Below are 72089 nucleotides of genomic sequence, written 5' to 3'. Positions count from 1 at the left end.
CCGTTAACCTTCGAAGAACTACTACCATCCGGTGTCTCAATTTCAACAGCTCCATGAGGAAAGACATTGCGAACAATAAAAGGACCCGTCCACCGAGAACGTAACTTCCCCGGGAAAAGATGCAAGCTGGTATCATACAGAAGAACTTTTTGACCTGGAGAAAATGACTTCCGTAAAATATTTCTATCATGCACAAGTTTCATTTTGTTCTTATACTCCTTCGCACTATTGTAAGCATCTATACGAATCTCGTTCAACTCATTGGGCTGGAGTTTCTTGTGGGATCCCGCCTTGTCAAGTGAAAAATTTAGCTGCTTAACAACCCAATAAGCTTTATGTTCTAACTCAACAGGTAAATGACATGACTTTCCATACACAAGACGATAAGGCGACATTCCAATGGGGGTCTTAAACGCAGTACAGTAAGCCCATAAGGCATCAGTAAGCCTAGACGACCAGTCTTTCCGATTAGGATTAAATGTTTTCTCTAATATACGTTTTATCTCCCTATTGGAAACCTCTACCTAACCACTAGTCTGTGGATGATAAGGGGTATCTACCTTATGTGTAATACCATATTTCTTCATCAGAAGCCTAAAAGGCTCATTACAAAAGTGCGCCCCTCCATCACTAATTATAGCTCGCGGTGTACCAAAACGTGTAAGTATATTATTTTTCAAGAACTCAATCACAACCCTATGGTCATTGGTTTTACACACAACCGCCTCAATCCACTTAGAGACATAGTCTACAGCGACAAGGATGTATAGGTTACCAAAAGAATTAGGAAACGAACACATAAAGTCAATACCCCACACATAAAAGACCTCAACAATTAGAATCGGGTTCAAGGGAATCATATTCCTACGGGAAATGGTTCCTAATTTCTGGCAACGTTCACAAGTAACACAGTAACTATGGGAGTCTTTAAACAACGAAGGCCAATAGAATCCACACTGCAATATCTTAGCAACAGTCTTCTTAGCACTAAAGTGACCCCCACAAGCATGATCATGACAAAAGGAAATAATACTGGACTGGTCACTCTCAGATATACATCTCCAAATAATCTGGTCTGGACAATACTTAAACAAATAAGGATCATTTCAAAAGAAGTGCTTAACCTCGGCTAAAAACCTAGAACAATCTCGTTTACCCCAATGTTGGGGCATTCGACCAGTAACAAGATAATTCACAATATTCGCATACCAAGGTGCTTGGGTAACAAAAAAAAAGTTTTTCATCAGGAAAACTATCCCTTATAGGAAGGGAATCATCATGGGAATCAACAACTAGCCTAGACAAGTGGTCTGCTACTACATTTTCGGCACCCTTTTTGTCTCTAATGTCTAGAGAGAAATCTTGCAACAAAAGGATCCACCTAACCAATCTAGGTTTCGTATCCTTCTTAGAAAAAAGATATTTCAAAGCAGCATGATCAGTATATATGACGATCTTAGAACCTAATAGATAGGGTCTAAACTTGTTTAAGGCAAACACAATGGCTAACAGTTCCTTCTCGGTAGTGGTATAGTTCAACTGGGCATCATTCAAAGTTTTGCTAGCATAGTAAATCACATGAAGTAATTTGTTTTCTCGCTGACCTAGCACAACACCAATAGCATAATATGAAGCATCACACATGATCTCAAAGGGTAAGTTCCAATTGGGTGCCTGGACTATGGGGGCGGTAGTGAGTAAAGTCTTAAGCTTCTCAAAAGCCTCTAAACAAGCATCATCAAAGAAAAACTTAACATCTTTTGCAAGCAAATTGCAAAGAGGTCTAGAAATCAAGCTAAATTCCTTAATGAATCGACGATAAAAACCTGTATGCCCTAAGAATGACCTAATATCTCTTACGGGTTTTGGGACCTGTAAAGTCTTGATAAGGTCAACTTTGGCTTTATCTACCTCTATACCCTTAGAAGATACGATATGCCCGAAAACAATTCCTGATCGAACCCTGAAATGGCATTTCTCCCAATTAAGCACTAAATTCTTTTCCTTACACCTAATCAACACTAATGACAAATGATGCAAGCACTCATCGAAAGATGAACCAAACACTGAAAAATCATCCATAAAGACCTCTAAAAACTTTTCTACCATATCTAAAAATATACTCATCATGCAACGCTGAAAAGTCGCAGGGGCGTTACATAGCCCGAAAGGCATGCGTCTATACACAAAGGTGCCGAAGGGACAGGTAAAAGTAGTTTTTTCTTGGTCTTCTGGGGCAATAGCGATCTGATTGTAGCCTGAGTAGCCATCTAGAAATCAGTAATGACTATGTCCAGCTAATCTCTCTAGCATTTGGTCGATAAAGGGAAGGGGAAAGTGATACTTCCTAGTGACCTTGTTCAATTTCCTATAGTCAATACAAACACGCCAACCCGTGGTCACTCGGGTCGGGATTAACTCATTGTTATCATTTTGAACTACAGTAATACCAGATTTCTTGGGAACAACCTGAATGGGGCTGACCCACTTACTGTCTGAAATGGGGTAGATAATGCCTGCATCTAACAGCTTAAGAACCTCGGTTCGAACTACTTCTTTCATATTAGGGTTTAGTCTTCCTTGCATCTCCCTAGAAGGTTTGGTATCTTCCTCTAAATAGATCTGATGCATACAAACAGTAGGACTTATACCCTTAATGTCTGCTATGGTCCACCCTAAAGCTTCCTTGTTGTTTTCAAGGACGATCACTAGCCTACTTTCCTGATCACTATCCAAGTCGGAAGCAACAATCATAGGTAAAGTCTCAGACGGTCCTAAAAACACATACTTCAGGGTATCTGACAATAGTTTTAGGTCCAACTTAGGAGGCTCCTCTAACGAAGGAACTAGGGTAGACTTAGAAACTGGTAGTGGTTCGAACTTAGGATTCTATCCATTACTAGTGTCTAACAAAGGGGTTGAATCTAACAAAGCATTCACCTCATTAATCATATTATCATCATCGAAATCAATCCCAAAGTGAGCTAGGCATTTCTCTAATGGATCTTCTAACAAAGTGTTTGGTAATGACTCCTCGACTAATGTTCCTATCATGTTTACCTCTTCTATGCTCGAGTCATCTAGTTCAGAGGGTAGCTTACTAATATGAAAGACGTTCAGCTCAATAGTCATATTACCAAAAGATAATTTCATAATACCAGTTCGACAATTAATGATCGCATTGGATGCTGCTAAAATGGGCGACCTAAAATCACTGGTATCTGGTTCTCTGGGTCAGGGACAGGTTGGGTATCTAGGATAACAAAATCCACTGGATAAATAAACTTGTCGACCTCAGTAAGAACATCCTCGATCACACCACGAGGAATTTTAATGGACCTATCAGCTAACTGAAGTGTCATCTTGGTAGGTTTCATCTCACCAAGTCCTAGCTTAAGGTACACATGATATGGGAGTAGGTTCACACTGGCTCCTAAGTCAAGCAACGCTTTCTCAACACGGTATTTACCTATTGTGCAAGAAATGATAGGGGACCCTGGGTCTTTATACTTAGGAGTAGTGGTATTCTGAATAATGGAACTCAGGTGACTAGCTAGGAAGGCTTTATTTTGGACATTAAGCTTACGCTTTCGTGTACACAAGTCCTTAAGAAACTTGGCATAAGCGGGAATCTTCTTAATCACATCCAACAATGGTAGGTTGATAGTTACCTCCTTAAAAACCTCTTATATATCATTAAAGTTGGACTCCCTCTTAGTTGGAACTAGTAGCTGTGGGAATGGGGATCTGGGAACAAAGTCGGGCTCAGCAGGACCCTTATTGGTCTGTTTAGAGACTCTGTCAGTCTCCTCATCATTTTCTGGCTCAGAAGGGTGAAATAAAACATGTTCACTTTCAGGCATGGCGACCTTATTGTCAACTTTCTTTCCACTCCTAAGGGTTGTAACAGAATTCACATGATTGTACGATTTCTCTCCTTTAGGATTGGGTTGAGTTTGACTAGGAAACTTACCTTTTTCCCTCAAAGATTCATTTATCTGACTAACCTGTTTTTTAAACTCAAAAATAGCTTGGGAGTTAGCATAACCTATATTTTTACTTTCTTCTATCCCTTGAGCAACCATTTGGTTGATCTTCTCAGAGTTTTTAATAAACGAGGCTAGAGTGTCTTCTAAACTTGTGATATCTGAAGGGTTCTGAAACTGGGGTTGACCTGAAGAGTTCTTAGCATAACCAAAACCTGGGGGAGGCTGAGGATTACTAGATTGTCCTTGATTCTGACCCTTATACCAAGAAAAATTAGAATGGTTTCTCCAACCAGGGTTGTAGGTCTCTGAGTATGGGTCAAACTTCTGACGGTTTTCAAACCTAGAATTGTTATAGACAGCATGGGCTTGTTCTTCACTAACCCGACCTTCCCAGAACGAGTTATCGGGTTCTACTCCACAACTAGAGACTTGAGAGGCTCTAATTCTATCATTAGGTTCAACAAGGGACCTATTTTTAGACTGCCCATTTCCAAAGATTCTAACCTTCTAGATAAAGAAGCAAACTTAGCATCTGACCCGAAGCTTGTATTTACCATATTGGTGCTACTTCTATTAACCAAGAGTCTTTTAGAGGGTTCAATACAAGACTCCCACTGTTGGTATTTCTCAGCAACAACTCCTAAGAAGGTAAAGGCATCCTCAGCACTTTTACTAGTGAACTCATCAGCGCACATAGACTCGACCATGGCTTTGGTCGAATAGTCTAAAACATCATAAATAATCTCTACAAGTTTCATCTTATCAAATCCATGGTGAGGACACTGGGATAGGAGATCATTGAATCTCTCTAAAAACCTATATAGAGACTCTCCCTCTTGTTGCACACTAGCACTAATTTTCTGCCTAACAGCTGCAGTTTTATGCTTAGGGTAGAATTTCATATAGAAAGCAGCAAGAAGTTCCTGCCTTGTTTCAATGGATTCAGATGGTAGGTTGTTTAGCCAGGTCTTGGCTTTATCTTTCAAGGAAAAGGGGAACATCTTAAGTTTCAAAACTTCATCAGTAAGGTCTTTTATTCTAACTGTCCCACAAATTTCCTCAAAGTCCCTAATATGAAAATAAGGGTTCTCATCATCTTTTCCTAAGAATATAGGGATCATCTGAAGAATACTAGGTTTTATCTCGAAATTAGCCGTATTGGCTGGCAATTTAATGCACGAAGCTCGGTTGGTCCTAGTTGGGAACATGTAATCTTTCAAAGTGCCATCGCTGGCACAACTGAATTACTAGGGGTACTTTCCTCACGAAGAGACAGATTTTCAAAACTGAAGATTCCAAAAACAGGGCTCTCAAAATAAGAGTCTTCGAGCTCCTTGTCTTCACAAGAAGAACTACTAGGTTTTTCACTAATCAAACGACCTAGAGTGTCTCTTTTCCAAGCCCATTCTCTAATGACCTCGGGCATACACTAGAAAAATAAAAGAAAAATAAAAAGAAAGAAGAAAAAAACCTAAAAGGAAGGGAAGTTCTATGCAAACACAGACAAGGTTGACTCTACCACAGCAAACCTACTGATTTCTAGCAAACAATAAGCATGATGGTTTCACTTAGATTGTTTCTAGACCAGCTTCTAATCCTTCGAAAGGGAATTCTTTATAATTTAAGCAAACCCCTCTGGAATCAATCTGAATCAAAGTAAGTTGAATCGAGACGAGGAAAGCTCAGTGGAGCTTTGATACCCAAGGTCTCACCGGTATTACAAGGCGGAGCAGTCACACATTCAACTCACAGAAACCATCATGAACTTCGAAGTAAGCTAAAAAGAGTAACCAATATTTTTCGAATGACTTTCCTATTAAGCTCGTTACCCTATCGGTCTCGTTCTATTCCAAATTTTAAAGCTTAGTTTCGCGTTAAGTATCGGGAAAGAAGAGAACGGTGATGAAATCCGAACCCTTATCTTGTATGGCCAATCCTTGCCCTTTACTAGGAAATTAAAGCAGCCGTTTTCAGTTCCTCGACATATATGAAAACGAAGGAATACAGTAAACCCGCTGACAGGGGATTCGCGGGTGTTTAGATAAACTTACCTCCCGTTCCATACGGGGGATGAACCGTTGTAGTCGACTCGGGACACCGACTCCGATGTCAGTGTACAAACTCGAGGGGCCGAGACGATATCGTAATCGTCGTCCTTCTCTTCACACTATTTATATTTAAACTACCCTTCCGTAGGGTTTAAAAAATAATGTCCCAAAATTTAAAGTCCAAAGTCCAAAAATAAAGTGCAAAAGAAAAGGAAAGTCTAAAAAAAAAAATCTAAAAAATGTCTCTCTTTTTTTATAAAAAAAAAAATATCTTCTTCTTTCGCTCCTTTCGCTTTGCCTTTTACTCCAAGTATTTAAGTATTCACCAAAAGCTTTGGCAAAATTTTCTTTCGCTCCAAATTCCAAATTCTGTAAGGAAAAGACAAAAATCCAAAAATGTAAAGAAGAACAAATAAAATAAACCAAATAAAAACCTAAAAAAGATAAAAAAATCTAAAAACTCTAGCCTAAAGACAAGCCCCGACAGCGGCGTCAAAATGATAAGATATTTTAATTTTTGTTGTAGTAATAAAGATTCGAACTCTAAGACTTGTGAAGATTAATTTAAAGATTTAATAATAAAGGGAGAGTTATTGGGTCTAGGATTCCACCGAATTCATATCACTAGGTTCAACACTTATTCTCAGCAATTATCGCTCAATAAATAAAATAACATCGACTCTTATTTTGACAAGGTAGATCCTCAAAAAATTAGTTATAAATCGTAAGCATGGGACATCAAACATTTAAGCAAGCATGACCCATCTAATAAAATGATAACTAATTAATTCGAATCATAAATCAATTTAAAATAAGTGCAAAAGTCATATAAAAAATAATACAAATTCACCCATGTGTGAAATTCGGCTTCCTTCGTCGAGCCAGTGTTGGGGTTTAGCTTCTCATAATGAAAAAACACTCAAAAATATAATTCATAGCTCAAATGGTGTTTTTATTGAAGAAAATTAATATTACAATGAAACTGCAACGCTGTACTAACGTTACAGAAGTCACAGTTACAAGAGCTGTTGCAAATTTAAAACAAGTGTGCCAAACTGACTGTTACGAGTACTGTTTATAAACGACAGTTCTCTGCGACAGTCAGCAGGCGTCGAACGTTCTTCTTCTTCTCCTTCTCTGTAGCAGCAGAGAAATCTGCTCTGCAACCCTCTGGTCTTCTCCCCAACTCTCGATATCCTCTTCTGTGATCCCAGCAGCATATATATACCCATTTGAACTGAAAATAAATCATCTTAACTCCAAATAATCGCGCCAGAAAAAAAAAAACCTAAAAATTAATGTAAAAACAAATCCGCGTCGGCAGCGCCAAAATGATAAGATATTTTAATTTTTGTTGTAGTAATAAAGATTCGAACTCTAAGACTTGTGAAGATTAATTTAAAGATTTAATAATAAAGGGAGAGTTACTGGGTATAGGATTCCACCGAATTCATATTAATAGGTTCAATATTTATTTTCAGCAATTATCGCTCAATAAATAAAATAATATCGACTCTTATTTTGCCAAGGTAGATCCTCAAAACATTAGTTATAAATCGTAAGCATGGGACATCAAACATTTAAGCAAGCATGACCCATCTAATAAAATGATAACTAATTAATTCGAATCATAAATCAATTTAAAATAAGTGCAAAACTCATATAGAAAATAATACAAATTCACCCATGTGTGAAATTCGGCTTCCTCTGTCGACCCAGTGTTGGGGTTTAACTTCTCATAATGAAAACACACTCAAAAATATAACTCATAGCTCAAATGTTGTTTTTATTGAAGAAAACTAATATTACAATGAAACTGCAACGTTGTACTGACGTTACAGAAGTCACTGTTACAAGAGCTGTTGCAAATTCAAAACAAGTGTGCCAAACTGACTGTTACGAGTACTGCTTATAAACGACAGTTCTCTGCGACAGTCAACAGGCGTCAGATGTTCTTCTTCTGCTTCTCTGCAGCAGCAGAGAAATCTATTCTGCAACCCTCTGGTCTTCTTCCCAACTCTCGATATCCTCTTCTGTGATCCCAGCAGCATATATATACCCATTTGGACTGAAAATAAATCATCTTAACTCCAAATAATCGCGCCAGTCAATAAAAATATTCTCATGCAAGATACGGGAATTTCTTCCCTGATTTATATCTCCACGCGTTTTTTTTCAGCTTGACTTACTCCAATATGTTTGAAGCACGCCAATGTAGTAGTTAACTCCGTCCAGTCTCATGAAATCTTGCCAAAAATACAACAAATCCCGAGATTATTTCTCAGTCAAATATTCCTTCCCTGAAAAGATTGTATATCCTTCTGCAAGCGTCTGTTGATGTCGACACACTCCCAACTTGCTGAGTAAACAATCAACACGATTCCAACTCCGTCCAGCCACAGTTAGCACTACAACAATAACTCAGAAATTCCGAGAATAACCCATGCACGTGCAAATACCCTGTTCTTTTTCCACTCCACGTAACTTCCCTTTTCTTTCGAAAACAAAAGACTTACCTTCCCTGTTTAGTCGTAACAGGGTGGTATCAATCCAAACCAAGCAAAATATCCGACCAAATCAGGTTGACAATCAATGCAGAAAATATTTGAGAAATTCCGTGAATATTTCCACTGCTCTGTTTTCTTCAATCTGAATCTTCAGCCACTTCTAACCGAATCGCAGACCATTACCAGCCCTGTATGGTTTATTAGAGCAAACCCAATTAATCTCAGCAATTTAGTCTCGTTAAAACACACCTAAAATCCGAACCCTAATTTTGTTCCTTTGAAAACAATTTTCCCGCCAATTTGCTTTTCAATCTGTTTGCTTCAAATCCCCATTCTAGACAATTTTGATCCAAACAAGCGATCATACCAGGCATGTTTAGGGTTAAAGAAGATGCATATTCAATTTCAGCGCTTTAGTCTCAGTGAAACCACTTCAATAATAAAACCCTAATTCTGCAGTTATTTTCCCGCCAAAATTCAAAATTCAAACAAAGAAGATGACTGCCCCTTATCCAAATCCAGCGTCCCTTTAGCAATCTGGGGTACATTTAGCATTTCTTTGGTTGCGAATAGCAATTTGTGGGGTATAAAGATTATTTTTGGGCTGTAAATAGCGAAAACTCCCGGGGTGCCTTTATCAACTCATTCGGGTGCGTTTATCAGATTTCTAGGGGGTGCCCTTATCCAATATTCGGTTGCCTTCAGTACTTTTCTGGGACCAAGTAACACTTTTCGAGCATGAAAAGTTTCAATTACTTTGAGAAACGGTCTGTGAATAACGGCCATATAACGTCTCTGAGAATGTCTCAATGATTGGAAAGAGAGTTTAGATTACATAACCATGTATTCCTTAATCCGAAGTTTTTGAACATTGTTGATTAAGAGAAACCGGAGGAATTGGCTTTGCCAAGTCCCCGAACCCAGTCCGCGAACTGATGGAAGTTCTTGTACCGAGAATTTCTGCTGGGTTTTTCCAAAAACTCGTTTGCGTGTAAGTCCGCGAACCTAGTCCGCGAACTGGCGAAAGTCTCTTTGCCGAGATTTTCTGATGAGTTTGGAAAACTCCACCAGTTGTCTTAAGTCCGCGAACTTGTTTGTGAGCTTAATAGGTTACGATCTAAAGATGTTCTCTGAACATGAAACTTAAATTACTAAGGAATTCTTTATGCAAACCGTGGATATAAAGTTCATGAGACGATTCGATCGAATCGAATCATCTTTGTTTCAATTGTGACTTTTGTAGTTGCATAAGATCTCATAGAAATTGAACAACTCTTTAACTAGTTCATTTGAGTCAATTGAACTAGTTATGGTGAAGAAGAACAAGGTTAATAAGAAATGCTCATATGGTTAACCTTTTGGGTTACTATGTTGAACCAACATACACGTATACGTTTGGGCATGGTTTTCACAAACCCAGTAAACGTCTACCCAAGTGTGTGTGACAAGATAAGTTTTCGATCTAACGGTTGAGAAATATTGGCTTGAATCTAAATCAGGTTTTCATCTAACGGTGAATATGGATTGCTTTGTAACTAAGGCAAAACCCTGATTTGAAGACTATATAAAGGAGACATCTAGCATTGTGCAAAACTAATACCCACACGTCTGTGTGATACTAGTGCTCTCGCTAGATTTGATTCTCCTTTAACCTTTGGTTTTCTTCTCTAAAACAAGGTTAACGACTTAAAGACTTCATTGGGATTGTGAAGCCAGACCGATACTACTTTTATCGTAGTTGTGTGATCTGATATTGCATCTTCTATCGTACGAGTACAATCTTTGATTGGCTTGAGATCGTGAGAGTTCTCCGATAGGCAAGATAAAGAAGTCACAAACATCTTCGTCTCACTGTTTGTGATTCCTCGACAAACCGCCTGTGTAGTCAGAAGGATTGTAGAGAGGTGATTGATTAATCTTGGTTGTTCTTCGAAAATATAAGACCGGATTATCAATTGGTTCCTGTTTACCTTGATTTCATATCTTAAGACGGAACAAAATCTAGGGTTTATCTGTGGGAGAAAAATTTATCCTTTGATAGACTTTTCTGTGTGAGACAGATTTGTTTATTATCAAGTCTGCGATTTTGGGTTGCAGCAACTCTTGGTTGTGGGTGAGATCAGCTAAGGGAATCAAGTGCGCAGTATCCTGCTGGGATCATAGGTGTAGGAGTACAACTGTACCTTGGATCGGTGGGAGACTGATTGGGGTTCAACTATAGTCCAGTCCGAAGTTATCTCGGAGTAGGCTAGTGTCTATAGCGGCTTAATACAGTGTGCATTCAATCTGGACTAGGTCCCGGGGTTTTTATACATTTGCGGTTTCCTCGTTAACAAAATTTCTGGTGTCTGTGTTATTTCTTTTCCGCATTATATTTTATATAATTGAAATAATACATGTTGTGCGTTCGTGATCATCAATTGGAAATTCAACCTTTGGTTGTTGATTGATATTGATTGATTCTTGGACATTGGTCTTTGGTACCGTCCAAGTTATTCCTTGTATTTGATAAAGACTCGCTGTTGATTTTAGCTTGAGTAAAAATCAAATCAAGAGAGAGATATTAACTCCTTGAGATACTTTTATCTAGATTGAGTCTGACTGTCTAGTTGATTCTCTAGCAAAGTATTTCGGAGTTAGTCCATACAGATTCCTAAGTGATGAGTGCTAAAAAGTGCATATTTCTATATATTTTTCTTGGCAATTAACTCATCTGTTGTGTTCTAATTCTCCATTTTAACCCATATTCTGTATTTTCATTGTTTTCAAGAATAAATACTTTTCTTAATTAATTTTGCATTTTTAGGTACTAAATAAAGCCTGGTTAACTCACGGAGTGAAAAGAGCAAAGAAACGACAAAGACTCCCGCAGAAAGGAAGCGAAGAATGATGTTTGCAAGAGCCGGACCAACTAGAAGTGGGCTTGGAAGGAAGAATTTGTTCTTAAAGAAGAAGCGGGCACAGAATTGTCTAAGCCCAAACTCTAACCTAAGTCCAAGCCAAAGCCCAAAGCCTGCCTAAGCTCGTAGCCGTCAGATTGGATCCACAGATGCATCCAACGGTCGCTTCATCACAGTGCATCAAATTCTGAAGCTCCTGTCAAACATCATAGAACCTAACTCTCATCTGGAACGTCAGAATTGTTACATCTAGAATCCAACGGTCGCTCAAGATCTACCTCCGTCTCGCCGTTAGATCGATCCATCATCTTCGCATTCAACGTCTCATCCTTGCTGCGCATCAACATTTGATACACCCGCTCAACACCCGAGTACCCAATACCTATACCCTAACCCAAACACACCCTAACCCTAAAACTATCGGCTTCTCCTTCTTCTCCCCCTTTCTTCTCCTCTGCAACTCCACGACCACCACCTGCTCCGCCACCAACTCCTTCTCAACCACCACAACCACCACCATCTCTTCTCAAATCATCATACACACTCGACCCATCACCTATATCACGTTCTAATCTCTCTCAAACAACTAATTTCGCCTATTCTCTCACCTCTGAACCCTAGGAGTGAGTTGGTGAAATTAGTTGATGATATAGATCAATTGGAGGCGTGGGAGGCATCAGAAGACCGTAAGGGAGCATGGGTGAGAGCTATCAAGAGTTTGTAGTGATTAGGTAAACCTAATTTCTATTTCTTATAGACCCTAATTTCATAATTTGGGGATAATTGGGGGAACATGATTGTACGTCTAATTGAAGCATGGGTTGGTTGATTGGGTTGTTATCAGTAGGTTAGGTGAACCAATTTTGGGTTTAATTGTATTTTTTTACAAACCCTAATTTTGCTGTTAATTGGGGATTTTTTGGGATTTCCATTGTATGTATAAATAGGGGTCTTTGGGTGTTGTAATGGGTTATGCCTGGATTAGCCAGAGCACCACCAAGAGGCCTGGAATAGCCAGGACCTCAACTGTTAATGTTGTTTCAATTTCAGTTCAATGTTTTAAACAATTTCAATTTCATTGTCATTTAATTTCATTATGTTCTAACTCCATTTGCTAGGGGTTAGATGATACTCTTGAATTGTAAGCTAGGATAGTCCTTGATCATGTCACTGTTCTTGTAGTGCTGAAACTAAGTAGGATTGATAATTAGCTAGTTGAGTGAATGCACCTGTGATCAGCTGTGCTGTAAGAAGACAACTGATTCTAGGGGTGTAAGAGTGAGAGTAGCTAAGGATTCAGTCCATTTGAAGGACTGTGCTTAATTGAAGTAGGGAAGTTAGTAAACTTAGTGATTAAATGCACCTGTGATTGAGTGTGCTGTAAGAAGACACTCAATGCTAGGGGTGAACTAGAGAACTTAGGGGATTAACCTTCCACCAATGCGGATTGCTAGATAACTGGTTGAGCAAACAAGCCTGTGATCAGCTGTACTGTGAGAAGACAGTTGATGCTAGGGGTAAGTTAGTAAGATTAGTTAAGTAAATCATCCATAATATTCCCTGAGATGAAGAAAGAACATGATTTGATTAGGATCTGCCTTAGTTTAGGATCAAGAAGTGGATTCAAAAGCCCTAGCATGTTCCTGTTTACTTGCTTTACATTATACTGTTTTTCAGTTCAGTCACTGCCATCATCTCAAGTGTGTTTTAACACAACCAAGACTCTTTGTTACAACTTAGTTTTAGTGAAATCTTAAGCTTCAACTACACACACCTTGTCCCTGTGGATCGACTCGCACTTGCACATTAGCTACATCGACGTCGTGCACTTGCGGTTATAGTTTGTGACTCTTTTAGAGAGCCACCAAGTTTTTGGCGCCGCTGCCGGGGACTTGGTAGTGTTGTGTTGAATTTTTCTTGGTTGTTTTTGCATGTTAGTTCATTTGCATTATTGCATACTCTTTTGCATATTGTTTCATTCTAGCATACTCATCATGCATTGCATTCTTGCATTTTAGTGTAACTTGCTGTTTTAGTAGCTGCTGTGTAGTGCAGCTGAACTTCTTAGCTTCTAGCAAGAAACTAATCTTCTCCTTGAGCTGTCCAGGTACCTTGCTGTGCTGCTGTTCAAAGGCTGCTGTGCTGTGCAACTTGCCTTGAGCTGCTACAGCTGCTGTTGTTGAGCTGAGCCTGTGTTGCTGGTCCCCTGCTGCTGCTGCTGTCTTTCCTTCCCTTGCTGTCCTGTTGCCGCTGCTGTGAGCCAGGCCAAGCTTGTTGCTGCTGAGAACCAAGCCCAACTGGGCTGTGCAACTGAAATTTCTGAGCAGCTGGGCTGTGCTAAGAGTGTAAGCCTAAACCCAACAACTGTGTGTTTTTTTTGTTAGACACTGGGCTTATCCATTTTGTTGGGTTTGTAATAAGTTTGTGTTTTTGAAATCTGGGCTTAAACCCAGCTGAACTGGTAACCATCTGTGGGCTTATCTAACTTGTTTATGGGCTTGTAGTTTTAACAGAACTGAACCTTAGCCCCAATTGAAAAAATACTGGGCTCAGTTCCTAACAAACTCTGGACCTTAACTAACTGGGCCAAAACGAACTTAAAACCCTCAAACGCTGGGCCTGTTTTTCAAAAAACCAGCTGGGCTTCGTCCAAATTTCTCAGCTGGGCCGTGCAAATTCCCACAAACCAACAGTGAGCCTTACTCACGAGCGGTGGGCTTCTTCTTCAAAACTCACAGCTGGGCTTTACACGCGAGCAGTGGGCCTATTTATCAAAAACGTCATCTGGGCTTCTTCTTCAAAATTCACAGCTGGGCCTCTCCAAAAGCACTAAAAGATCTACCCATTATCTGGGCTTTTTCCCGAATAGAAACCAAGGTTTCTTCATCCCATTTAAACCAAAAGTTTTTTCTTTAACCCATTAAAAACCAAAAGGCTTTGCTCCCTTTAAAAACCAAAATTTTTCCTCATCCCATAAAAAACCAAATTTCTTTTCCAAAATTCCCAAGAAACACAAAGCTCTTTGCTCCCTTTAAAAAACCAAAAGTTTCCAAATGTCTCCCGCCAAAACCAAATGTCTCCCGACAAAACCAAACTTTTCCCTAAAAGTCCAATCCCATTAAAAACCAAATTTTCTTGTATAGAATCTAGTAGATAATTTCTTAGTTAAATCTTTTGTTTCTTTTGTACATATTTTGCTAATCCAATGTGACTCTTAACTTAAATATGTTGGATTTTTTCCTTGAATAACGGAGTTCTAATTTTGCTTTCCCCGTCAAATCGGGTATTCTCTTTCCTTTTTCTCTACTCAGCATAATCCTCTTCGTATGTTATAATTCTTTTCATATTTTGAAACATTGAGGACAATATTTAGTTTAGGTTTGGGGCTATAGAGTATACACCACGATAACATGTTATAATTAAAAACAGAACTCTTTCTTTTTGAGAAAAAAAATGAAAAATGAAAAAAAAAAAAAATATATATATATATAAATGAAAAAAATCATAAAAATGGAGCTCATTTACCTTGAAATGTTGACTCTTGTGCATGTATGTAAACATAAGGATTCTTAGTCTAGATATTTAGGCACCCTTATTCTAGCACAATTCACATAGTGATAAGAAACTTGCACACGCACGATCTACCAATACATGTATAGCCTCGATCTTCAAGGTGTTTGATAGGAAGTTAGATTGCCAATCACTTTAGAATACTGAATGAGACTTGACTAGCTTGTTCTTTGGTTAGCTGGGATAGAAGTTGGAGGATACGTTAAGAAAAGCAACCATAGAATTTGACCGGATGCATTCGATAAGGGCCACCTCTTGCTAAGAGTCATGTAATTATGTTTTCCTTTTTGTTCATGTATCAAAAGTGTCACTATGTTGTAAATATCAAAGTTATTTCTTACAAAAAAAAAATAAAAAAAAAATAAAAAAAAATCAAGTATTTATTCCATGTTTTGTCATGTTAAAGACAATATTCTCTCTTGTTCCAAAAATAAAAGAGAGTAATCAATGTAAATAAGAGTCATGTAAAGAGTTATCTTTTTGTTGTAAATAGTCTTGTAATAAGCAAGGAGGGTGCATCCATCGATGTATAACGCGGGTAAACTGAAATATCACCAACTCATTGGGTGAACATTCACAATTCTCGTAAAGCCGGACAGCTAGCTTGGATTAGAATTCGGTTCTTAGCCTAAAAACTATCTCTTGGTGATTAGTAGTCATAACTTCAGGTCATTCTAGAAACATGTGTAGATACACTTTACACTCTTATCACGTGTCTTTATTTGTTATCAGTGCTAGGATTGTGCCTTTGATAGCTAGATTGACATCTCCATTTTGCTGTGAGCTAAAACTGTCTTGCACATGTCACATTTCATGGAATCTGAGCTTATATTTTGGCCTAGAACTTTGTAGGTACGTTCTAATCAAACCTTCACGAGACTTCACTCGTCCACTAGGGACACTTAGTGGTTTAAAAGGCTTAGTGCATACGCTAAATGCATTCGAGAAACCAGCGACAGTGGTATAGGTAGGATTTCCTTAGTTTTGTTTTACTTGAGGACAAGTAAAATTCAGGTTTGGGGGTATTTGATGAGTGCTAAAAAGTGCATATTTCTATATATTTTTCTTGGCAATTAACTCATCTTTTGTGTTCTAATTCTCCATTTTAACCCATATTCTGTATTTTCATTGTTTTCAAGAATAAATACTTTTCTTAATTAATTTTGCATTTTTAGGTACTAAATAAAGCCTGATTAACTCACGGAGTGAAAAGAGCAAAGAAACGACAAAGACTCCCGCAGAAAGGCAGCGAAGAATGATGTTTGCAAGAGCCGGACCAACTAGAAGTGGGCTTGGAAGGAAGAATTTGTTCTTAAAGAAGAAGCGGGCTCAGAATTGTCTAAGCCCAAACTCTAACCTAAGTCCAAGCCCAAGCCCAAAGCCTGCCTAAGCTCGTAGCCGTCAGATTGGATCCACAGATGCATCCAACGGTCACTTCATCACAGTGCATCAAATTCTGAAGCTCCTGTCAAACATCATAGCACCTAACTCTCATCTGGAACGTCAGAATTGTTACATCTAGAACCAACGGTCGCTCAAGATCTGCCTCCGTCTCGCCGTTATATCGATCCGTCATCTTCGCATCCAACGTCTCATCCTTGCTGCGCATCAACATTTGCTACACCCGCTCAACACCCGAGTACCCAATACCTATACCCTAACCCTAAAACTATCGGCTTCTCCTTCTTCTCCCCCTTTCTTCTCCTCTGCAACTCCACGACCACCACCTGCTCCACCACCAACTCCTTCTCAACCACCACAACCACCACCATCTCTTCTCAAATCATCATACACACTCGACCCATCACCTATATCACGTTCTAATCTCTCTCAAACAACTAATTTCGCCTATTCTCTCACCTCTGAACCCTAGGAGTGAGTTGGTGAAATTAGTTGATGATATAGATCAATTGGAGGCGTGGGAAGCATCAGAAGACCGTAAGGGAGCATGGGTGAGAGCTATCAAGAGTTTGCAGTGATTAGGTAAACCTAATTTCTATTTCTTATAAACCCTAATTTCATAATTTGGGGATAATTGGGGGAACATGATTGTACGTCTAATTGAAGCATGGGTTGGTTGATTGGGTTGTTATCAGTAGGTTAGGTGAACCAATTTTGGGTTTAATTGTATTTTTTTACAAACCCTAATTTTGCTGTTAATTGGGGATTTTTTGGGATTTCCATTGTATGTATAAATAGGGGTCTTTGGGTGTTGTAATGGGTTATGCCTGGATTAGCCAGAGCACCACCAAGAGGCCTGGAATAGCCAGGACCTCAACTGTTAATGTTGTTTCAATTTAAGTTCAATGTTTTAAACAATTTCAATTCCATTGTCATTTAATTTCATTATGTTCTAACTCCATTTGCTAGGGGTTAGATGATACTCTTGAATTGTAAGCTAGGATAGTCCTTGATCATGTCACTGTTCTTGTAGTGCTGAAACTAAGTAGGATTGATAATTAGCTAGTTGAGTGAATGCACCTGTGATCAGCTGTGCTGTAAGAAGACAGCTGATTCTAGGGGTGTAAGAGTGAGAGTAGCTAAGGATTCAGTCCATTTGAAGGACTGTGCTTAATTGAAGTAGGGAAGTTAGTAAACTTAGTGATCAAATGCACCTGTGATTGAGTGTGCTGTAAGAAGACACTCAATGCTAGGGGTGAACTAGAGAACTTAGGGGATTAACCTTCCACCAATGCGGATTGCTAGATAACTGGTTGAGCAAACAAGCCTGTGATCAGCTGTACTGTGAGAAGACAGTTGATGCTAGGGGTAAGTTAGTAAGATTAGTTAAGTAAATCATCCATAATATTCCCTGAGATGAAGAAAGAACATGATTTGATTAGGATCTGCCTTAGTTTAGGATCAAGAAGTGGATTCAAAAGCCCTAACATGTTCCTGTTTACTTGCTTTACATTCTATTGTTTTTCAGTTCAGTCACTGCCATCATCTCAAGTGTGTTTTAACACAACCAAGACTCTTTGTTACAACTTAGTTTTAGTGAAATCTTAAGCTTCAACTACACACACCTTGTCCATGTGGATCGACTCGCACTTGCACATTAGCTACATCGATGCCGTGCACTTGCGGTTATAGTTTGTGACTCTTTTAGAGAGCCACCACTAAGCGAAATATTGGGTGGTGTTGTTAGACCCCCACTTTTTCATTTTCCGCATTATATTTTGTTATATAATTGAAATATCACAGGTTGTGCGTTGTTCAGTCAATTAGAATATCCGACCTTTTGGTTGTTGATTTAAATTGATTGACACTTGGATATTGGTCTTTGGTACCATCCAAGTTATCTCTCTAGTATTTGATAAAGACTCGCATATTTCTATTTGCTTGAGTATATATCAAATCGAGAGATTAAGATATAAACTCTTTGATATAGTTTTTATCCAGATTGAGTCTGACTGTCTAGTTGATTCTCTAGAAAGTATATTGGAGTTTGTCCATATAGATTTCTAAGAGAAATATTGGGTGTGGTTGTTGTACCCCATTTTTTCAAGTCATATGTCATTTTTGGAAAGTTATATGTGTATATGCATGTCATTAGAAAAGAAAACCAAGTTAGTGCCCAAACTGCCAGGGAAATAGTCAAGTTTATAAATAGTTACACGAACATAAGCAAAAAAGACTTTGACATCATGTAAACGCTTTACTATAGCCCTATGAATGATGATCCTTTAGATATTACATTGCAGAACCTGAAGATATGACAAAGTGTCCATGACTGTTATGATTAATATAGATACTTTTATGCATGAGACAATAACTAGCTCCGGAATAGGCATGAAAATCACTGACTAGTAGGTATACTGTGACGAACCGCAAAATTACGCCCGACACGCCTGGGCTCCCATGCCATAACTTCCCCCATGCGCCATTGATGAAGCTACAGTCCGGGCCTTAAAGATAGGCAAATGCATGTCCATTTTTCCTTACAAGCATTATCGTGGAGCATGATGCAACCAACTTGGCTTCCACACCGTTCCAAACTTACCCTTATTCGCTAAAGGGTATAAGGCCATTAGGCCAAGGCCAATGCATTCTTTCATGCATCACTGGCTCTGCCTCAACGTAGAGAATTCATCACTGAATTTCCTATCTAGTTGAGCGGTCATCATACCGCCGTGCCTTGTCCATGCATAAGGCATAAGCCTTGGACTTAGGGATAGCCCGCCCTAATCCTATTGCCATTTCCCTACTGCGCTTACCAACTTTGTGTAGCTTGATAGAAAGTATGGGCGTCCCTATGATGGCAAGCAACTAAGCCTCATAAAACTTGGCTGCAATCATCTCTTTCATCGAGCTACCAAGCTTAGATGATATGAGGGGCCAACGTGCTGGACCGGCAATGTTAAAACTCATTGTGGCTTCCTACGTACTCTTCCTTACTCTAAAGGAATCAAGCACATACCATAGTTCATCCTCAAAGGGACATAAACTTAATCCAACTCGTTTGCAAGGTTGTGGTCAAGCAATAATGGTAATGGCCTAGTGCGTATATGTCGTTCCGTCGAAATGCATAAAGGATATGCATCATCGAGCCCATGGCATGGCATAGTAATGTCTATGCTTAACATGCTCTATTGGCGAGGCTACACAACTATAAATGAGGCATAAGCATCATTTACACCGTTCTGGCTAAGCTATGAATCTTACTTGGTGCATGGTCCGCATATGCACCTTCAACCAAGTACCCCTCCCTGTATATGTTAACTTGACATTTTTACAACTTTGATTAGGGGAGGAAAAATCATTCACCAAGTCTCACTTTTACTATTCATGGTCGTTGTCATATATTTCTGAATAACCGACCAAGATGGTTGTACATTCAGTTTTGGCTCATAGGCCAGTTCCAATGTCGGGCCATGATAGTTGAACGTTTCCAACTCGATGTCCAGCCATGATGTCTGTCCGCTGCTAACCTGATGCCCATCCATGATGGTTGTCCTCTGCCAACCCGATGTCCATCCACGATGGCTGAACATTGTCAACGCATTAGCCAATGACCAATGTTTCTTGTTGCGTAAGCTTTGGATGAATCTTTATCTCGGGCCATGGCTCATCTTTTAGCATGCGCCATGCTAAAAACACGGGGTGTTACATATACTAAGAGAAACTAGAGGAAGTTATGCCAATTGTGGTATTAGGGAAGAGCTTGACTTGAGATAAGTGGAAGCAGCTTTCAAATGGGCAATAAAATAGAATGACATAACGTCAGTTTTCAAATTGATTTTGAATCTAATCTCTTGCTGTTGATGAGAATGCATGCAAGAGCAAGGGAAAAGAGATATGTCATTACTAATTTTTTTAACAATGCAAAAGACGAAATCAATTTCAAAGTATAGCATTTTATTTATAAAACTAATTTTCATATTTTAGAAGCAACTCCTATTTCAGACTATTGTAATAGATTAGCTATTAACAACACTTAGGTCGGGAGACGACCGTAGAGTCCTGTTGAACAATCTTCATTACCAATTCTGGTATGCAAATGTAACCAACTCTACTCTTCTCTTTCGAGGAGTTAAAAATTTAGATCAATATATGAGACCTAATCTTTTTTCCGAAATAAAAAATACATAAATCATCCAAATCGAAATTGAATGATCCAACAATCCAACAACATCCAAAATAATCTAGTTAGATTGTGCACTGATTTGGATTTTTTTTTCTTCTCAACAACACCGATTTGGATGTTAACTATAGAAAACCGGTTGAATCGAATTTGATAACAGAGTACTTTATGTGAGAATTCCAACTAAACAAAATCAGCGAAATTGAATAGTTAATTAGAATTAAAATTATATCTTTTAGGACTTGTAATCTCTAGTGATGCTATTATTTAAACTCCGTATCAATTTTTTTTAATATTATAATTTTCATTACCCCGATTAAGGCTAATATCTTGTAGTTTTAAACAAAATATATTCCCTCATCTTGTAGTGGACAGTGGAGCTGATGTTTGCACTAATTGTTTTTCATTTTTTCGATCAATAAATTTTTTGATGGTAACGATATACAAGTTCAGGTCAATAATATCATTAACCAATGACAAGTTATTGCCACTGTACTACACTGACTCCCACCTTTAAACTAATCTTGCTAAACCGTCCAGACCAATGTCAATCAAATTAGATGAAACCTGATCTAACCATTAAATTGGACATAGTTTTCCAAAATTAAATGTATTTTACGGTGGGTTTGTTTGCAGAATTCATGATTCCGAGTAGTTATAATCGCATGGGATTAGAAATCTGAGATTCATGTAAATCCCGTATGTGTTTGGTAACTGAATTAAAATTCCTAAAATTCATAAAAATATCTTGTTTTAAAATACATAAATAGTTTGGCATTACCCACAAAATCTTAAAAATTGTGTATATATATATATGAGATTTATAGTTTAAAAAAGTGGGTCCATAAATTCCTTAATAAATACGGAGGATTTGCTGGAAAACTAATTTCCTTGGAAAACGTGATCCAGAGGTTTTGACAACCAAACATTCCCAAAAAAATATAATTCCACCAAATTCCCTAGACGCATAAATCCCACCTTTAAAATTTTAAATCCCACCATTAGTTATTTACAAATAGTTTAATTTCATTGGCCATGCATAATAAATTTTACATTTTACACGTATAATTGTTAGTTAATGAAGTGGGGAACCCATTTGTCTACAAATCTTTTTTTCTGTCACCCAAACCTTAGATAAAGGATTGCTTTAGACATCTTTATCCAAACATATGAAAACATACAAGTAGACTAGAAGCCAAAGCCATATAAGTTTACTCTACAGTCTATATATATATATAGATCAATTGTTTAATGAAAACCCTAAAACTTTAGCTTAGATGATAATTGAGTATCTCTGTAGACTTGAACTCATTAGAGAGATCTTGTATGCATGCCAGCCAGTTCATCTGAAAAATCTACTTTCTTATTATTAGATTTCACCTTTGTCCTTTTCTAATTTCTACCTTCAAAAGAAAGAAATGTTGTCACGTGACTGTCTTCTTCCCTTGTATCTATTCTAGTATCTTTTTCAATTTGATCAAATTGAATTAAAAATGATATTAAGAATGGGAAATATCAGTCAAAGATAGGGTTTAGGGAGGGTCAAACAAACACAAAAAAGTAAACCAATAATCATGATTAAGCAAACAAAAGGGAAAAGCATGCATATGCAAAACGTATTTGCATTCTCATCTACTCAAAGACTATCTCCCCTCTTGCTCATTTATTTACGTTTATTGTTATAGGATAACGATTTTGTAATTTAGATGAAAAAATATCTCTCCTTTCAATTTAGGAATCAGCTGGTAACTCTGATGACGGAATCAGGATTAAAGGACGAAAAATAAGTAGAACATCTTCTGTTGAGACAAACAGAACAACCCCCACCCTTCCTTTACGTACTCTTGCTTCGATAGCCGATCTGTGAAGAGCATAGAATCAACATGAACCATAACTCTTGTAATACCCAATAACCAATGACAGGGCCTAGCTAAGGCTAGAAAGAAGAGTTTGAGTCTTTGCTAAGTTAGTCATGATCTGCCGAGATAAATTCTTGCGTGTCTAGTCGATTAAAATTAAGGTTTCTGCATTTTCCTGTGCACATGAAACGATAATGTGACAGAGAGCAAATATATATGGAGCTTATAATAACTAAATAGAATGACACAAATATCAAACCCGTACATGTATATTTTGTGGTGAGCTAATGTAGTAAATGAATACAATTGATCAATAGATTCAATACATGGGAAGGTGTAAACAAATGTGTACGTACGTGTGCATAGAATGATCAGTATCAACACAGAACAAGTTTCAAGAACTTAGGGTTCTTCTCTTCTAGTCTTTCTTCTCCCTTGGTCATATCTTACTTATTTTACAATCAAAAAAAATTTATTGGTTTAATCTCTAGTAGTGACTATGAGCTAGCTAGGAGTGGTAGTGGTTGTGAATCCCAATTTTTAACCTACTGTATTAATTGATGGAACCCCATAACAAATGCACTTACCATCCCAAGAGGTTTTTGCATTTGATGCTTATGAGGAAAAACAACCAAAGAAAAATAAAAATCTTTTGAACATCCCAAACTTAAGCAGCATACTCATATCTCTAACACTGTGCTTGACCATGCAGATGTGTTTTTAAAATAATTCAACAAAACCTGGCATGGTGTTTGTAACTCCCCAGAACCACCACTATCCACCACCATTCAGCTATCCTTCTTTTATTTTCTCTGCCTGCTGTGTACTCATCAGTCTTTGACACTTTTCCTTTTAACTCACTCGATCTGTGTGCATGGCAATATTCACTCTCTACGTATATTATTTCCGAGGAGGCACGGGCACTCCGCCGTTTTCTCCTAGGTAAAGCCTTTGAATATTGCTTTCTCTCTTCTCGTGTAACTACAAAAGGGACCTTAGTACTTTATTTTCATTTTTAAATACTTTATCATTTTAATATACAAACTATCATCTTTATACGTACGCTTATACGATTTCATACTAATGTTTAACGACAAAGAAGAAAAAAAAAACTTCACAAAAAGAAAAAATTAAAGAAGGACAAATATGGGATGATCTCTCTTTTTGATTTGGAGCTTGGGTTAAAATTGCAGACAAGTTATGAACTTCAATACTAAAAGTTACAGTACTTCATGTGGTTCAACTGTCATCAATATATGAGTAGTGAGCTGAGGAAGGCTCAATGTCCAAGCTCAGAAATGTCCAAAACGATCTAGTTTTCGAGTTGTATTAACAGATCCGAGCCCTACTAGCTAGTAACAAATTAGTTTGGATCCGAGAAGATAATTAAGTCCTTGCTACGTTGTACATACTTCGTTTTTGTCAAATAAACTTCTTTAAAGTGAGCTTTGTCAACTTCGAGTAAGTCTAGTATCGAACCAAAACACTGGTTTGTTCTTGTTCAACCAAATGGATTAGTTCCACCACTCTGGCACCTGACATGTAAGTGAGTTCATGGCAAGCGACGAGCCCTAACTTCTTGCATGTAGTGGACTAGCCTAGCCAATAGAATTGGCTACCAGTATTTTTCGACGACAGAAATCATACCGTATATCATAAGAATTTCTAGACACGTGCGGTTTTTTAACAAGCTTATCATAGGGCGACATGGTTTATTAGGAGGGCGGTATTCTAATGGGATAAAAAGGGTCATTCAATGATCATTCAAGGTGTCCCTTATCAAAAAACTGGAAATGACAAATTAACCCTCATAATTGATAACCTAGTTTAGTGATGATAATCAAGTTTAATGTTAATGATAAATTCACTTATATTAACTCAAAATCATATTTTAGAGTTTTAAGAAAAAAAAAAGTTTGGAGATGGTAGAGAAGTTTTAACCCAAAGTGAAGGTCAATCTCAATCAATTGAAGAAATTAACCAACAAAGTGAAAACCCAATGCCTTAAAATGACCAGGTATACTTCTAAATTAGTCCCAACTATCTTTTTGTTGCTCAAATACGTAAAAAACATTTAATTTCTTACATTTTCAGAGCTAATTACGGTTGGCATTTCGCTCGTAACCAACCGTAACTGGTTAAATTTGGGGAAAAACCCAATTGTAAAACCAGTTACGGTTGGTAACCAAATGCTCGATACGAACCGTAACTCATTTACGGTTGGTAAACAAATGCTCGATACCAACCGTAATTGAGTTACGGTTGGTAAATAAAAATGGTTACCAACCGTAACTGAAGAAAATTTTCAGATATAAGAACATACGGTTGGTAATTGAACTATTACCAACCGTAACAACATCAAATTCTCCAATTACGGTTGGTAATAGAATTAAAATCAACCGTAACTCACATAAACCCAGAAATTTGAATTTCAATTTTCACCTAAAACCCTAATTTCTGATAGAAATTAAACTTAAATCGAACAAAATAAACAAAAACCTAATTGGATTTTTCATAATATAGCTCATATAAGTCATTACACTTGATTAATTTTCGAATCGCTGATTAATCGAAGACGATGAAATTTCCAGTTTTAATGGAAGTTACGGTCGATGGAGGAGAAGAGAAGATGAAGAAGAAGATGAAAAAAAAATTGATTTGATTTTTTCTAACTCATTAAGCTTTAAAAAAATTGATTTAATATTGGTTGATTTAAGGTGAAAAGTGTAATCTAGTTAATTTACATCCTTTTTGGACATCGCCTAACCAACTAAAGGGACATTACTATCACAATGTCGCCCCTCTAATAAACCATGCCGCCCCTATAACAAGCTTGTTTTTTAAAACTTGTCATTTCTTTTGAAGCAGGTCGTGTCGTTTATTCTCACCATGTGCACAGTTGTTTTTACATACAAAAGACTGTCCTTCATCAGAATATATATATATATATATATATATATATATATATATGAATATAATAGTAAAATAACTTAACTAATTATTTAACATTTTTGATTAATTAATTAATTTTACCTTTGATTGTGTTTTACTTTGGATCACTTTGAGTCGTTATCTCCTAGGCACACTCGGTTGGCCACTAACAATGAAGATTAGACGACCATGAACCGACCAACAACCACCAGTCGGTAACTAGTTGGTGTTTCCCAGTGATTTTTTTTATTTATTAGTGATATTATTAACATTAATTAATCCCAAAATCATGCTTAATTTTATCTGGCTTGTTACCTGCTTGATATCCGGCCACCACCATTATTACCGCTATTCACCACCCAGTATTTAACCCTAGAACCCTAGCTAGCTACCACCACCATTATTAGTATTCCGAATGTAGTGGTGGCTCAGCCGCTCAGCCTATATATTGCAACAAACAAACTGCCACAATTACAGCTTCTTTCATGTTGAACAACACGTACAGATTTTTACAACAAGTTGACGCATGCAGTACTATTAGAACCTAGTGTTTTATTTCATTTATTCGGGATCATGTAGGGTTTATTGGATGGTATTAGCATAACTGTCAACGTATATAGCGTGGTTAAACTATAATTATTTTCTGTTTTTTCCCTTTTGAAAAAAATAAAATAAATAAAATGGGGTATATGTATTTAGTTCAGTGCTAGAGCTGCAGTAAGCATTTGACCTGGTTAGTTTGGACGTCAAGTTAGGCCTGAATTCATATATATATATATATATTCAGTTCACCAAACTTGTTGCAGGGATTGCATAAAGAAGAATATATAAGCAGGGGTTTCACATTGTATTTAATTGCTAGGTACATGTGAACTCAAAGATCAAGAACCTTCCCTCCCTGCAGTTGATCATAAGATTATTGGATTCCCATCTTCATTTGACCAATGTTACTGTTATACTAAGAATAGTAAGTTGATGATAAAACACTTTACTATAAACTAAAATGATTTTTCTATTGTTCTTCTACATAAGTTTTTTGTTTAAAGTGTTTAACCTAATAGTAGTTCTGTATGATTAAGCACCCAAACCATACAATACCTTTTCTTCTCTGTTGCTAGCTTTTATTTTTTATTTTTTTCCTGCAACATTATTTTGTTTGATACTTTGATCCAGCCAGTCAATCAGTCAGTCAGTTCAAAAAAAATTTAAACGAATTTCTGAACAAAGCAGATTTTTTCCTTTTAAGCAACAAAGTTCTTCACTTGAAGCTCTTACCACACTGTTTTAAGGTAAAAGTAGAAGAGTACTAGAGCAAAATCCAGCAGTAAACATTGAACCAAAAAGAATTCAAAATTTTAACTCTACAAGGATAAGACACACGACAAAAGCAGGTTTAAGTAAAACTTAAAAGACGTTTCCCAAGGTCAAAAGTCATAATACCATCCCTCTCTTTCTCCCCTGGAAATTTCATTTTTCTTGCTTTCACTCTCTCTAAATTCTTCCTTTTACAACCATAGCTACATACTGTTTTGTTTTCTCACCGGCCACTTTCTCTTTCTCTCTAGGATCTTTTTTAGTATTAAGCCATGATTATACGATTACATTACCAAGAGAGGAGAGGAGAACATTTGGTAAATTTTGCAGGGGGGCAAAGTACAGGCTTTCTTTCAAATAGTTAAAGTATAAAATGGTTTAATGAAAGAGCCATGTGTTTTACCTTCTTTGATTCCTTTCTTGACGGTCAAACTCTTATCGCTTCCACCGAGGTTAAACTCCTCTTCTCTCCTCTCTCTTCTTTCTTTTACCAAAAACAATCTAAGATTCTAATTTCTTAGAGCAGCAAATACAAACATTTATAGACTAGTTTCAACAGCAATGACACTTTCGGTCATCGGAAAAACTAAGTTTTTTCATCCGATATAATACTCATTTATACGTATAAGTAATTTGTGGAGATATGATCACAGAGTCAGGTACATATGCGTTGATCGAGTTGGCCATAGTTCTCAGATCTTACAAACCTATCTTGCATGAGTTGGCGGAGACAAGACGATTATATGAATATAATTACAGGAGTATGCTAGAATAAAATCACTTCTTTCATTTTCTATATTAATTCAAATTATAGTTAAATATTTCAAAATTTTAGTTAGTACTCTACTAGATTTCCTCTTCCAATTCATTGATATTAAATTAAATAGGGTAAAGAACTTATAAATGCCTAAGAATGAGCCTTAAAGACCCGTAAGACAAGGGTTCATGTCCTCATATAGGGGTTCAAAGTAAGCAAATCGCAAGTTAGCAACCCCTATGCCGTGCATTACTAAAGTATTATTTTTCTCAAGTTATATATCATGCATGCATATAAACTGGTATTGCATAAGCATTACAGTGATGGGCACATCATGAAAAAGTAAGTGAGAAGAGGGAGAAAACCCCCCGGATGCAACGCGGGAGGGGAGCAGGTTGATGATTAGAGTTTACAGAGATAATAGTATAAAAATGGGGTACGAGTGTATAAGATGATGGATGGAATGGGAGAAAGTGATGGGTGTCTAAGGATTTTGATCAGAAAGAAAGCAGCTACACCAAAAGAAGAGGGGTGAGGGGTCCGTCTATAGAAGAAACCAATGACAAGGGGGTTTGGTTATTGTGTGGGCAGAGGGGAGATATTACTACTGACAATGAAAAGACCCTCCTCTTCTCCCGATTTGTGAATAAATAGGTGTGGAGAGGGGGCTGATGTTAGTGTGTTTTTTTGTCACATTTTGTCAGAGCCATCAGCTCATTCAGTTGTGCATGTGTATGTGGGGGCATAGACAGAGAGGTAGCTGCTTGTAATATGGGAGAGATAACAGAGCGTAGATGATGATATAATCTATAAGTTCATCTTTAGTTTCTAAGGTTAATTAACAACTTAAAAAATGAAAAATAACCCATTCGTCAAAAGGAAATTTATATCAACATGTTTTATTTGTGTACACTACACAGTCCTGGAAGTGAATAGAAAAATGCTGCGATTCTTCTGTTTCTTTCTGCCATAATACTTGCATTTTCCTGCTTATCACCCATGTTGGGTGAGATTTCACCTTCACAATATTGTAGTGATTAAAAAAATTAATTGACATCCTATTTTAGCTGAATGCTTTAGAAGTGCTGTTCCGATAATTACTAAAACTTGAAAAAAAAATTATAATCAAACAAAAAGAAACATCGATCTAATATTTTTTTTAAATAACATCGATCAAATATTTTGTTGATGAAAACTGAAATCTTTATATTAGCAAAAATAGACTTGTACATTTATCGGCTAACTAAGATAGATTCACTCATTCATAAAACAATATGACATTCATGAAACAATATAAGCATTCTTATTGTTCAAATTCATTTTGAAAATGCAAAGTCCTCAAATATTTTCATATTTATATTTCCAAGAGAAAATAAGTTTGTTAAATAGTAATTACTTTTAGGGTAGTCCTCCATTTAAGATTCGATCAAAGTATTAATTACCCTTATCTATATGAACACATACAATGTAACTATTTGGCTTTTACCCTCTTTTTCCTCTTTCGAAGTCAATTAAGTTTTGGTTACTCTCTTAAACACAATGAATCTTGTAAGTTTCTCAAAAGATAGTCTCGAAGGGTCACCAAATATTTTTTAACTAAAGCCAAGAGTTTTTTATCTTTTTTTGCAGTTTTACATTTTCACCCTCCAGTAGAAGAATTAGAGAGACTTATATATATACCATGTGGTTGCGTAGAAAGAAATGTTACCAAAACTATGTCCAAACTCCAATGTAACTCTTGATCTCTCAAACTTATAACCCTAAACTTGTTTTTATATATCCTTTGATCATCATCATTTTCAAAGTTTGATCATCAAAAACAAGAACACAAAGAACAAAAAAATGGCTTCTTCAATGAACAACTGGTTAGGGTTTTCATTATCTCCACAAGAAGTAGTACCAACACAATCACAAACTCATCATCATGCATCAAATGTCTCGAGACATGGGTTTAACTCAGATGAAGTTTCCGGTTCTGAAGTTGTATCTAGTGATTGTTTCGATCTTGGTTCTCACGATTCTTCAGGTCCAACCGGTGCTTATGGCATCTTAGAAGCTTTTAACAGAAACCATCAACAGCAACATGGTTAGTCGTAGTCATGATCTCACTATCCATCTTCCTCCCTAACCCTTCATCCATTTGGTAATGATCTTCTCATTTTCTAACTTGGTTTTTAATGCTTGTTCTGAACAGATTGGAGCGACAATAACTTCAAGTCAAGTTCTGAACTTTCTATGTTAATGGGTGGATCTAGTAATAATCAGCATCAGCATCATTTGAGTCATCAAGAAGAACCAAAGTTAGAAGATTTCTTAGGAGGACATTCTTTTTCTGACCATGATCAGCAGAAACTTCATGGGTATGATCATAGTGGTGATTACATGTTTTCAAACTGTTCATTGCAGTTACCGGCCGCGACTTTAAGTAACTCAAATGGTTATGGTGGCAGTGTTGCCAATAACAACAACAATAATAACAATGGTTCTCTGGGGTTGTCAATGATCAAAACCTGGTTGAGAAATCAACCTGCACCGCCCCAACAAGAAAACAAAGATGAGGGTGGAAATAGTACTTGTGGTGGCGGTGGTGGTGGTGATGGTGTGGTGGGAAGTAATGGACAAACACTATCCTTATCAATGAGTACAGGATCACAATCTAGTTCTCCAGCTTTGCCGCTTGTAACGACCGCCTCAACGGTTGTAACAGGTGGTGGTGGTAGTGGTGGTGCTGAAAGTTCTTCGTCGGAGAATAACAAGCAAAAGAGTAATGGTACTACTACGGCTCTGGATAGTCCTACTGCTGGTGCAATAGTAGAAGCAGTTCCAAGGAAATCAATTGATACTTTCGGACAGAGAACTTCTATCTACAGAGGGGTAACTAGGTTAGTTTAATTAAATATCATTCCTTTCATTTATAGAGAAATGAGGCGATTAAATAAAAAACCCTAATGATCGAAAACCATTCCGTCTCTGTTACATTATAAGGAGTTTTAATGGTTTCAACTCATTGTATACTTGCACAAATATGTTATGATTTGTCTTGGTATACATGCAGGCATAGATGGACAGGCAGATATGAAGCCCATCTTTGGGATAATAGTTGCAGAAGAGAAGGCCAGACTAGAAAGGGAAGACAAGGTATATATTGCATGTACTCCTTTACTTATCTCTGTGGCGCATTTGCAATTGTTTTCATTTTATTCTTATTTTTAGATTCATTTTTAACTGGTTTCTTTTTGTGGCATTCCTTGTATGTTGTGATGATGTGGGTCTCATTCAACCTTGTTGCAGTTTATTTGGGTAAGTAACCTTTTTGTGGCATTCCTTTTTGTTTCTTGATTTGGTCTTAATATAGCATCTCATATTTGATTTCTATTTTGTTGTTTTTGCTACTTTAGGTGGTTATGACAAAGAAGATAAGGCTGCTAGGGCTTATGATTTAGCTGCATTGAAATACTGGGGATCAACCACCACTACAAACTTTCCGGTGTGCTAATTACTTTCCGATCCAATGGGTAGCTTAAAAAAATGTATTATGCTTCCATGAGATAATGTGATTAACTGATTATCATTCTCTTGCAGATTGCTAATTACGAGCAAGAGTTGGAAGATATGAAGAACATGACTAGACAGGAATATGTAGCATCACTTAGAAGGTGCTAACTCGTTATTCCTAATTTTTTGAAATTCTAATGCTAACTCTATATATGTATTAACATTTTCAATGGTTTTATATATACAGGAAAAGCAGTGGGTTTTCTCGTGGAGCATCAATTTATCGCGGTGTCACCAGGTATAGACATGGTTATGTTTGTTAATCTTTAGGGATGTAATTTCGCTGTGAAAATGAATTGGTCAGAAAATAGAATTTCACTTTTTTTTTGTTGCTAATTTTATGAATGTTACGGTATTCAAAATTAGTTATCCAAATATTTATAGGCATGGTAAATGTGTTGTTATTTGCAGAGCTCTTCCCCATCGGTTCTCCGGAAGGGCATGTAATTGGAAATTCATCTAGTTTTTTACTTTGTGTGGCTAATCATTCTCATGTTCCCGTACTGAGTTAACGGATTCTCGTGTTCAAGCTCTCCTTTCTTGTTTGATTTTTGTAATAAATTTTATCTGGATTTGTCACAGGCACCATCAGCATGGAAGATGGCAAGCAAGAATTGGAAGGGTTGCAGGGAACAAGGATTTGTACTTGGGCACATTCAGTAAGTTACTCTCTACCTTACTAAAGCAGAGCTAACCCTAGTCAACCAAATTATTAACTTTGTTAATCTCTATTACTATAGGCACCCAAGAAGAAGCAGCGGAGGCCTATGACATAGCTGCGATTAAATTCCGTGGTTTGAATGCAGTAACAAATTTCGATATGAGCCGATACGATGTAAATAGCATCATGGAAAGTAGTACATTGCCGATCGGAGGCGCTGCAAAACGTTTAAAAGAAGCTGAGCAAATTGCCGAAGCAAGTGTTGATGCTCGAAGAGCAGAAAGCGATAACCTTACTTCACAGTTAACCAACGGAATGAACAACTATGGATGGCCCACTATTGCTTTCCAACAAGCTCAGCCTATTAACATGCTGTATCCATCGTACAATCAACAAAGATCAGGGTGGTGTAAACAAGAACAAGAAGCGGCGGTTGCTGCTCATAGCTTTCAAGATCTTCATCAGCTTCAATTGGGCAGTACCCATCATAACTTTTTTCAACCTTCTGTTCTTCATAATCTCATGAGCCAAGATTCCTCTTCAATGGAACATAGTTCTGGTTCCAATTCTGTTATTTATAACGGCGGAGGTGGAACTGGAAGTGGTGCAAGTAATGGGAGTTATCAAATGGGTGGAAGTAATGGTTATATCCCAATGGGGATGGTTATGAGTAGTGATCATCATCAGACTAATCCAACTGGAAGTAGTTTCGGAGAAAATGATTTGAAACAACAAATGGGTTATGATAGTATCTTGTCTTCCAATAGTACAGATCCTTACAGTCAAGGAAGAAATGCTTATTACATGTCGCAACAATCACCTCCGGCTTGCAATAACTGGATGCCTACTGGAGTTCAAGCTCTTGCACCAAGGTCTAATAATATTGCTGTTTGTCATGGTGCTCCGTCGACATTTACAGTTTGGAATGATGCATAACTGGGAGGATAATGAAGGTTGATAGCAATAGAACATGGAAGTGAAAGTAAGGAAATAGGAAGGGTAGGAGGGTAAAGGGGAAATAGAAAAGAATGTATACAGCAGCTTAACTCCTGATTTTAATTTTTTTTCTTTTTCTTTTTTCTGATCATCTAGAAAAAGTTTTAGGGTCTATGTCTAAAGGTTTTTAGCTGTAGTTCAGGTAATAGCATTGAGTGATAGAGGAAGAATTTAAGTTAGTTTCTTTTTTCTTTTCTTTTCAAAATCTCATTATCACTTGCTATTAATTTTGGGAACTTCAGTTGAATGGAATCCTTTTCCGGAAATTAGTACATTATCTTTTTACTATGTCTATTAACATCACGCCATGCTTGTAAATTAAAACTCTTACTAGATCATCGGTTCATGGTTACTCTGCAACAGATTTTAAATACAGTAAAACTTGAACCGATAAGTTAATACTCAGTATATTAATGACAGTGAATAGGCATTTCCTGATTTGAAGGTGTGGCCTGCTAGCTAGGCTGTCATGGCAGATATCTTGAGCTACCCTAACAAATTCAAATTTAGCACATGTTTATTTGAAAAACTGTTAATGGAGTTATATAGTTAACAATTGAGCTAGTAGTTGATATTAAAATGATTGATGTGTCCTAAAATGATTACATGGACCCTATTAACTGGTGTATGTGCATTGGTATGTGGATCTAATAATAGGGGTAGTAAGACCTAAAAAAGCAGTGTGTGTACTTACTGCTGGTTTTTGCTTCGTCAGTGAAGGAAAAACAACATATTCCTCTAAACATAATACCCAAAAGGGTAACAATTTGGCCATATTAGATTATTTCAGGGGATCCCTCGATGTAATTTCTAAAAATCACAAACTTAGATCTATTAGTTCCTAATTTTGAGAGAAAAAATTAATCCCTATGAATAAATTTTGGAGAAACTTCTATTAAGGACGTACTATTTTTGATGCAAATTTCTGTATGGGATTCTCAACATATTCCTCTTCATCATAGAGGTTGTACACTTTATGTCATTCTCGTTCCTTTCTTTTATAATACCGTAGAGTTAATATTCCGAGAATTTTGTAAAATTCCTGTCAAAATTAGCGAGTTTGGTATTCACCACACAAGAGTTTTCACCGAGCCACTATAAAAATGTTTTAGATACTGTAATTGAAAGAAATTTTATGTACTTCAACCCAGAGTTAATCCGTTTAAGATGTTATTCATAACACTACACTTTCTCTTCCAAATATATGGAAGAAAACTGATCATTTTGACATTACAAATATGATAAATTTTCATGAGGTTCTTGAGAAACTAGGGTTAACCCAGAGTTGAGTCGGCCTTGTTGGTTTTATGAGGAGAAACTAGGGTGAGAGGAGGAGCATTTGGAGAAATATTAGGGTCGCATTGAATCACAAGTGAGACAGGGTTTGTGGGTGATGGTAATAAATCAAAAAATTTTCTGGTTTTACATTTACGAAGTTGATTCCATATGTCTGCCAAAGTGACCAGAAGCTGACAAGGAGTAGTATTTATTGTTACCACGCTCACCTCGGTAACGTAATTTTCCCAAATTCGCACATCTTTCACATTGAAAGTTGTGTCAAGAGATAGAAGTGAAGACTTGCTCGGTTTTGGTTTGACTTTTCTGACTCATTTCTAGGATCTGAATTGTGGAATCTAACTCATTTTTGGCTAGTACATACTCCATCAGAAAAGGCCTGGCCTCGTGGCATACGGTCCTTAAAAGAGCTTCTGCAATCTGCAATCACCACATCGTAGTGGGTCACACATTTCGGCTGATGGACCCACTTACCTGTCCTACCCGCTCTGAAGAAATTTCTTACCTCATCAGCTGATCCCCTGATGCGAAGGCAGGTCCCACACGTCCCTCAGAATGTCTGTACGGTCACTGTATTTCGAGCTCTGAGATAAACAGCACTCCCGTCTCTATCAGTCACTTCTTTTCAGGGTCAGGCTTATCTATCACCCAGAGTATTCTGATAGAACCTTAAATAATCTCGTTATTTCTTGGGATGCAAAAAATTTGATACTACAAATGTTTCCGCCCTACAAGCTATGAACATCAAAAATTTTGCTATTCTGGTGTATGCGTGTATCATACCAATTATCATGCATTTTAGGGCCAAAGCATGTATGAGCATATATAGAGTATCATATGGAGTGTCGAATTCCAGGTTTGTTTTTGCAGTAATATAATTTTGATCCTCACAATTAAAAAAAAAAGAAAAAAAAAGAAAGGTGTTCGGCACGGAATAGGAGGCCGGCCCTTAAAATTATTTGTGGCATTCACAAGTTAATTTGCCTTGACAATTTAGTTAACATCTCCTACGATTAATGCGTATCTTTAACATCTTTCGGCTTGAACACCCATTTATGAAATTCCTAAAAAAAGCTAGCTATAGAGGCTTGTTTATCCAGTGGGAAGATTGAAGAGTTCTTACGGTGTTGGGGTCAATAGTAGCTTACCCCTAAGAGTCACATGGTTGATTAACACCTTTGATATCTATTATTTCTGTTTTTGATATGGGTCATTTCTGTTTTGTGTTTGAAATGGAATTCATCTTATTTTGTTATCGTTTTTAGAAATTTTGTCATTAATAATGAAATAACAGTGTAATTTCGACGGTGTGGTGAAAAACAATTCAAAATGTATTAAATATAAAACAGCGTTACATATAAAATTGGATCTGTGTTTACCATTTCACAGTTAAGAAAAGAACCATCAAATGCATATTGATTTTGACAATGCTTATCAAGCCTCATCCAAGATAAATCAATCCATTAATTACACTTTATACTAATAATTTATGGCATCGTTTTTGTAAGCAATATCTACCGTGTAAGAATAAATCATCAGAAAGCCCAGAGGACCATGTGAGTATTACTTACTTTCATCGTATCTTCATATCAAGCTCATGTGGTAAATCAAACGACCCAAATCTAGTTTAGTTTTCACCACCATCTCACAACACATGCAAAGAAGACAAAAGTTTAACATATGCCATGACTAGCTGATGAGTCCTAAAAATGCATATTTCTATATATTTTTCTTGGCATTTAACTCATCTTTTGTGTATTAATTCTACATTTTATCCCATATTCTGTATTTTTTTTGTTTTCAAGAATAAATATTTTTATTAACTAATTTTGCATTTTTAGGTAATAAATAAAGTTTGGATGAATAGCGGAGCGGAAAAGAGCAGAAAAGTGGTGAAAAGCCGGGAGGAATCACACAAGGAAACCGCGAAGAATGTTGTGCACAAGACCAGAAGGATGAAAATGGGCTCACAAAGGAAGAAATTGTTCTTAAAGAAGAAGTGGGCTCAAGATTGTTTAAGCCCAAACACATTTCCTAAACCCAAACCCATTTTCTAAGCCTAAAATCAATACCCAAACCCGTTTCCCCTCTTAACCGTCAGATTGGATCCATTCCATCATCCAACGGTCGCTTCATCACAGTGCATCAAACTCTGAAGCTCCTGTCTAACACTACAGCACCTAACTCCATCTGGAGCCATCAGTTTTGTTGTGTCTCAGAATCCTACGGTCGCTGCAAGCATTGCCATCTCAGCCGATAGATTCGATCCAGATGTGTCGATCCAACGCTTTAACTCACTGGACATCGAATTCTGATACATCCGCTCAACACCCTAGTACCTAACCCTATTCCTACCCAACCAAACACCCCCCTCACTCTTTTCCATCGACTCCATCTTCTCTTTCTCCCCTCACCTCCTCTGCAACCTCCATGTCCGCCACCATCTCCTCCACCTGCTATCCCAACTGCTCCGCCATCACCACCATAATTACCACAGCGTCAAACAATGATAACCCATCATTGTTCCCCTCTCCCTAGTCCATCTATTCTACCTATTTCACACATATCCTTCTCCGAAACCCTAGGTGTGAAGTGGGTAAATTAGGTCGAGCTAGAGTCAAATTGGCGGTATGGGAAGCAAGAGAGGACCAATTACAAGCATGGATCGAAGTTTGATTGGATTCAGAGATTAGGTAAAATTTTAATTTCAATTTTTAAAACCCTAATTTTTCTGACATTGGGGATTTTTTGGGGGAATCGATTACATGTTTAATTGAAGTATGGGTTAGTATATTAGGGTTGTTATCAGAGTTAGGTAGGATTTTTTTGATTTAATTTGTATTTTCACCAAACCCTAATTGGACTGATGTGGTCCTGTTTTGGGGAATGTGTATAAATAGGGATGATGGGTGTGTGTTAGAAGTCATGCCTGGACTAGCCAGTGCTTCACCCAAGAGGACTGGAATAGCCAGTGCCTCAAGGGTTAGTTTTTACTTTAAATGATGTTGTACATTTCAATTGTTTTTATCCTATCCATGCTTTGATCTTGTTGTGCTTGAATTGTCTAGGATTGAACATCCTTTTAGGTTGTTAAAACACTAAGCAAGCTTCTCTGCGAGTAGTTGCAGTGTGAGAGCCCCAATTACTACAAGGTTTAGAATTATCTTAGTGCCTTTAGCCTCCTTTCTAGACCAACCCTTAGATGAACAGCCGGTTTTGAACCGCAACTGTCATCTAGTTATTCAGAAAGCCTAGAAGCTGACTGATAACTAACAAGGGACAAGAACATAGCTAGAGGACCTGCCTTTGTTTCTTTATCACTGCCCTTGGCTAACAGCCTTGGTTTGTTTATCTTTGTTTCAATGTTTCTTATTCACTGCCACTGAATTTTCACTTTTTTTGTTCTCTGTCACTGTTACCTCATTGCTTTAGTTACTGCCTTGTTAATTTAGATAACTAGCTTCATTACTTCAATTCACACCCAAGTCTCTGTGGTTCGACCCTGCCTTGCACACTCACTACAACAGACCATGTGCACTTGCAGGTATCATTTCTGTGACTCTTTTAGAGAGCCACCAAGTTTTTGGAGCCGTTTCCGGGGACTTGGCTGCTGTTTTGTTGAAGTTTTTCTTGTATCTTAGTTTGCTGTTTTTGCATAACTTGCTGTGCATCTTACTGTTTTGCATTGCATCTTAGGTTAACTGCATCTTAGTGTAACTTGCATTAGCATCTTGCATATTGCATATTAGTTTGCATCTTAGTTTGCATATCACTGTTGTATTGATCCCTCATTGCTTCTTTTTCAAGAGAAACTTACTTCCCTTTTTGAGCCTACAGGTGTTGCTGCTGCTGCTGCTTCCTGTTGTTGCTGCCAGCCTTTGCTGTGCTGCTGCTGCTGGGCTTGCCACTTGTTGTTGCTGGTGCTGAGACTCTGGTGCTCTTGCTGTTGTTGCTGCAGCTGTGCTGCAACTTTCTTCTTTTCCCTGCTGCTGCTGAGTTCCTGCTGCTGCTGGTGCTTGGGCCATTGCTACAGCCAGCCTCTGGTGCTGTTGCTGTTTTCCTTCTGCTGTTGTTGAGTTGCTGGTCTGAGCTTGTTGCTGAGAACCAAGCCCAACTGGGCTGTGCAACTAAGGAGCCCAACGGGGATCCCCTCTTCAGAGTGTAAGCCTAAACTCAAAGTAGAAATTTCTGAAAGTGTAGTTGTGTTTATTTTGTGGGCTTGTAATTATTTTCTGTTTCTGAATTATGAGTTGTACCCAAACTAAAGTTTTCAAAACAGTTTCAAAGCCCAAGTGGGCCTAATCCTTTGGCTATTATGTTAGCCCTAAACCCAACTCAAACTGAATCTGGGCTTGTTACTGAACTGTGGGCTTGAACCCAACCCAAAATTTTGAAAATAAATTTCAATCCCAAGTGGACCTCGTACTTTGAATTTCTGAGAGTCCAACAGTTAAATACCCAACTGGGCTCCTGAACCCTGTTTGTGGGCTTATTTGAACTTTCTGTGAGCTTGTTTAAACTGTCTGTGGGCTTGTAATTGTAACTTTGAAAACCAAAATCCGGGCCTAGTATTTAACTGAACTCTGGGCCTCAACAAACTGAAAACCCAACTGGGCCTAGTTCACTGAATTGTGGGCTTCGTACTTTGGGCTCTTTTTGATTCAAAAACATCCATTTGCCTCACCCATTTAAACCAAATCCTGGTCTTTGTCTTCAAAGTTTAAAAACCAAATTAAGTGGGCTTCACCACATAACCCATTTAGAAACCAAACCTTTCTTTCTCTTTTTCCCAATTAAAACCAAAAGTTTTTCAAACCCCTACAAACCAAATATTTCCCGTAAAACCAAATGTTTCCCACAAAACCAAATGTATGGTAGAATTTTCTTGTATATAATCCAGGAGATAATTTCTTAGTTAAATCTTTTGTTTCTTTTGTATATATTGTGATAATCCAATGTGACTCTTGGCTGACATATGTTGGATTCTTGCCTTGAATAACGGAGTTCTAATCTTGCTTTCGCCGAAATCGGGTATTCTCTTTCCTTTTTCTCTACTCAACATGATCCTCTTCACATGTTGTATTATAATTTTTTTCATATTTTGAAACATTGAGGACAATGTTTAGTTTAAGTTTGGGGGTATAGAGTAGATACCACGATTACATGTTATAATTGAAAACAAGAACTCCTTCTTTTTGAAAAAAATTAAAAAATTGAAAAAAAATAAAAAATAAAAAATCATAAAAATGGAGCTCATTTACCTTGAAATGTTGACTCTTGTGCAAATATGTAAATTTTAGGAGTCTTAGTCTAGATATTTAGGCACCCTGATTCTAGCACAATTCACATGTGATAAGAAACTTGCACGCGCACGATCTACCAATACATGTATAGCCTCGATTTTCAAGGTGTTTGGTAGGAAGTTAGATTGCTAATCACTTTAGAATACTGAATGAGACTTGACTAGCTTGTTCTTTGGTTGGCTGGGATAGAAGTTGGAGGATACGTTAAGAAAAGCAACCATAGAATTTGACCGGATGCATTCGATAAGGGCCACCTCTTGCTAAGAGTCATGTAATTATGTTTTTCTTTTTGTTCATGTATCAAAAGTGTCACTATGTTGTAAAGATCAAAGTTATTTCTTCAAAAAAAAAAAAAAAATCAAAAAAATATCAGAAAAAAAAAATAAAAATAAAAAATCAAGTATTTATTTATTCCATGTTTTGTCATGTTAAAGACAATAGTTCTCTCTTGTTCCAAAAATAAAAGAGAGTAATCAATGTAAATAAGAGTCATGTAAAGAGTCATCTTTTTGTTGTAAATAGTCTTGTAATAAGCAAGGAGGGTGCAGCCATCGATGTATAACGCGGGTAAACTGAAATATCACCAACTCATTGGGTGAACATTCACAATTCTCGTAAAGCCGGACAGCTAGCTTGGCTTAGAATTCGGTTCTTAGCCTAAAAAATATCTCTTGGTGATTAGTAGTCATAACTTCAGGTCATTCTAGAAACATGTGTAGATACACTTTACACTCTTATCACGTGTCTTTAGTTGTTATCAGTGCTAGGATTGTGCCTTTGATAGCTAGATTGACATCTCCATTTTGCTGTGAGCTTAAACTGTCTTGCACATGTCACATTTGATGGAATATGAGCTTATATTTTGTCCTAGAACTTTGTAGGTACGTTCTAAGCAAACCTTCACGAGACTTCACTCGTCCACTAGGGACACTTAGTGGTTTAAAAGGCTTAGTGCATATGCTAAATGCATTCGAGAGACCAGCGACAGTGGTATAGGTAGGATTTCCTTAGTTTTGTTTTACTTGAGGACAAGTAAAATTCAGGTTTGGGGGTATTTGATGAGTCCTAAAAAGTGCATATTTCTATATATTTTTCTTGGCATTTAACTCATCTTTTGTGCATTAATTCTACATTTTATCCCATATTCTGTATTTTCTTTGTTTTCAAGAATAAATATTTTTATTAACTAATTTTGCATTTTTAGGTAATAAATAAAGTTTGGATGAATAGCGGAGCGGAAAAGAGCAGAAAAGTGGTGAAAAGCCGAGAGGAATTACACAAGGAAACCGCGAAGAATGTTGTGCACAAGACCAGAAGGATGAAAATGGGCTCACAAAGGAAGAAATTGTTCTTAAAGAAGAAGTGGACTCAAGATTGTTTAAGCCCAAACACATTTCCTAAACCCAAACCCATTTTCTAAGCCTAAAATAAATACCCAAACCCGTTTCCCCTCTTAACCGTCAGATTGGATCCATTCCATCATCCAACGGTCGCTTCATCACAGTGCATCAAACTCTGAAGCTCCTGTCTAACACTACAGCACCTAACTCCATCTGGAGCCATCAGTTTTGTTGTGTCTCAGAATCCTACGGTCGCTGCAATCATTGCCATCTCAGCCGATAGATTCGATCCATATGTGTCGATCCAACGCTTTAACTCACTGGACATCGAATTCTGATACATCCGCTCAACACCCTAGTACCTAACCCTATTCCTACCCAACCAAACACCCCCCTCACTCTTTTCCATCGACTCCATCTTCTCTTTCTCCCCTCACCTCCTCTGCAACCTCCATGTCCGCCACCATCTCCTCCACCTGCTATCCCAACTGCTCCGCCATCACCACCATAATTACCACAGCGTCAAACAATGATAACCCATCATTGTTCCCCTCTCCCTAGTCCATCTATTCTACCTATTTCACACATATCCTTCTCCGAAACCCTAGGTGTGAAGTGGGTAAATTAGGTCGAGCTAGAGTCAAATTGGCGGTATGGGAAGCAAGAGAGGACCAATTACAAGCATGGATCGAAGTTTGATTCGATTCAGAGATTTGGTAAAATTTTAATTTCAATTTTTAAAACCCTAATTTTTCTGACATTGGGGATTTTTTGGGGGAATCGATTACATGTTTAATTGAAGTATGGGTTAGTATATTAGGGTTGTTATCAGAGTTAGGTAGGATTTTTTTGATTTAATTTGTATTTTCACCAAACCCTAATTGGACTGATGTGGTCCTGTTTTGGGGAAAGTTGGTTTGTGTATAAATAGGGATGATGGGTGTGTGTTAGAAGTCATGCCTGGACTAGCCAGTGCTTCACCCAAGAGGACTGGAATAGCCAGTGCCTCAAGGTTTAGTTTTTACTTTAAATGATGTTGTACATTTCAATTGTTTTTATCCTATCCATGCTTTGATCTTGTTGTGCTTGAATTTTCTAGGATTGAACATCCTTTTAGGTTGTTAAAACACTAAGCAAGCTTCTCTGCGAGTAGTTGCAGTGTGAGAGCCCCAATTACTACAAGGTTTAGAATTATCTTAGTGCCTTTAGCCTCCTTTCTAGACCAACCCTTAGATGAACAGCCGGCTTTGAACCGCAACTGTCATCTAGTTATTCAGAAAGCCTAGAAGCTGACTGATAACTAACAAGGGACAAGAACATAGCTGGAGGACCTGCCTTTGTTTCTTTATCACTGCCCTTGCCTAACAGCCTTGGTTTGTTTATCTTTGTTTCAATGTTTCTTATTCACTGCCACTGAATTTCACTTTTTTTGTTCTCTGTCACTGTTACCTCATTGCTTTAGTTACTGCCTTGTTAATTTAGATAACTAGCTTAAAAACTTCAACTATACACCCTAGTCTCTGTGGTTTGACCCTGCCTTGCACACTCACTACAACAGACCCTGTGCACTTGCAGGTATCATTTCTGTGACTCTTTTAGAGAGCCACCACTAGCTGATTTTATTGAGTTGTAAACGAGTGAAGAAAACAAGAAGAGAACTCTGAAAAATCTAAAATTGTAATATGATCCGAAAATGAGCTACCATCTTTTGTACACTGTGAGAAAAATGCACAAAATCACGGTTTTTGGAATGTTTAATCTTTATCATCAAATATTTATGAGCATCAGTTGCAGGCATAATGCATGTGTTCGAATCCTCATGCATTACCCATTATCTAAAACTATGAACCACAGGCATAACTCTGCTTCAGTATAAAACTATGAACCACAGGCATAACTCTGCTTCAGTATAAACTATGAACCGCCGTTATCCATAACTCTGCTTCAGTATAACTCACATTTGAATCTTCAGTATAACTCACCGTTATCCATAACTCTTCCGAGAGACAGAGAACAATCAAACAAGGACAAGGGTGACAAAATTTTCATTAAAGAATACAAACACCACCTAAGAATATTGAATCTTCTGTACATTCTACAATCTGTAATTTGTCATTGAATGTATTACAAAAAGTAACTCTACTCAATTCTGATACAATAATAGACATAAGATACAACAAATAGGCGCAGTGAGATCCCATCAATTCTCAAAATGCAAATCAAGGTCCTTACGAAGCAGTTTTTTCTTCAGAGCTGTGGTTCTTGGATGACAATTGTTCTCGAATGCTGTCAATGAGATCAGTTGTTTCCTGGTCTAGTTTTAAGGGCAGCCGCTTAATTCCCTGCAGAAAAATATAGTTTTAGAGAAACCAGTTTCAGAAAGTACAGAAATTTCAGATTGTTGCAAATGCTATTCCAAATACAAGCACCAACATGATTGGAATCAAGAAATGATTCTGAAACCAACATATGTGACTTTTCAGTTAATTAACACCACACTAAATCCAACCAGACTAAATACAAGTAGTAGACAGAAGCTTCTTATGGCGAGTGACCTAGATTATGGCTAGAACATCCTCACATAAGTCAGGCCTTCGTTCAAATTCTAAACGGGCGCCATATCTCTTCCACTGAAATCAATCTATGTGGCCGGTAGATACATGGAACTTCGAAGAGATACGGCTCAATTTGGTAAAAGATTCAAATTATAAACATTGTTATGCAGCAAATACGGAAACTTAATACTACCTCCGTTCAAAAAGATAGGCTTGTTTCATATGTAATTTACTCTAGGAACTAGCCTATCTTTTTGAAATGGAGGGAATAACGCATTTCATGCATGTCACCGACAGCACCACAATAACACATATGACAATGATGTCTAGAAAGATTACATGGGGTAAGGGTTGGTTTTGGTTTTACCTTGGATGTCCACAAGTGGTCACTTGCTTTACGAGGAATTATATGAAGATGTGTCTGCAATAAAATTTCAAAGTAAATTAGATAACAAACCAAATCTAATGTTTCATGCATTCTGGTATATGCATGAAGGCCAATCAGACTTGACACTTTGAGTAACTGAGTAAGGGGTAAATCTTTTGGTCTAATGAGAAACTCTTGGAATCTAGAACAAAATAGAAGGAACGAGACTTACATGAAATATTACTTGTCCTGCTGCTGAACCACTGTTAACCAGCAAGTTGAATGAGTCTGCAGTATTCACACTTCCCATGTAAGCAGTCAGTATAAGGTAGAGTTTGTTTGTTTGTTTGTTTTAACAAATGAAAACCCAAATCAGCATATTCATTTTCACAGTAGAAGAAGACATCACAAAGAAGCAATATTGGACCATTTTATTTCCGATGGGAAGCCTCTTCTTTTTTCATTGTTTGATTCTCTCAAACAATATCACAAATCATAAGTTACGCATTCCTCACTGTTATCTTGCTTCTAAATCAAGCAGAATGGCATATGTTGTTAGTTAATTGCAGGTACTTGTTGTCAAAAATGGGCAACATTTTAAATCCAAAAGCAAAGAAAACTAATTCATCTCACTTGACGTGTGAATTGAGTTATTTCATCGATAATAATTCTTCCAGTAATACACATGATACAAAACACACCCATTAAGAGATTTATTGAATACCGGCAACTCACAAATTAGTAGGACGATAATAATTAGAACAATCTTCAAGTTGGAGACAACAATAACAAAGGCAACTTGACAGCAGTTACAATATGATAAATTATAACGAAAGAATCTTGTAGAAAATTGAAAAACCTACCGCAATGAGTTGCTTTCATAATTGCACTGCTCATAAATGGTATTTTAGAACTCATGGAGGCTACAACCTGCATGACATTTACAATTTAATGGTATTAGCTTTATCTTTTAACAACGGCATGATAGCAACTTATGGATTATCAATCAAAAAGAACCTTACAGAGGGTGGAGTAGCTTCCAAGGATGTATAATGAGATCTTGGAATAACAAGGGAGTGCCTGAAAAACAAGATCATAGAAGAGATAAGTAGGAAAAATATAAAAGATGATTTAAGGCCAGCAAACTTGAGAGTGGTTCCAAGGTTAATCTAAAACAAGCTTGGCCTTCAAAGATTTTATGCTTTTATCCTACAAGCAACATGAGATAGCTCACTAGATGAGCCTCAACAAACAGTTCCAGAAATTCAAGGAGTTTAAGGAGTTCAAAGGCTTTCAAACCGTTATTAGTACTTTGTTCTTCTTTTCATTTCTCACTACATGGTACGTGCACCATGACATAAATCTGAATTATCTACTTCGAGGTTTCAACAATGGTTTTAAATTGTCAATTACACAATATAAGAAAACTACCATCTTGTCACATAAAGTAATCACATTTCTAATTGTAGGTACCCTTACCCATGATTCAGAGGATTCAAATCCAATATACACAAGCATACGTCATCCTCGTAAAGCTGTATGATAATCAAACATAGGCATTAGACAACCAATGTACTAGTTACACAACAACTTCTACTTTATCCTACGAAAACAAGTTGCAAGTATCACTTCTAATTCACGCTGCTCTCTTATCTTGAAACAAAATGTGTCCATATCCAATACTTCGAAATCGAAATGTACTATTTGGATGACAACTATAAATTGACCATTCAATTCTTAAGAACCAACTCTTAATAATCCAACACAGCATCAAATTCATCACAATCATAGGCATAAACCACCGAGTAAGCTCATATTTAACCAAAACTGAACATCAAACACAATGGAAATTCTACCATCAATAACAGATACTGACAAGGAGTCAAACAAAAACCCCGAATGTAAAATCAAAATCAATCATTTCCAAGACCCAATTACTCTTAAAATCAAACAAACCCAAACAAGAAATTCAACACTAAACCCCTCAAAACTTCAATCTAATAACTACAATAAAGCAGATAAAAAAAGATCAAAATTTTAATTTTGCTGAGGTATAATAATCCAATAGTACCTTGAATGCAGGGGCTTCACCACGAATAATCTTACAAAAAATACAATCTTTTTCCTCTTTCTCCTTCTCTATTTCTTTAATACTTTTCTTCTTCGTATCATCAATACCACCATTAGAAACACAATTTGAAGCTGAAACCCATGAAAAATCTGGTTTTTTTTGTGGACGAAGATGAGAACAGAGAATTGCTAGTCTTCTTGATTCCATTTGTCAAATTAATTTGATGATAGTTTTACTGTTAATCTTTTTCTTGGCATTTTTTTTTTTTTTTGATTTGTTTATGAAAATATGGAGTTGACACGACGAGGGAGTAAGAATTGGTGGTGCAGAAGGGAAGATTAGGTTCAGAGATTTATGGCCGTTTGTCACCTGCTTTTTGTTGGGTTTGGTTGGGTTTGAAACGACACAAATTTTTTCCCATGGCAAATTATTTCAATAATTTAAGGGAATAATTGTTAATGAGGTGGATGGATAAGTGGAAGAAGGGGTCCCATTTTGAAAGAAAACCGCCGGAGGATTTTAGCGCCCCGGTTTTGGGGAAACTTATTAAATACCCGTGAAAATCTACCTCTTAGGAATCAAAAAATGATCCTCCAGTTGCACACCGTATAAATTTTTCTTCTTCTTATCAACGAGAATGTGGTGCTGACAGCTGGTGTATAAAATATATACATGCCTGAAAATGTGGTGCTGACAGCTGGTGTATAAAATATATACATGCCTTACGGCAACCCCAATGGACACCATTAAAGTTGTTGGTTTGCTTGCTTGTCCAGGTGGATGGACAAACTGACTTTGGACGGTGCGGAAAATGTTTGTTGTATTACTACAACAAATTAACAAACAGAAGGATAGAATTGGTGATAAACACCTCCTAAATTAATTGATTCAGGCCAAATCCGTGGTAATATGCGCAGCCAAGCATGGTTTCATTTCATAAACTGGATAAGATTTTCATTACACAGACACTTGAGTATATAAAGCTAGGTCTCTCTCTCAATATCTGACGGTCACTCACAATCCACGTGGGCTAAAATTCTTCAGTAGACCCCAGATTAGTATGCTTGCACACTTTGTTGTGATGCACAATTACCCCTCTGACAACAAAGTTGGCTACTTGTAAGTATCCGTTAGTTGCAACTTCTCTTTCTTTGCCATCATCGCCGAAGTCAAACTTATGATGCTCAAACACTGCAGTGTTAACTTGATTATCCATTACCCCTTTATCAAACTCCAACTGGATATAATCCCTCAGTGGTGGAAACTCCAGATACCACAGTTGGTGGCAGTAGAAACACTCGTGTTCAGCATGACACAAAAAAAGATAAACAATCACAACATAGTTTGGATATACTTTGTGAACTTTTGTGAGGATTTTGAGAGCTCTATAGATAACAGATGCACGAAATATATAGTGCAGAAAGAAACCCATGTTGAAGAACTTGAAACAACTCTTAAGGAACGATAAAAGCATCATAAGTTGGTAATGGAATCTGAATTTAAATCGTAAGTACGCTACCCTTACCAACTCGTGGAGAACCTTAATTGCCATTAGCAAGGACTGAATACCAAGTATTTGTTCCATATTCGACCCATGTGAAATCACAGTGATCCAGAATGGGATTTCCATCATCTTTATAGGAGATTCTGTCGTTTCATGAATCTTCCATGGTGAGTACACAAAAGCATTCACCTGGTTATAACCTGAAGGAAAATTCCAAACACCACAAGATGTATACATATAACTCCAACCTGAGTGCCAAACTATCATCAGAACTCTTTCCTATAGCAGAAACTTCAAGAATTCGCAAAATGTAAACAAGCGTGGACGCTGAAAATGAATAATTCACCAAAAATACCACTGAGTTGGAACAACTATAGGAACTGAGATATTAAGCACCAGAAGATATGTAAACTCCTTCAAGTTAATCAGCAACCCAACTTCATTAGCCTTTCTAAAATTCATTATCATTTCCAAGTGTCCTGACTCATTACTAAGCCCTAATAATTGACGACGGCATGCTAGAATATATATGAAAGGGAAAGAAACAGTTTGAGGATGATACAAAGTTGCATTAGTACCTGGTTGACGAATAAGAGCTTGAATAGTGTTGTAGAACTCTTGTGAAGTACTATGTAAACCCAGTTGAAGCTGCAAGAGAGTATCACCATTACCATAATTCCATCTCTACACTATACGCCCAATCAAGTCAGCAAACAGTTTCTGTGGCAGAAACTAACCAGTATTAACACACTTGGTTGTAATCCCAAATTGAATGTTAACATATAGAGCAAGTGCCTTAGCAGCCTTGCAGAACACATGGCGATCAGGTCCAGTTGCAATAGCGAAGTACCAACTTGTTAATCTCGTGAGAATGGCTTCAAGTTCATGATGGATCTTAGCCTTGCAGGACAAAGTGCTCTTATAAGTCCAGTTTTTGTCAATGCGCAAAACTGATAAATGTACAACCGCATAAATACTTTTCTCACTCCAAAAACCAGTTGAAAATAGCTTGAATTTCCATTTCAAGTACTTTATCCACACCAATATATTTACAATATGAAGTACCATGAGCAAGACCTGAGTGCTCAACCTTCTTACATAATTGGAGATACCTGTAGAATCTTCCCCTACATGATATACTAAACCCCACTCATAACTGTAGCAGAGAAGGAAATATTGACCAGAACCAAATCTGTTTAAAATAATCATCTGGTTGCGACAGTAAGTAGGTGGTTGAGGATTTTCAGCAGTTGGTAAACCTTGTGCAACTTCCAGTAAAAGAAGTCGTGGTTCAGCTTTATGTTCATTTACACCACAACTAGCTTGACTGCCTGCACATGTGGTACCATCCTTAAGAAACACCAAACTTTGGTTTCTTATGCGATTCTCTGCAAGTTGCTGATAATAACAATTTGTATCCCAACACAGAAACGAAATACAACCCACAATAATCCAGTTGACATCTCTCGCACTCCAAGAACTCCTAGAAAAAATCATGCATTCCCATCTCGAGAAGATAATCAGTATCCACAGTCATTGAACATGAAGCACAATGAGCAGTAGGAGATTTTTAAACTCCTCCAAAGATATTCGCAACACATCACTTTGTCTATCAATTATAACCACGAGTGATTCCAACAATACATGCCCGACAAGAACACTCACACAAGAAGTAGTTGGAACAAAATAGTCTCCAGAAGCACCAATAAAAGATGATAACCCTTGAATAAGATGAACTTCTTTTCCGCGATCAAATACCTTTATAAGTGACTTACCACTGCTCCATGTACAAGATACACTCTCAGGCATATGAACAAACAATTCCTGTGCATCCCCATGTGTAAATATCCATCTAAAAACAAGTGTAAAAATGATATTTCTAGATGGCATTTTAACAAACAGTTGCCTCCCATCACAAACTTCAGCATCATTAACACATAAAAGATAAATTGATTGCATAGATGAAAAATTTGACGTATACCCAAAGCTAAAAAGCAATCAAAGGGCCAATTTATCAGCACATTTACCACGATCAAATAACAAACGAGAATCATGAAGTTTGAAGTGAAAATAAGCCGTACCAAGGATTTTGTTGTGAAGAAAGAACAATTCGTTCAAACATTCGACATTGCCCTGGTTTTCTGGGGAAAAAAATTGACGCAATTTCCTTTGTTAAAATCATCTTCCTCGCCAATTTTCAAATAGTTTTCTTCAACAATCAAAAATGAAGGAATCAAATCGAGAGATGCATCGACATCAGAATCAACTACTTCATCAATAGCAAGAGTGCTTGACTTGGTTACTCCTGATTTTGTAGAAATTTCTTGAGCACCAACAGTCGAAACAAATTCAGTGCAAACCCCTTGATTCACACTCGATCCCTGAGTTGCTCTTGAACTTTCCCGGTGATTTCCTACATCAGCTATGATTTGACTAAGCTCGAGAAATTGTTCACTCAACTGATTACGAAGATCCAGCACAAGTGAATCCAACTTAGATGAGAAAGATGTTGAGAACGCAGCGATTTTTGATCTGAGTAGAGTGATTTCAGCTGTGGTTTGGGCAACACCCTCTTGAATGTTTTTGAAACTCATTGGAAAAAAAATTGAACGGCTCTGATGCCAACTGTTGTATTACTACAACAAATTAACAAGCAGAAGGATAGAATTGGTGATAAACACCTCCTAAATCAATTGATTCGGGCCAAATCTGTGCAAATATGCGCAACCAACCATGGTTTCATTTCATAAACTGGATAATATTTTCATTACACATACACTTGAGTATATAAAGCTAGGTCTCTCTCTCTTAATATCTGACTGTCACTCACAATCCACGTGGGCTAATCTAAACCAACCATTACCCCTAACTGAATATTATTAAAGACATACACTAATATTATATGGGCACTCCTAAACAACTACTAATAGCACACATCCTGGTAGCCCCTACATTCTATACTACGACAACGTTCTACGAAACAGGTTAAGCCGAGTTGAATATGGGATGACCGTCCCATATTGATCCTACGTAACGATCGGATTTACAACGACTACTTTTGCCCCTATAAATAACCAATTCATCCAAACATTCACCTCATACCAAATTTTAATCTTTTCTTGAATTTTTTCTGGTATAAATCTTTCTCTTGAAATGACTAATAAGGCTATTTCTCTTTTTTGTGAAGCCAAATTTAAGGCTACTATAAATAAACTATGTGGTAATTTAAAAAAAAATGAAAATGGTAAAAAGGAAAGAGTTGTGCAAGTTTTAGATGGTTAATCCAAGAAACTGTTCTGCTAAAAGGCAAAGAAAAGCTCCAATTTTGAAAGTTTTCATCTGATGTTTCAAAAACAAAAGAGAAACAGTTCATGAGCATGTTTAATAGAAGATACATCAAATGAAGAAACCAAAGGACAAAGATTGTACTAGATTTTTATTGAAGTCATTGTATAGGTTCTTATTATTTTCTAAGTTTATATCTTGTAAAAGAAGTGGCAGTAATATTAATTAACGAAAATATTTAGACCTTAAATTAGAATTTCATTTTTTTCTTAAGCGATACTTATTACATTTGCGCACTTCTACTGAAGAAGACGCATATGGAAAATACTTCTGAAAATATCCATCATGTTTTAAGTTGGAGTGGAGCTGATTAAGTGTATGAACTGATTTCACTATCGTTTTGTTGTCCAGAGTTTATTTAATGGAAATATATTTATATTTGCACCATCTGTGTACTAGCATAACTAATTTGAACATTTCTTCTTTTAAATCAAAGCACATTAGATTAAATAAAATTACATTACACTCAATTATTACTACTAAACCATAAAAGTGAGGTAATAAACATCCTCATCATGGAGCGGCTGGTGGACCAGATGCTGGAGCATCTAGAGGGTAGAAGGGGTAGAACCTGTGAAGATCTCTAAAGATGATGAAGCAAGCTTCGTAAAGAAAAGGTTTGTCGTTACTTTGTTGCCATACCTCTAGAGATCTTTGGATCACTTCAGCTTCAGCTTCACTGTTAAATCTATTTCAATTAATTTGCACTAGACGACCAAGAAATTGGTTGACAACACAGCTAATTGCTTGAAAACGACTCGACAATCCATGAGCATCACTGTTTTTTCAAGTTTCCCGATTGTGTAACAAATATTGCAAAAACGTTATGCCAAAAAGCTGTTTAAGAAAAATCCCAATCACTATGGATAAAATCTCTTGTTTGAAAAATATAAGTTGTGCAAAGATCTAAATCCTCTTTTTCAGTAAATTTAGGACCACGAACTCTGAGACCAATTTGTTTGGGGAATTTCTATTCTACCAATTTTGAGGTTAGGATTTGAGATCTAAAGATCAATATTGAAGTGAAATTATAAGAAAGTTGGGGTGTAGAACGTAGAGAAGGTGTGGTTTTAGAGTTGAAATTGGTTGAGTTTATAGGGAAAGAAACTAGAGCTGTTGATGATTGTAGCCGTTGTCGTCTCAACCAAGAACGTCAAGGTGAGACGAAGGTCATCTGCAATTGAACCGATGCTCGGCTCATATAAGGACGACCGCCCCCAGTTGATGTGCTCAACACCGTCTCAAACTGAAACTCGATGGAAAAACCCTCATATACTTTTGAGAGTTTGTCCATCCATTTTACTTGTTTGTCGGTCCCACTGTGGGTGTAAAATGGGCAAATCTTCTTGTTTTCCAGTCCCATTGGAGCTCTTAACAGATTAAGATCAACTTTTTTATTTTTGTGTTTACGAAGGAAATCTACTTAGCTTGTTTTTTATAACAGTCAATCCATGAAATTGACCATCTTTCCATATAAATAAAAATATTATTCATATTTTAGTTATAAGTTTGTTTTCATATCTAAAATTTTAGATCGTTTTCTAAAAATATTATTCATATTTTAGTTATAAGTTTGTTTTCATATCTAAAATTTTAGATCATATTTAAAAAACGAGTAGCCTAAAATATGCTTTTAACTTATTTCATGGAAACATTTTCTTATCTTCGCGGGATATTATTTTCGTGGAATTCATTTTTCTTTTTTTATTATTTTTGTTTTTTTTTGGTATATATATATTTACGGATATCAAACATAGAGAACATGAAATAAAGAATCACAAGATAAACCGGAAAATTCATACCACAAGCAAGAAAAATTGTCATGGTCAAGACACCCTTAGATACATGCCACTTCACCAAGTGAGTATCTTTAAACTGGTACGTGGTTACATCATAGGAGTGTATCCAACAACTAGAAAGTTACGGGGGGATAAATCATAATGGAAAAGAATTTTGCTCAAATCTTAGATTAAGCTCAAATTCTAGATTAAGCTCTAAGCTTAGTAAGAATGTGTGGGCAGAAAATCATGTCGCCAAATGTATGCATCTCCAAGTAAAAATAAGGGAGAGTTAACTTCGCGGTGAACACTAGATACATTCTCTAACAACACTTTTCTCATTTTTGAGATATCAACCATTGCATGAGATCAAGACACGTGGAAAGCACTTTTTATGGCCAAGTTTGAAATGGAAAGTTAGGCATTTAATGAGCGAGCAGAATGGTCTTTCAAAACAAAATAAGATGAAATGTTACTACCATTATATGAGACTACTCGAAACCTAAAAATTTCATAATGTAGCAAAACGTATACTAAAATCAAAGAAAGAGGATATAAAAAAAACAACTAAAAATATAAAAAAAAAAAATGACCAAGAGGTATCAAAATCTAAAGGACACAAGCTACTTAACACCTACTAATGTAAATAAGACTCAACTAACGCAATACAAACAGCTGTCGGACACCCAAATTGAACTAACTCAGTTTAAATATGTTTGAATACATAACAAAGGATTATTTTAACTACCACGGATGCTTCACATACAAGGTGAAAGTAATTTGCTAGTATTCAGAAATCAAGTCATGCTTTTCAATAAAATTCCATGAAGAAAAAGTGAAAACAAACCAAGAAATTCTAACTATTTGGGGGTTTCATCTTAACCCAAATTAGAAAACTAAAACATGAAAAATACTGAAATTAAACCTAATTACTACTACTTGCACCGGCTACTCCGGGCTTGGTTTCAAAATACAACTGCAACCGTATTTATACAAGATTCTACCCTAACTATTCAATCCCATTGACAATAATTACACAAGAAGAAATCTAGGAAATTGATATCCTTGAAACTCACCGCCGATGTAGTCTTCTTTATCATGAACTGTCATTATATTGTCTTCACTCATTTCAGATGTTGTCGTTGTTGAATGGAAATCAAATTCAAACCTAATTTGACAATACTTGCTGCTTATGTTCACCATATCCACCCTATTGTTGTCCAATTAATAATATAGAGTTACGCCAAAAATGGGGACAAGAGTAAGAGAAAAGGGGTGGTTGTATGATGGTTTTGGCAAAGAAAGTACAATGGAGAAAGAGAGATGGTAACAGTAGAGAGAGGCAGAGAGTGGTCGCTAATGATGGTGGTTTGGGAGTAGAGAGAAATAGTACTGTAAGGACCCTCAAGCTCGTCAACGCTATTAGACTAGTCAAGATACAATTTAGCCGCTAATGGCTCAATTAGTTAACATAGATTTTATTTAATAGAAATTAATCTAACAATAATTTAGATATGAATCCAGTGAAGTTAAATATAGCTCGAAAAGTTACGTGGAATGGACTACTCGAACGTGTCAATCGTATACCAGACGAAGAAGTAATCATCAGATATGTGAGAAGGACCGACTAGGGCTCCCCTTATCCAATGTTTGGGTGCCTCAGTAATTCTCGTCATCCTTATCACCGAATCGAGAAGATAAACTCGATTTCTCTTTTCTTATTCTTTCTTATTCTTCTTTCTGCTTCTCTTCTCTTTTCCTTCTTCAGCTCTTCGCCTCTGGCGATTCTGAGAGATTTGGGAGATGAAATTAAGTTATGAGATCATGGGATAGTCGCTGGTGATGATGTTGTGGTTAATTGAGTGCGGGATGAGGAGGATAGAGTTTCTGCTGTAATTCGAAATTAGGGTTTCTGTTGTTAGGGTTCGTGTAGAATTGAGGATGGATTGAGTTGTTGATGAATGAAGAACTGAGGGGTTGATTTTGAATTGCCAAAGTGAATCTTTTCTGATGAAGACTCAAAGATAAAAGGTAAATTCAGGGTTTCTGTTTTAATGATTCTTTTTATGGAATTGTTATGGTTTGTTTTGATTGAATTAGAAATGGGTTTGTTGTGAATCGAGATGTAGATAGTTGTATAAGGTTTAATTTTAGTTTACAGTAGGAGAATCAAACCTCAGGTCAGGGTTTTAGTAATTGAAGACAAATTTAGGGTTCATCTAATTAGGGTTATCTGATTTAGATTTGAATCCGGGGTGGAAGACTTAAACCCTGATGAAGGAGGGTTGTATCTTTGATATCTGCAAATTGGGGTTTGAGATACTGATGATACTGATTAGTAGTTTTATGTTATGATTGAACTACAATTGATGAGATTGAAATGAATTGCTATAATTTATCAAGCCCTTGAGAGTTGTATTGCAACTGTGGAAGGAGAAGTATTGCAGAAGTTGTAAATTGAATTATTGGGGATGCAGATGAACTAGATAGTGGGATTGTGTTGGTTCTGAAGTGTGGATTGCAGGTAGTTGTAGTTAGATGATTGATGAATTGGTAATGCTAATGGGTTTAATAAAGAGATGGAAGTTCTGAAGATTGTTGTTACAAAACTTGCATAGAGGGATGATGTGATGGTGGTGTTCGATGAAAAGATAATGACAATGGATTAACAGATTGACTGTAACTGGTGGCTTGGTGGTGCAATTGTAGTCTAATGAAGCTGCAGATGGAGCTGCGGGTCATAATGGAGGTGGTTTTAGCTTAAGTATGGTGGTCTGGTGGTGGTACTTAAGTTGTTGGATGCTTAGAATGGTTGCAATGGCATTGCAATGAAGGTTTGAGTTTTGAGTTCAAGATGCAAATGGGTCTGGTGTTATGAATTTGCAGAAAGGAATAGAAATTGGAGATGTTCTTGTCGAACCGGAGTGTATTGAGCACTGATGCTGTTTAGCTAGTTGAGATGGTTGCAGTCCATGGGATTAATGTGTATGTAAATGGTGATGTGGTTGAGTATTACTCGTTGTAACCAGAAACGGCTGTAAAGAAGATAGGTTGTTACTGAAATGTATATTTCAGGTGGTGATTATGAAGGAAATGTATGTGTTAAACTGAAATTCAAACATCTAGGCATTGAAGCTGAAGCTACAAGAATTAAACATATGTTGGAGTTGCTGGAGTTGGATGTGCAGATGGTAATTCAGCAAGGAAGAAATAGTCTTGCAGTTGAGGGTAGATTTAGTTGCTTGAGATGATGCAGGTGTACAGAATATCGTGGACAATTTGCAATGTTGTTGAAGTTTGCCTGAATTGATTGTATCTTTGTAATGAAGAGGATTATAGATGTAATTTGGTGAAGTTGATGTTTTTGCAGAAAGACTGGTTGGTTTTTTATTTAGGCATGAGAAATAGGTTGATAGAGATTAGGTGTTTGCATTTGTGTTTTGGTTTGTGCCATAGAAGTTTGGCATGTGCAAGGGCCTTGGTTTGTATAACCTGAATCAGTCTTGTTGACTGAGTTAAATCACCCATTCCCTGTTTGACTTAGTAAACCTTGGACTCTATTGACCTTTGACTATGGGCTTGACTTACGTTGACTGTTAGTGGACCTCTTGGACCGTTGGTGACTGTCAGTTGACCATATTGACCAGGCCTTGTGTTAATGGGCCGAGTTTAGTGGACTTGGGCTTAGAGTTAGTTTTCTTATCTTGATGAATTTGACTCTTTATGGTCCGATTTGATCTTTGGTTCTTTCTACAAAGTTGTAGATCTCCTTAAGCCATATTTAATGGATTATAGAATCAACCTAATTGGATTAGTAAACATAGGATATGCTAAAGGTAGAGAGTGGAAGAGATGGAAAACCATAAATGGACTTAGAACCATTAGATAGTTCACTTAGACTATAACTAGATAATTGTATGAGATTATGATATGAGCCTTTTGGCTAATTTTTAGAGCGCTTGTGTGATTAACAATTAGTTTTTATTAACAACGATCGATTCGAAGGATGAACCAGTGGATTGATAATCTTGAGGTAGGCGAGGCTTGTCTGCAGAACAGGTGTGAACTCTTGTAACTCTCTTGTAATCATTAAGTTACTTTAAATGGCGAGCATGATGTGTCTTATTATTTTTGAGCATGTTTTAATGTTACTATATGTTCTTATGCAATTCATGTTTGAGTGCAATTGGATGAGTATGTTGCATATATGCATTGGTTAGTCTCCTCGCGAGGATTGTCTGTGTTCTCCACGGATTCTCGCTAAGCGTTTATAGGTGGGGAAGGCCACACACTAGTACATAGGTGAAGATCGGTACCCAATATTACTATAGGTCAAAGAAACCTATAGATTACATAGACCCTATAGGTTGTATGGTGGCAGCTGTGGGTTGATATTACTATTTTATACCTATTTTACTATAGTGGAATGACTCTCTGCCTTGAGGGTACATGCGGGACACGTCAGGGTATCACTGGGTAGCGGAGAATAATATGCCCCCAGCTATCGAATATATGTGGGGAGATTGGTTGTTTGTATATCATGCTTGATTGTTCAGTCTTAGTAGTTCGACTGGGTTACTATGATGGGACCTATTGGGAACCTGGTGTGCGGGGTCGAGTCAAAGTAATCAAACCTTCTTATATATTCTAGACTTAGATGGTGGCATCAGAATTTTTGAGGAGTACGCATTCCACGAAAATATCATATGGTACCTGGATTCATGCTATCATTTGAGACTGGAGTTATTCTAGCATCTTCTCCTTCATTAAGTGAGACGAGGTTGGGATGACATATGTTTAGGTTGCTTTATTTCATCTCCGTAGATCCGTCAGGTGGTGGATCTTTTATAGATATTTTAAATGGACACAATATTTGGGGAGGTGAGTTGGAGTAATCTTCTGCTTTGTGATGTATGTATGTGATTTACAAATATTTCTCTAGTAAAACTGTGAAGTATGTTAGTGATTACTTGAATGTTATAAAGGTATCCACTGAGCCCCTTTTTGGGATGATGTGCTCACTCGTTCCCGCTTTAGTTTTTCAGTTATCAGAAGAGTTGGAGCTCGTGAAGATGTTCGTTTTCTTAACTTAAAGATTTAGCGTTGATGCGAATTATATGAATTACTTTAGGTTTGTACACTCTGTTGTAACTCACAAATACATTATTTTATTGATAAAACTTGAGAGATTCTTCATTTACATTTGCTCGAGTGATGGGTTTAATTTTGGGTTAAGTTTTGTATCAGATTTCCAAATTTGAATTTAATTATAGGATTTAGAGCCTTAATGCATCATTATATTAGTTGATCTCTTAGATTAATAAGTAGCTTAATTTTGGGGCGCTACAGGTACTGTTGTCGGTGTTGGTTTGAGTGAATCAAAATGGAGAAGATGAGTTTTCTCTAACTTTGGAAGTCAAATGTAAAAGCGGTTCACTTGGGGTGTTAAGCACTTATACCCAGCTTATATGTATATGCTCAGCACAAGAACAGTTGCATTCTTTCACTTCTTGGCCACTTGTTTCCTTCATAAACTCAAGCATGTCCAACCATACAACATCACATTTCCACTTTTCGTGATATGACCTACAAATAAACACCGATAATCAATACTTACAACAAGTAAGATTATTGACACCACGAGACACAAAATGCATAAGTGACGTCCCACTGGCCCAGGAGATCATCCATGTGCGTGGGAGGGGCTTGGCCACAACTTGGAGGAGTTTTGGAAGGAAGAAAACCCTAGGGTTCCTTATTGAGCCAAATTCATTTGATTTCCTTTTTTTTAGCTTTAATTCCTTTTCTTTTTTTGCTTCGGGGCTTCCTTTTTGAGATAGAATTGAAAAGAGAACTATTTTTTTCACCTCGATTTGGCATGCACTAGGTGTGGAAGCCCGTTTATCCTTCTTCCACGAGTTCAGCTTGCATTAGAATTCCTTATTTGAGTATAATTTCTCTTTCTGTTTCAAATAGAATTGGCATTGCTAGAAACCCGTTTATTATACTTGATGCTTGAAATTATTTTTTGATCCCTGAGTTTTAATCGTGGAATGAATGTTTCTCAATGATAACATCTTCATTTTCTAGGTGATAGCTCGTCTTTAAAAATGATCGATATTAATCTTCAAACTGATGATATAAAAGTTAGCAGAAGTACTGATGATCTTGAGTTTGCTGATGTAGATACTCATCCTTCGTTCTTCATTGAGGCATCCTTGGTAAGTCCTGAACTTTATCTCTCCTTATTCATCTCTGAAAAAGCAGGGGTATATCAACCACACCAAATAATTCGTTCGGAAATCTGTATGGACTAAACTCCAATTTGATTCCGAGAGCACCAACTTAAAAGCGAGACTCAATCAAGAATTATATCAAAGAGTGAATATCTCTTTCTCAATACAATCAGCAAATCAAACTGAAAAAGCAGGGTTCTAACAACCTCACCCAATATTTCATTTAGTCAATCTGTATGGACAAACTCCAATATAATTCCAAGAGTATCAACTAGACAGTCAGGCTCAATCAATTGAAATATATCCAAGAGTTGCACCTCTGTTTCACAATGTAATCAGCAAATCAAACATATAGAAATCCGCGAGCCTGATTATTATGTGAAACAACTTGAATATGGTACCAAAGACCAATGTTTAAGTGTCAATCAATTTATATCAACAACCAAAGGTTGGATTATCTAATTGATTGAACTATGCACAACATGTGATATTTCAATTATATAAAAAAATATAATGCAGAAAAGAAATAACACAGACACCAGAAATTTTGTTAACGAGGAAACCGCAAATGCAGAAAAACCCCAGGACCTAGTCCATATTTGAACACCACACTTTATTAAGCCGCTACAGACACTAGCCTACTCCAAGTTAACTTCGGACTAGAATGTAGTTGAGACCTAACCAATCTCACACTGATCAAGGTACAGTCGTGTTCCTTACGCCTCTGAATCCCAGCAGGACTTTGCGAACGTGATTCACTTAGCTGATCTCACCCACAACTAAGAGTTGTTACAAACCAAAGTCGAAGACTTGATAAACCAATCTGTCTCACACAGAAAAGTCTGTTGAATAGATAAATCTGTCTCCCACAGAAATACCTACAAGTTTTGCTCCGTTTTTTTGATAAATCAAGGTGAACAGGAACCAATTGATATGCCGTAATTATATTCCCGAAGAACAACCTAGTAATATCAATCAACTCACAATAATCTTAATCGTATGGTAGCGAAACAAGATATTATTGAATCACAAACGATGAGACGAAGATGTTTGTGACTACTTTTTATCTTGCATACCGGAGATTAAATCTCGAGCAAATCTTAGAGAAGATAGTACTCAATACAATAGAATACAGAAAGATCAGAACACGCAACTACAGAGAAAATAGTTGGGTCTGGCTTCACAGTCCCAATGAAGTCTTCAAGTCGTCAACCTATAGGAGAATCGACTCTAGTCGCAACTAGTATCATACATGAGGTGTGGGGATTAGGTTTCCCAGTTGCTAGAGTTGTCTCTTATATAGTCTTCAAATCAGGGTTTGCAATCAATGTTACCTTGGTAACAAAGCATTCAATATTCACCGTTAGATGAAAACCTGATTAGACTCAAGCAAATATCTTTCAACCGTTAGATCGAACTTAGCTTGTTACACACAAATGAAAAGTGACTTCATTTAGATATGAGTAACCATACCTAAACGTGTATACCTTGATGGCTCAATAATAGTTAACCGAAGTTAGCCATATAAACACCTTCATATCAACCTTGTTCATCTTAACCATAACTAGTTCAAATGACTCAAATGAAACTAGTTCTAGAGTTGTTTAATTGTTTATATTCTCATAGAAGTATACAAGACACAATTGAAGCAAAATCGATTATGATTCACTCGAAACAATTCATGAAAATTATAGCCACGGTTTGCAAAAGATTTCATTCTTTAATATATAAATATATTAGTTCATCAACAAACCAATTTTAGAACATAACCTACTCAGGTATGCAAACGGGTATGCATACCTAAGTGGCCGGACTTGGTTTGGGTTCGCCAGTATGCGAACGGGTATGCATACCTCCAAACTCAGTTGAATTCCCGGACTTGAACTTCCACGCCGGTATGCATACGGGTATGCATACTAAGTTCCCGGATAGTCAACTAACCAACCAATATGCACATGGGTATGCATACTATGGTTCCCGGACTTGGAATAACTTGCAAAAGTTAGCATACAAGTACGCATACTGTGCTATATCCAATCATTGGTTAATTGTTCTAAACTCCCATTTCAATCGTTGAAACATTCTTTGAAGATGGCAATAGCCATCTCACACAAACTATTACCTTCAAAGCAATTTTCAAGTGATCAAATGATCAATACGAAACATTCCTAGTCTATATCAAATGACTGTCTCACACAAATTATGTAAGATGTTACCAGACGATTTTCACTTGATCATCTTTTGACTTTCGTCAAGAATATAAGATGAACTTGGTTAAAGCGAAAGCTTAGCAACACATATTTCAAGAAATTTGTAAGCGAGTTAAACTTAGATCGGAATATCAAATGTATATAATCGAAATCTAGCTATACGACTTTTGTCTCAAATAGGAGATAGAGTAGATAGACTTTTGAGTGATAGATGAGTTCAAGTCTCCACATACCTTTTGTTGATGAAGTTCCACAAGCTCCCCTTAGTAGTTCTTCGTCTTCAATCGATGAACGCCATGAAGTCTAATGCTTAACTACACTTACTATCCTAATCCGAGACTTAGCTATAAGTAGACTAGAAATCAAGATTTATAGATTTGGCAACTAAACTTGACAAACAATCTTGAGATAGCAACGCTTGCGAGTTCGACCGAGCGGTGATCTAACAATCTCCCCCTTTGTCAATTTTAGTGACAAAACTATCAATACATTTGGATTACAAAATAAATAAACTTTGTAGCTTCTCATCCAAATTCTTGATTTCCTTGGTTCTTCAACATTACTCGAAATCTTCGTCACTTCCAAGTACTCCGGTGATTCTGAACGTGTTCAACTCAACATCATAGTTGTTGAAGATCCGTAGCTATAACAATATATAAAAACAAGATGTTTTCGTATTGTTATATAGTGTCATAGTATTATTACACAGCATCAAAGTCCAATTGTATCACAACTTTGACAACAATACTATGGTGATATGTATCACTTCCCCTTAGTCAATACTTCATCTCACATGAAAACCACTCCCCCTTACATAATGATCCGTAAACCATTTGTATTTGTAGTGTGAACTACACATTAATTCTCCCCCTTTTTGTCAATATAAATTGGCAAAGGTACAAAAATTAGTGGGATCATAATGAAATTCTCATAGAGATACTTCATGACTAAAAGAAAACATATCAAATTTGTTTCGATGATTTCACATAGTCGAAACTTAGTGTATTCATCAAGGAGTTTATAAAGATATAAGAAAACTCCTACAATATTCCATAGCCGCACTCCCCACAAAGATTTGGCAATTAAGCACAAGTTCAATTAAGAACTCTCCCCCATAAAATGTCATTCCCGAAAGAACAACAAGAGCGACCTTACTTTTGCAAGAAAATAAGGATTTCTTTGGAAATTAACAAATTACATGAAACATGAATTTGTATCCAGAAAAATCAATTAAATTAACCACAAGAGAACCCATGATTAATTTAATCGGAAATGCTCAATATAAGAGAAATTACGGAGCTGCACAATACTTTCACATACAAGTGGATCAGGGAAAGATCAATAATGCGGAATATTCAAATATTCATTCTATTTTTTTCAATATTTGCATAATAATATCATAGACTTAATCTTTGTAATCAAAAGTTCATCCTATCTTCTTCCATCAATATTTACATAATGACACAATAGGCTTAATTAACTTTTGACATATATGGGACAATCATAGTTCACGGACGCAAACACACATATCCCATAACAATTTTTTCAATATATGAAACCAATAAAGATTAATACTGCAAAATCATCTTCCAAATAAACTTTAGAATTTAAATAAATAAATCTAAAAACATTGCAAGATGAAAAACGTTGGCAATAGCTATGTGTACTAGCAATAATTGCTATTCTAAACCCTAGTTATCTTTCTTAAAACACAAGAATAAATTCATATAAGAAGTTTCCTAGACAAAATAAAATAACTCCTAAGAAGAACAAAACTGAAGGTCTTCAGACATAATCAACAACCAGAGATCGAACACAAACAAGTTTATCAGTTGCTTTCTTCAGTTCGGTTTTCAGAAATTCAAGATTCTTTGTTGCAATTTCAAGTTGCTCACGAACAACTCCAAATTCCCGAAGAACATTTCCCACCAATTGAGATGAAATCTGAACTAACTGATATTTTTCATGATCAACTGCATGAAAGCAGGTTATGGAGAGAGGATTTTCGTAAAACTCAACAACGTTGCTGCCTTCAACATTGTCTTCCTTTTTGCATCCATCCATTGTGTACACCATAATCTCACAGGAGAATCTTTGACGTTACTGAACGAGTATATATCATAGGAAGAGTTCATTATATATATATATATATATATATGAAATATTCATAGGGAAACCCTAGGGTTACTCGTTTAAGTTCGGTAATGGGCCAGGTGCACGTACGCTCATGGTTATGAACCAGGTTCAAAACCAAGAGAGCAATGGAGCATAATTTAGAAGTAATTTTTATAAAAATCAAAGACAATTCTAAACATATTGACAGAAAATCTTAGCTCAAAAGAACATAAGATAATTGTTGATAGTCAACAACTCAACTATCATTTAGGAAGAAAATGAGGGTTTTCAAAGTGAGCAACAAGGAGAATTTTCTCAAGAGTTACTGATCAAATATATTACACATGTAATAATAAGGCTCAACAATAAGATGATCATTTTATTCTTAAATGGAAAAAAGATACATTAGAGACCACTTTTGTTAAGAAGAAGAGCTTTTTGAGAATTATGAGCATCCTCACACGGTCTCAAAGAGGATGCTCATACGTAAGCAGTCAAGTTGTAGTTCGACAAGCATGTTAAAGACTAGTTAATAAGAGGAGAACAAGTATTACCTGATGCAGCAGTTTTTATTGCCTTCTTAATACTGCGTTTGAGTCTATTGATACTGGTCTTGAGCTCCAAGACACGATTATTGATGTGAATGTATTCTGGAACAAACACTTTAGATTCAAGACTTTCTTCAGGGAAAGACAAGGAGTTTGAAAATAAATTTTTCCTTCTATGACTTCTTCTATTCACAGAGCAATTTAAAGAGTCAGTCGTCCATATATATAACATTCTTCCCTTTACAATTGTAAACAATTTTTGTGTCATATTTACAACCAAGAATTGGCTCATCACATCACTTTTCTTGATTGCAGACTAGACCTATAACACCAGCATAATGAGAAGCAGGTTTGATTACTTCTTTATACATCCATACAAGAATGTTATGAAGTTTTTCATTCCGCAGTCGAAAACGACATCTCCTTTCAAGGTGACCTTTATTTCCGCAATAATAACAGTTGACGAGAATGTTTTTGACTGTTCTCATATGAGCTGTTTTTGAAGGTTGACAATCTTTGTTCTTACTAGGGCTACACAAAACCGACCCAACCCAACCCGCACCCGCCAAAATTTACCCACACCCGAACCAACCCGCCTAGGCGCGTGTCGACTATGGGTGGCAACCTCAAAACCCACCTTACATTGGGTTGGGTGCGGGTAGCAACTCCTATCACCCAATCAAACCCTCCCACCCACCTAAAATACCATAACCCTTAGATTAGATCACAACCACTGATACTAGCCGTTCAATTCTTATATATAATATATAAATCTAACATAACCCTAATCGCTTCTTTTCTTTCCTAGTTTTTACCTTCTTCTTCCCTTCTTCAGTCATCTTAACTTCACCTCAGTAACACCTCAAATAAGCATCCCCAACTTCATTAAATACGACTAGAACCTCAGTGATTATGGGACGAAGGTGAAAAAAAGTTACCAACAAAGCACCTGAAGAACAGTCACCCAACATGGAAGAAAAACCACCCAACAGAGCTGAAGAGTAGTCACCCAACATGGATAAGAATCACAAGATAAAGCTTCAGCCACGAAGTGATATTGATTGATTGTTTAATTTCTGATTTCTATTTAAATCGAAATTATCTTAAAAGGATGAGTAAAATTACTACAAATTATCTTACAAATGCATGAATTTCCTTGCTAAAAAGGGTGAGTAAAATTAAAGTTAATAAGAGTATTTTTGTTTTCGTTCTCTGAATAGAGGGTTTTGTTGTTTTTTAATGTTTTAATTTTTTTGGTATCAGAAATTGAAATTGAAAAATTGTAATTTTTGATAACTTTGGATTTAGTAGCTTCAATTTTGTTCTCTTTCTGTTCCGTAAATCTGGATTTTGTAACTTGTGTTCGTATGAATACTTTTCTAATTGAATTCAAACCCCAGAAGATATTTTCTAGAAAAATCAATTTATAGTTTCACGGTATAAAAATTGTTTTTATAAACCCAAAAGGTGGATGAATCACATACATTGTTATCAAGAATAAACGACGGGTATACCCGCTACCCACCCGATCCAACCAGTCGTAATGTGGGTCGGGTGAAAACCGACCCATTGTAATGTTGGGTTGGATGCGGGTGCCAATTCTTATTACCCTTTATCAGTGGGTTGGGTGGTGGGTGAGGCCAAAACCGATCCAATCCAACCCATGTGCAGGCCTAGTTCTTAAGAACATCAGCTGCTGAAGGTAGTTTTTCACTTTTGATGTCAGTGAAATTTTCACTTAGGAATTTGTCATTATCACAGACAAAATTGATCTTACTAGCACTTGGAGCGTCTATTCCTTTATAGCCCAGACCACGTGTATCATGATGTTCTTTACATGCTCCCAGAATAGTGGATAATTTTGTAGAGCTAGTATTGAATCTTTTCAGATTCTCTTGCAGTGATTTGACCTTATCAAGAGTAGCAGCTAGATCATCCTCCAATTGTTTTTCTCTAGCGAGAACGCCGATTTCTTTGTCATTAAAACATTTTTGTTGAGAGTCATATCTTTCTTCAGTTTCTGCAAGTCTTTCTTTCAACACAAAGAAATTTCGACGAATATTTTCACATTCATAATTTTCTGAACGCACATCTTCTTCTCGATCTTTAAGAAGAGATTGTAAGATTTTATAACCACAATCATATCCGTTAAAGAGTTTTCTCAATTTCCTTTTTTTTAGACAGAGAGGAGTCAGAAATTCAGCCAAGCAAGTTGTTGACTTCTTTTTCTTTATGAGATGGTCGAAAAGCTTGATATATTGTATGACTTCCTCATCAACATTTTGTCCCTCGTATGAATAACTTTCATCGGAAAGATCATCCAACTGTTCATCTAGGAGTTTTTCCCAGTTGAACATAGTTTCAGACAATGGAGAAGACGTGAGAGATTTCTCAGGAGACTCAAGGATTTAAACCAAGTCAGAATGTTTCTGAACTGGTGTTACGTTGCCAGAGATAACACTACTGTACATAAAGTCAGATCGCTACAAACACAGACTTATAAGGTCTTAAACGTGTTTGCCTGCTCTGATATCAATTGAAAAAGAGGGGGTCTAACAACCTCACCCAATATTTCGTTTAGGCAATCTGTATGGACAAACTCCAATATAATTCCAAGAGAATCAACTAGACAGTCAGGATCAATCAATGGAAATATATCCAAGAGTTGTATCTCTGTTTCACAATGTAATCATCAAATCAAACAGATAGAAATCCACGACCATGATTATTATGTGAAACAACTTGAACGGTACCAAAGACCAATGTTCAAGTGTCAATCAATTTATATCAACAACCAAAGGTTGGATTATCTAATTGATTGAACGACGCACAACCCTTGATATTTCAATTATATAAACTAATATAATGCGGAAAAGAAATAACACAGACACCAAAAATTTTGTTAATGAGGAAACCACAAATTCAGAAAAACCCCGGGACCTAGTCCAAATTTGAATACCACATTGTATTAAGCCGCTACAGACACTAGCCTACTCCAAGTTAACTTCGGACTGTAATGTAGTTGAGCCCTAACCAATCTCACATTGATCAAGGTACAGTCGTGTTCCTTACGCCTCTGAATACCATCAGGACTCTGTGCACTTGATTCTCTTAGATGATCTCACCCACAACTAAGAGTTTCTACAACCCAAAGTCGAAGACTTGATAAACCAATCTGTCTCACACATAAAATTCTATTGAATATATAAATCTGTCTCCCACAGAAATACCTATAAGTTTTGTTTCATATTTTGATAAATCAAGGTGAACATGAATCAATTGATACACCGGACTTATATTCCCGAAGAACAGCCTAGTAATATCAATCACCTCACAATAATCTTAATCGTATGGTAGCGAAACAAGATATTGTGGAATCACAAACGATGAGACGAAGATGTTTGTGAATACTTTTTATCTTGTCTATCGTATATTAAATCTCGAGCAAATCTTAGAAAAGATAGTACTCAATATGATATAATACAGCAAGATCAGAACACGCAACTACAAAGAAAATAGTTGGGTATGGATTCACAATCTCACTGAAGTCTTCAAGTCGTCAACCTACAAGGTTTTGGAAAAAACCTAAGGTTAAAGGAGAATCGACTCTAATCGCAACTAGTATCACACATGAGTTGTGGGGATTAGGTTTCCCAGTTGCTAGAGTTCTCCTTTATATAGTCTTCAAATCAGGGTTTGCAATCAATGTTACCTTGGTAACAAAGCATTCAATATTCACTGTTAGATGAAAACCTGATTAGACTCAAGCAAATATCTTTCAACCGTTAGATCGAACTTAGCTTGTTACACACAAATGAAAAGTGACGTCATTTAGATATGATTAATCGTACCTAAACGTGTACACCTTGTTGGCTCAACAATAGTTAACCGAAGTTAGACATATGAACACTTTCATATCAACCTTGTTCATCTTAACCATAACTAGTTCAAATGACTCAAATGAAACTAGTTCTAGAGTTGTTCAGTTATTTATATTCTCATAGAAGTATATAAGACACAATTGAAGGCAAAATCGATTTTGATTCACTCGAATCAATTCATGAACATTATAGCCACGGTTTGCAAAAGATTGTATTTCTTAATATATAAATGTATTAGTTCATGAACAAACCGATTTTAGAACATAACCTACTCAGGTATGCAAACGGGTACGCATACCTAACTGGTCGGACTTGGTTTGGGTTCGCCAGTATGCGAACGGGTGCACATACCTCCAAACTCAGTTGAATTCCCGAACTTGAACTTCCACGCCGGTAGCATACGGGTATGCATACTAAGTTCCCGGACTTTCAACTAACCAACCAGTACGCGTACGTGTAGGCATACTATGGTTCCCGAACTTGGAATAACTTGCAACAGTAAGCATACAAGTGCGCATACTGTGCTATATCCAATCATTGGTTAATTGTTCTAAAATCCCATTTCAATTATTGAAACATTCTTAGAAGACGACAATAGCCGTCTCACACAAACCATTACCTTCAAAGAAATTTTCAAGTGATCGAATGATCAATACGAAACATTCTGAGTCTACATCAAATGACTGTCTCACACAAATCATGTAAGATATTACCAGGAGATTTTCACATGATCATCTTTTGACTTTCGTCAAGAATATAAGATGAACTTGGTTAAAGCAAAAGCTTACCAACACATATTTCGAGAAATATGTAAGCGAGTTAAACTCAGCTCGAAATATCAAATGTGTATAATCGAAGTCTATATAGCTATACGACTTTTGTCTCAAATAAGTGATAGAGTAGATATACTTTTGAGTGATAGATGAGTTCAAGTCTCCACATACCTTTTGTTGATAAAGTTCCACAAGATCCCCTAGGAGTTCTTCGTCTTCAATCGATGAACGCCGTGAAGTTTAATGCTCAACTACACTTACTATCCTAATCCGAGACTTAGCTATAAGTAGACTAGAAATCAAGACTTACAGTTTTGCCAACTAAACCTGACAAACAAGCTTGAGATAGTAACACTTGCGAGTTCGACCGAGCAGTGCTCTAACACAAACAGATAGAAATCCGCGAGCCTGATTGATATGAGAAATAACTTGGACGGTACCAAAGACCAATATCCAAGTGTCAATCAAGTTCTATCCAACAAACAAGGTCGTATTTATCAACTGATTGAACTACGCACAATCTGTAATATTTTAATTATATAAAAATTGTTAGAGCATAGCTCGGTCGACCTCGCATGCATTGCTATATCAAGCATGTTTTTCAATGTTAGTGATCAAAACTATGAGTCTTGATTTCTAATCTATTATAGCTAAGTCTCGGACTAGGATAGAAAAGTGTAGTTGAGCTCAAGGACTTCATGGAGATTCATCATACAACGACGAAGATCTACTCAAGGAACCGTGGAACTTCATCAACAAAAAGGTATGTGGAGACTTGAACTTATCTATCACTCAAAAGTCTATCTATTCTATCTCCTACTTCTTATAAGACAAAAAGTCGTATGCTATATAGACTGGATCATACACATTTGACATTTCGAGCTGAGTATTCACTACTTATATTTTTCTCGAAATCGTGTGTTGGTAAAGCGTTTCGCTTTGATCAAGTTTATCTTCACCTAGTGACGAAAGTCATGAAAAGTTTCAATTACTTTGAGAATTGCTTTGACGTGAAATGGTCTGTAAATAACGGCTATATAACGTCCTCTGAGAATGTCACAATGATTGGAATGAGAGTGTAGATTACATAACCATGTATTCCTTAATCCGAAGTTTTCGAACTTTGTTGATTGAGAGAAACCGGAGGAATTGGCTTTGCCAAGTCTGCGAACTCAGTCCGCGAACTGACGGAAGTTCTCTTGCCGAGAATTTCTGCTGAGATTTTCCAAAAACTCGTCTGCGTGTTCAGTACGCGAGCTCAGTCCGCGAACTGGCGGAAGTCTCTTTGACGAGATTTTCTGCTGAGTTTGGAAAACTCTGCCGATTGCCTTAAGTCCGCGAACTTGTTTGTGAGCTTAAGTGGTTATGATCTAAAGATGTGCTCTGAACATGAAACTTAAATTACTAAGGAATAATTTATGACAATCGTGGCTATAAAGTTCATGAGCCGATTCAATCGACTCGAATCATCTTTGCTTCAATTGTGTCTTGTGTAATTACATAAGATCTCATAGTGATCGAATTTTATATAGTGGTAAGAAAGGTTGTCGTTCACTCGGACTTTGTTGGATTGATTTTAAGTTTTAATAAAATAAAAATACTACAAATAAGAAAATATATACATAAATTTTGTTACAGGATGAAGAATTTACTGAGACTCGGGATGTCACTGTTTTTCATGCGGTTCAACTATTAACTCCGGACAATTAAAGCTCAAAACAAAAGAAATATCAACTCTATTCTTTGCCAAAATAGATTTCGTAAAACATCAATTGTAAATTACAAGCATAGTGTATCTAAAGCACATAAGACTAAGCATACACTATCTAACAAGATAACAACTGATTAATAGAAATCATAAATCATTTAAAATCGGTGCAAAAAGTAAATAAGGAATTAATTAAATTACCCCAAAGATGAAATACAGCTTCCTTCGTCGTCCCAGTGTTGGGGTCTAGCTCCACATGGTGAAAACACACTCAAAGTTCATTTTTATTGCTCAAGTGGTGTTTACAAAGAAGAGAAAAGGAGAAAATCAAATTAAACCGGGAATTTGCAACGCTTATAATCGTTGCAAACTCACTGTTACAAAGAACAACTATAACTTTCGCAGTGTGACAGTCTTATCTCTGAAGCATAAACGACATTATTTAACGACTGTCTCTGTGAGTCTGTTCTTCGTATTCTTCACTATGTTTCTGCTGCTGCTGCAGAGAAATCTGCAACAATTTTCTCCACTCTGTAGCCTCCCCAATCCCTCCTCTATGACATCCGAGTAACTCTTTTATACTCGACAGGATCAAGAAATTTCGCTCATTCACTCCCAATAATCCTCCATAACACTGCCATTAAAGAGGATATTTTCTTTCCTTTCTTTTCCTTGCAGTTGTCAATCACGGGCTTACTTTCCTTCTATTGAGTTCTTCATGCTTTAACTAGAATCCCCAACTCAGCAAACGTGTGTAGTACGTCCCAGACAGAGAAATGCTCGTTGTTATGTCGTGAAAATTACCAAATATCTCGTGAATATCTCGTCCAACCTGTCAACTTCCAGTCCACATATACGACCCTATTTGATCGAAACAAAAAGGCCTACCATCCCTGTTTTGTCGTAACAGGTTGGTGTCAATCCAAATCCAGCAAGAAATCCGACAGAATCTCAACTGAAATCAAGTTCAAAAATTCTTGCAGCGAAACAACCTCTGATATATCCAAAGTGGACACTAAATCCATATTTATCCGAAACCAAGTCAACTACCTTTCGTGTTTAAGCCAAACAGTCCCAAATCAAACAATATCCACGAAAAGATTGCATAAATTGACGTCCCAAATCCGTCCCGAAAGTCTGCAGCTACAAACTCCATTTTCCCGCCAAAACTAGGATTCAAAAGGTAGGGATGACCTCCCCCTAACAGAGAAGGGGGTGCGAATAGCAGCTGCGCTCTGGGGTCTCCCTTAGTAATTGAGGTTCCCCTTAACCAAAAGTGAGAGTCCGAATAACACGTTCATCCGGGTGCTTTAGACAACTTTTCGAGCCTATTTTTCCACAAATCTTTATTTCCAAAATACCTAAAAATACATAAAAACACAATATTAGTACAAAAATCGAGTTCTAACAGTACAGAGATCGAGGACAAATCAGACACAAAAATGTGTCTATCAAAATACCCCCAAACTTATTATTTGCTAATCCTCGAGAAAATTTATTCTAGAAAATAAAATTCAAACTCACTAGGTGGCCCTAGTGACCGAGTTGTAGTCTCGGGAGGGTTTACCAGAGGTTTACCCACAAAACCTTTACTCCAGACCCTAGCTATCTGCATAGAATCTTGGAAGGCACTAAAGAATCTCCTTGGTTGGCATACTTATTGACTACAAGAGGAAGTACCCTGATGCGAAATTCCAATTGATGTACACGAGTTTGCACTCAAGCATACTAAAATTCATATAAAGTGACAGAACTCTACTAAGATAGTTTCTGGACATCATAAAACAGAGTCAACCGATCACATGGATAGATTAAGAAGATAGATGTAGAGAAAAACGTGGATGATGTTGACTAAGGTGAACCTATCCTAATGGACTGAGATACTGGTCTGGACTAATATCAACACACTGGCATATACAAGGGAACCAGTGGTCGATAATCCTAACTCTAGGTCAACTCGGCTGCCATATATAAGGGTACCAGTGGTCGACTTTATTGAATTTATTCCGGTTGGTCTAGTGGTCTGGTCTCAATTTATTTATTTTTTGTATCTCAGTCACTCTATTTCACCCTAGCAATGGTAAAAAGAAAAAAAGAAGTGATCATGATTCTTTCGATGTTTCCATCACGAGGATATGACTAAACTACGATGTTTTCTTTTTTTCTAACACCTGAGCTCTGTGCTTTTATGAATAAACTCTTCTAGATGTTTCCATCTAATCAGATTGGTTCCTCAACTCCTACAACCAAGATGTTCCCATCCACTTAGATTGGTTAGTGCCATCCTTAATAAGCATAAATTTCTAGGCTCTGGAGTTTATTTTTTATACTGCAACTAAAAAGTTTCTCCCATACTTCCAAACTTAAATCTAACATTGTCCTCAATGT

The 72089-nt window shown here is 36.8% G+C and overlaps 2 protein-coding genes across 2 annotated transcripts; one reads left to right on the top strand and one right to left on the bottom strand.

The window, feature by feature from the left end:
* The first annotated feature begins 29184 nt into the window (after positions 1-29184).
* LOC113336857 (AP2-like ethylene-responsive transcription factor BBM2) lies at positions 29185-32897 on the top strand. Its single transcript, XM_026582548.1, has 9 exons — positions 29185-29545; positions 29654-30341; positions 30515-30597; positions 30751-30759; positions 30858-30946; positions 31042-31115; positions 31202-31252; positions 31597-31673; positions 31755-32897. The coding sequence occupies exons 1-9, from the start codon at positions 29302-29304 to the stop codon at positions 32609-32611; spliced, it is 2172 nt and encodes a 723-aa protein (XP_026438333.1). The 5' UTR covers positions 29185-29301; the 3' UTR covers positions 32612-32897.
* A 9737-nt stretch (positions 32898-42634) lies between these two features.
* Positions 42635-46005, bottom strand: LOC113315860 (adenylylsulfatase HINT3-like). Its single transcript, XM_026564110.1, has 7 exons — positions 45604-46005; positions 45012-45067; positions 44555-44612; positions 44396-44462; positions 43765-43820; positions 43533-43586; positions 42635-42952 (listed from the first exon to the last, which is right to left on the bottom strand). Exons 1-7 carry the CDS (start codon positions 45808-45810, stop codon positions 42839-42841), a joined length of 612 nt encoding a protein of 203 aa, XP_026419895.1. The 5' UTR covers positions 45811-46005; the 3' UTR covers positions 42635-42838.
* Positions 46006-72089: the final 26084 nt, after the last annotated feature.

The sequence above is a fragment of the Papaver somniferum genome, chromosome 1, assembly GCF_003573695.1.
Source record: "Papaver somniferum cultivar HN1 chromosome 1, ASM357369v1, whole genome shotgun sequence".
NCBI lineage: Eukaryota > Viridiplantae > Streptophyta > Magnoliopsida > Ranunculales > Papaveraceae > Papaver > Papaver somniferum.
The sequence above is the reverse complement of the archived record's forward strand: the minus strand, read 5'-3'. Positions and strand labels throughout refer to the sequence as shown.

Coding starts and splice junctions, on each gene's coding strand:
- LOC113315860 (XM_026564110.1), bottom strand. CDS start 45,810: ATGGAATCAAGAAGACTAGCAATTCTCTGTTCTCATCTTCGTCCACAA. Junction 45,068..45,603: donor GTGAAGCCCCTGCATTCAAG/GTACTATTGGAT, acceptor ATTATCATACAG/CTTTACGAGGATGACGTATG. Junction 44,463..44,554: donor TGGAAGCTACTCCACCCTCT/GTAAGGTTCTTT, acceptor AATGTCATGCAG/GTTGTAGCCTCCATGAGTTC.
- LOC113336857 (XM_026582548.1), top strand. CDS start 29,302: ATGGCTTCTTCAATGAACAACTGGTTAGGGTTTTCATTATCTCCACAA. Junction 31,253..31,596: donor ATTTATCGCGGTGTCACCAG/GTATAGACATGG, acceptor GATTTGTCACAG/GCACCATCAGCATGGAAGAT. Junction 31,674..31,754: donor TTTGTACTTGGGCACATTCA/GTAAGTTACTCT, acceptor CTATTACTATAG/GCACCCAAGAAGAAGCAGCG.